This window comes from Mirounga leonina, unplaced genomic scaffold, assembly GCF_011800145.1.
Source record: "Mirounga leonina isolate KUSES-001 unplaced genomic scaffold, KU_Mleo_1.0 Mir_125, whole genome shotgun sequence".
NCBI lineage: Eukaryota > Metazoa > Chordata > Mammalia > Carnivora > Phocidae > Mirounga > Mirounga leonina.
The window spans coordinates 71614428-71686516 of record NW_023270305.1 but is presented as its reverse complement, the minus strand read 5'-3'; the positions used below and the strand labels follow the sequence as shown (position 1 = coordinate 71686516).

General features: G+C 39.5%; 1 protein-coding gene across 1 annotated transcript; it reads left to right on the top strand.

Moving 5' to 3' along the window:
* Positions 1–29930: 29930 nt before the first annotated feature.
* Positions 29931–69180, top strand: LONRF2 (LON peptidase N-terminal domain and ring finger 2). Its single transcript, XM_035001780.1, has 12 exons — positions 29931–30922; positions 41049–41167; positions 49929–50051; positions 52207–52365; positions 52878–53079; positions 53473–53572; positions 53853–53967; positions 57116–57237; positions 58724–58882; positions 61992–62154; positions 64654–64803; positions 66671–69180. Exons 1-12 carry the CDS (start codon positions 30241–30243, stop codon positions 66863–66865), a joined length of 2289 nt encoding a protein of 762 aa, XP_034857671.1. The 5' UTR covers positions 29931–30240; the 3' UTR covers positions 66866–69180.
* The last annotated feature ends 2909 nt before the right edge of the window (positions 69181–72089 follow it).

Sequence of the window (72089 nt, the reverse complement as noted above, 5' to 3'; positions counted from 1 at the left end):
GATCAGCCAGAGAGGTGCCACCACCTGCCCGGGAGCACAGCCTTTGCCTCCGGGTAAGGAAGAGATGGGCCGCCAGAGGGCAGCCCCTGGGAAATGTCTAGGTGAGAACTCAGAAGTAACATTAAGCCTGGATTTAAGAAACCAGACACTCTGCCTCCCAGGGGTGGCCTTAAGATAGGGAGGGCAATCCCTAAATTTAAAAGTTTAATGATCGGAGGTTGACTTAATAGGCTTGTATCTTAAATTGCTTTCTCTTATTGGATTTCTGTCCTCATACATTTTAGTTCTATTGGTCTTAGCCCTGAAAACCATTACAGTGAAGTGTTTAGAGCCAAGATGAAATTTGATTTTCATAGTGGCTAACGATACAGAGATTCGGCAGATCACCACATGCAGGTACTCAGCCTCCAACTCAGGGGTCTGTTGGAGGGGAAGAGCCTCTGGCCAGGGAGGGGTCCCAGAGGTTCTCAGGGGTGTTGATTTCCGAGCCCCCACACTCAACCCTTCACCCTACTACCCCACCCCCCACCCCGCCCTCACCCCGCCCCGCTTCCCTCCTCTAAACCCCAGCATGGCCTGTTCAGCTGGAATCTCCAGAAGCAGGAAACAGCAGAAACCTGGATTAGGAGAGGGGCATAATCAAAATGGCCTCTGTGTGAGAGGAAACAAGCCTCGCCACCCATTGGATGAAATTTAAGTTGTTCAAGGTACACTTTCCAAGCCTTGCCACGAGGGTTGTGGGGTTCCAGACCTGAACCCGGAACAGCAACCTCACAAGAGACGAGAGGCATGGGAAGTGCTGGAACAGGGCTGCACAGGCCCCCCGGTAAGTGGGGAAGGTTTCTGTTGGAAGTGGCAGGCACATGGGGAGGATCAGGGAATGTGTAGGGAGCAGGAATTACAGTTTAGCTTCCTTGCCCCCAAGCCAGTCTCCCTGACAATAGTAGTTACCCTAAAGCCAGCTTAAACAAGGCTTGGATGAGAATATCACATCCCTAATCTTTTCCTCAGGCTGAGTCCCTGTTTACTTGACAAATCTTAATGGGGCTTTGCTTCAGGTCTTTTTCAATCTTAGTTCCTATTGTCTGGAATCTTTAAACACTCAATTTTTGTAACAAAGCAGTCTCTGTTTTCTCTTTGTCATCCTTATCCCAGGTGACAGTTTCACTCAATATTGTACCACAGCATGACCTGAGTCTCAATCCTTCTAGACTACAGTATCTTTTTTGTGTGTATGTGCCACTCAGCACCTAACTAGTAGGTCATGTATGTAAGTAACTAGCCCCAATATCAAGGTATCGATTTCTTTATTAGCTAGGATAACACTAGCTGTTGTAACAAGTAAACACCCAAGATTTCAGTGGCTTAAGACAATAAAATTATTTTCCTGCGCACATAACAACCCAATAGTCTATTCCTTGTAGGCAGGGATTTTTCCATCATATGGTTCCATCATTTCCAGGGTCTTATCCTCTGCTTCTAGGAGAAGGGTAAAGAGCATGGAGGAGCACTGGGGACATTATTATGGACCAGTTGCGCACATGTCTCCTACTTCATTCTTCAGGAACAGAGCAATTTCAAGGGAGCTAGGAAATGTTATTCCTGGCTTAATAGATATTTCCTGGTGACAACACCACAAATTTGTGGGGGATGTTGACAAATTGGTAATAGCCCCTATGTAACTATAGTGCTTTACTTATTTATAAAGCATCTTAATGTAAATAATGAAATAGGCGTAAAATGTTTATTATCTCCATGTCATAAAGGGAGAAATGGATTCAGAGACGTTAACTGGTGCAGGATTATACAACTAGACTTCTGGTTTCAGATCCAGTGTGTAAAGAGCTTGGAAGTTATCACTCCTATCCTTACAACAACAACAACAACAAAAATTGAAAGAAAAAAAAAACCCTGAAAATCGATACCTTTTCTTGTGCTCATCAGAGAATTGAGGTTGCAAGACAAACTGCTGTTGTGAAATCTATAGAGAAGGGTGAATACAGAGATTCACAGGTGAGATCTCCTTACCTAGGGTGGAAGCTACTGGAGCCATAAACTGGTAGGATCACTCAGATGGCAATTTTGACAAATTACTGGGTGCTGAGTGTGGGCTAGCTTGAGAGTGAGAAACTCTTGGAGGCCACAGTTATAGGGGATTTTCCAGAGTTTCAAGGGTTTTACCTCCAGGAACTCCACCAGTTTCTTATGGTAAAGAGTCAAGAGATATCTCCTGCTGGCTCTGGCAGGTGGAGGAGAAAGAACCATTTTGAGATATGCCCTAAACATTCCCCATAAGAAAGGCCTACTTTCTAGGGGAAGAGACTTCAGCAGAGCCTTATCCCACAGCGGAGAAGGGCTTTTACCCAATTCCAGCCCCCTCAAGCCTTCCTATCTCACCCTACGGGTAAAATAATAATAATACCAAGAATCCCTTGTGAAGGTCACAGCCCAGAGACACAGGCCCAATAAAAGACTGAGACTTAATCATTGAAATTATAGAATGCTTCCCCTCCCCTACACCTTGCCACCACATCAACAGGAATCAAATATAATTGAGTTACAATTGAAAGAGCAGAAAGAGCAAGGTGCAGACCCTGAGGAGGAGTTCTTAGGCAAGCCCCAAAACAGCAGAGGACACAGAAGCAGGGACCCTGGAGGAAGCTGAAGCCTCTGGCACCTACAGTTACAACAAATATTAAACACAGCCCAACTCCTAGACATATTAACATAAATCCTCACACTAAAGGCCTTTTACCTCAGTTCCTGTTACATGATACATTATGGCTGGAGTTTAACAAAAAATTGCAAGGCATGATAAAGACAAGGAAAAAAACACAATCTGAAGAGCATCAGCACCAGACTCAGATAAGACACAAATGTTGGAATTATCAAACAAGGAATTTAAAATAACTGATTAATACATTGAGGGCTCTAATGAAAGAAGTAGACATCATGAATGAACAGATGGGTAATGTAAGCTGAGAGATGGAAACTCTAAGAAAAATCCAAAGAAAATGCTAGAAATCCAAAACAATGTAACAAATTAAGAATGCCTTTGAAGGGCTCATCAGTAGACCAGGCACTGCATCTGCAGCTGTATGGTGCTGTTTGAAGGCAGATTTAGGTTATTTATTCATGTATATGCAAACTCAAGGGCAACTGCTAAACAATATAAAAAGGAATGTAATTGATATTCTAAGAGGAGAGGTAAAATGGAGAGAATAACACTAAAGAATTAACCATCAGCATATTGCTGAGAAATTATCTGGAAAGTAGGATAATAAGAAAAATAGCAGTGGTGTATTCTCTAGTCTCCAGTGGGTCAGTAGATATTAGACAATTGTGACCAAAAGCTGTGGACTTCCAGGCCAGGGACCACCCCATGGGAAGGCACGGTCACCGCTGTCTAGGTCAGGAAGTCAGGGGAAACCCCAGGACCTCCAATCCGCTACAGCAGAAAGAAGTGACAACCTGTTTCCTCTTCCCCCAATATATACGCACGAAACCTCATGATTCATTAATTTCCTGATGTTTTACAATTTTGGCATTCCCATCGATGGTATCTCTTACTGATCTTAAAAATAGCCAAATATGGGAACACATAAAATTTTGGATAAATCAAAAGTGGTTCCTTAGAAGGAAAATGTCAAGGGCCTCTGATCTGCATGGTATTATTACACTATCAAGTATAAGAAGATGAACAGGAAGACTGATGTGAGAATACCTATTTTACAGTTGGGGACATTAAGGAACAGGAGGGGCACAAGTTAAGGGGGCTTTAGGGCCACCCCTCATTCACGGGCAGTTTCTCTACCAGCTTTGTTTCACCATCTCCCTCCAGGGGGCGCTGTTACCTATTCTCGCCCCCGCTAAACCTAGGTTCCCTTAATGTAAGCAGGGAAGTTCGCTAAGATATTCTTCCTAGCTACAGTGATGACAGTACAAAACACTACTGTACAGAAATTAGGCCCAGGATGCACATGGACATATTTTTCTCTGCTAAAGAGCAGGTAGAGAATAGGAGATCAAACCAAGTCAACCGAGGGATCGCTGAAAATCTCTAAGCCTTGGAAATAAAAATCTTGTCTATTTCATTAAATGGTAAGCTCTAGAAACAAACAGTGGAAGGCTTCCCTTCTCAGGAGGTAATTCTTCGTAAAAGCTGCTAAAGCTTGCCATTGTTGTTGTCGTGGGGGGCGTGCGGTGGTAGTGGTTCTTTTTAAATCTGGAACCCCTTGCTTTGGTCTTCATATGATTCCCCTGTGATTTTACTCACACTTGCCCCAGTGATAGTTGGAGCAAATCAAGCTAACTGTATGTCTTGTTCTGAAAGGAATGGGGACCGACTGTGGGCCCAGAGTAGCTGCTCCGTTTGTGGAGGGTGGTCTTCACCTGCAGTGGAGAAATCGACAGTCCACCGCAGAGGGCTCAACCTGCGTCTGCCTGAAGAGACACTCCTCAAGGCTTTAGTGTGAGTTTCAAAAGAAGAAATCTTTCCGCATGTCTGTCAACAATTGCACACTCACTGACATCTATAAAACCCAGCTAACTGAAACCGAACAATGGTTAGGCATGTGGCATTTGTGAGCAGTTTTCCTATTCAATAGCTGCTCAAACTTGCAGATAAACTAATTACTCTATAGAAAGGCTTTCCTGCTTAACAAGAGCCCAGCAACCAGTAAAAATAAGATATGCAGTAAAAGCTTTCTGTGTGTGTGTGTTTGTCTGTATGTGCATGTGTCTATCTATACACATATACACATATCCATATAGTTGTAGTTTTGTGTAATTTAGGTTCGTTTCAATAAGCCTGCAGCTTCCAGTCTTGGCAAACAGATGTGAAATGTATGCTTTACTTTCATGTGCTCACTGGGATTTTCCTTCTTTAAAAGCTGTGTGCTCCATACAATGGCTGGTTGTTGCTTCCCCTGTTATCATGTACACACTTTGTTGACAACCTTCAACCTGTATCACCTAAGATAATTGTCTCCTGTGCACGGAAACCACAGCAACTTGTTGATTTTGCCTTCCCAGTATTAATGGAAGGTGGCTTTAAAAATGTAGGTGGGAACCTGCATGTGAATGCAGTCACCTGGAGAGGTCTGGGGGATATACTCCTTTAATGCCATAAGTAAAGAGCAGAGAGGTGTATAGTGAGTGAGTCCAAGAAGTGGGTACATGGCCCTTTCAGAAGGAGCTGTGAATGAAGACAATGCACAATAGGTATGATTGTTTTATGCCTTTAATTTCTTCTTAGCCTACTTGCTTGCTTTTTTACTAGATGATTCTGGAGAATGGAAACCAGACGCTAGGTGGTATATGAAACTGAGTTACATATTTAAGGACTACTTTGTGAAGAAGATTTGCCAGGACATTGTGGAAAGGATTTGTGGAGAGAAATGTCCATTGTAATGCTGTGCATGCTCAGGCTCAGGGAGTTTCCAAAGAAGAAAAAGGCCACAGAGCTTTTGTCCAATCAATAGCCTCATTACCGCTCAGCCAATAACTCCATTAACACTGAGAGCTGGTTTCCGCTTTTGGCAACAAGTTCCAAGCTTGAAGAATGACCGATGGTTACTTTCTACAGAAATCCACACCACCTCCTGCTCACTGTGCATCTGTGTCACAGATGGTTGCAATGTTTCCCATAGTTTATTTTTATACTCTATGAAGCCTGTAATGTCTGTGCCTGATTTAAAAAAAAAAAAACCATCTGCCAAGGGCCAGTATATAAATGCAGTGGTGGGAGATGTTAACCGTGTTGACCAGCTTTCACATCACCATTCTATGGGAACTCCTCATCCATCATTCAGCTTTAATGCATAGAGAGTCCTACTCATTTCGGCATCAGTGTGTTTTCTCAATACAATTGTAATGTAGGTATAATTGTGAAAATAAGGAACAAGTACACTCAGTGCTCATCAAGGGCTGGCATCAGAGTCTATTGGGTAGTATAGGGGTTTCCACATACAAAACATCTTATTTTGCTTCTTTCCCTGCCTTAGCATATGATTAATTACTTCACCGCTGTATGTTCCTTAGTTTTGTTTTGTTTTTCCCAGTAGGAATAATAACACCAGCTACTCTGCTGGGATGTGATACTATAAAACCTAATGACATTTACTCAAGTTTTAGTGTTTAAGAGGTGATATAGGCTAAAAATATATAAGATTGGGAAGCCTTTGGATGCTTTAGTAAATAATAAAGCTATAGAATTTATAATGAAAGTATTCTTCACGTTGAGGTTGATAAATAGACACCAATAGGCTTTCCAAAATACTGTCAGCTCAGTGACCCTGTCAGAAACAGAAGGACGCATTGAATAGAGCATCCCATTATCCTCATCATCATTACCATCAAATAGGAATCATTTTGGAATGCTCAACACAAGACCCACAAAGAACTTGTAATCTAGTGATAGGGCCTATCTCCAGGGAACGTACACTCTAAAATGAACTAATAATGTCCTTTGGGTAAATGAGAAAAATGTAAATTTAAGCAAATATATTTTTGGAGAAGTTGAACCCCTTATAGGAAGTATCTCAGGATGGCTATTTAAATGCCAGCACCATAAGTCTGTAGTGGGATGAAGTTAAGGTAGTTGAAATTAGAATAGACATAAAGATTGGATCAAGAGGGCTGACAGCACACTCACTTACCCCTCCTTCCCACTTCTTTCATTATTTCTTTCCAACTTTCTTGTTGCCCAACTCCCCAGGGAGCAAGTTTTCCTCCTTTCTCTAAAATACTGGAGGCAGGGTACCATAAACAAGAGCAGCAGCTACTGACATGTGAACAGGGAAACTTAATGATGAATGAGCACACAATCAAGAAACATCAGATACTTGGAAGAAAACAGCCCAATCAAGGGGAAACAAAATTCCCTAGCAATAACAGAAAAAATTATATATTTATAGAACAAATCATTAGCAATGCCAGGGAGAGAGCATGAGTGGGGGCAGGGGGAGAGGGAGAGAGAGAATCTTAAGCAGGCTCCATGCCCAGCGTGGAGCCCAATGCAGGGCTCAGTCTCACGACCCTGAGATCATAACCTGAGCCGAAATCAAGAGTCAGATGCTTAACCGACTGAGCCACCCGGGGGCCCCTGGTAGCTAATATTTTTAAACTAATGATTGAAAGCGAGAAAGATAATTATCTTTCTTTGTCTCATCTGAGCATAGAGCAATGCTGCCCATTATTTTCCGTGCTCTGGAACAGTTTGTATAAGATATTTGTTCCCCAGAGATTTCAGAAACTACACCTAAACCACTAAATGTACCTTAAACCTTTGGCAGGGAGAATAGCATTTTGAATTTTATTTCATTTTTTTCCTATGGTTATTGGTCTGTACAAATTTTTCACTTTACTTTTGGCCAAATTTGATAATTTCTATAATCATATATCTATCTCATCTAACTTTTAAACTTAATGAAGTAAAGTAATATCAATTTCTAATTTAAAAATTTTTTCTGTATCTGTAGTTAAGCCTCCTTTAATTCCTTTTATTCTTCATTACTATCTTCTTTCTGTTTATCTTGATTATACTTTTAAATATTTATTGAATATATTGGTCTTCTCAAATAATCTGTTTTTGATTTGTATTCCTCAGCTCTACTCATTTATTTTATTGTCTGTTATACCAATATTTTGCTTTTCCTTTATGATTACTTCAGTTTACTTTCTTTAAACTTATCCTCTTGGGCTTTTCCCTCCATCTTTTAAGTGAAATTTATTAATTTTTCAATCTTAAGGCTCTAATTTTTTTTTCTCTCAGCACAGTTTTTGAGTTGAAGGTCTTTTTATTGTTATTATTATAGATTGAGTTTTTAAATTACCTTTTAACATAACCCTGTACAATTACTAGAATTTCATATTTTGTTTGCTTCTTCAGTACTTTCAACGATTCCCAATGTCATCACACTATGTCTAATGAATCTGGACTGTAGGACAAAAATTTTGAAATTTTTGATGAGATTTCCTCTGTGAATTTCTGTGAATATTTGTTGTATGTTTGAAAAGTATGTGTTTGCTTTTGTGAAAAGAACAATTTTTTATATTCTCTATTTGGCTAAGCATTGTTCTCATACTTTCCTTTAGTTCTTTAGACATGGTTTCCTTTAGTTCTTTGGATATATTTAAAACAGCTAATCTTTGTCTAGTAATCCAACATCTGGGATTCCTCAAGGACATTTTCTATTGGTTGCTTTATTTTCCCCTAGGCACGGGCCTTACTTTCATATTTCTATGCATGTCTTAAAATTTTTTGTTGACAACTGGACATTTCAGAGAACATAATGTGGCAATTCTGGAAATCAGATTCTCTTCCCTCCCCAGGGTTTTTGTTGTTACTGTCATTTGTTTTTTCAATAACTTTTCCGAAATAATTCTATAGAGACTACTTTCTGCCATGTGTGGTCGCTGAAGTCTCTGCTTGGTTAGCTTAATGATGAATTAGACAGAAATTTCATTAAATGCCTAGAACCGGTGAGTCTTCCAATCTTCTCTGAGGTGCTCTTTGTGTGTTAGGGCATACTTTCAGCACTTAGATAGGCACCTGACAACTCTGCCTTGTCTTTCCCTTCCCCTTTTCGCAGAACCTCAAGTTCAGTGAGGGTGAGTTTATGGCCTTCTCAGGTCTTTCCTGGGTGGTATGGTCTGAATGTTTATACACCCCCAACCCAAATTCATGTGTTGAAATTCCAATGTCCAATGCGATAGTATTACTATGTGGGGTCATTAGGAGTCAGGAAGGTGAAACCATCATGGATGGAACTAGTACCTTGTAAAAGAGGTTCCAGAGAGATCCCTTACCCTTCCACTATATAAGGACACAGCTAGAAGATGCCAATTACAAACCAGGGAGAGGGCCCTCACCAGAAGGTAATCATGTTGGCACCTTGATCTTAGATTTTCCAGCCTCTAGAAATGGGACCAATAAATTTCTTTCATTTGTATGCTACCTAGTCAGTGGTATTTTGTTATAGCAGCCTGAACAGAACAAGACACTGAGTATATGCACAGCCCTGGGCATGTGCACAGCCTTATGCCTATGTGTAGCCTTTTCAATTCCCAGGAATATATAGGAGCTTTTAAAAAGGCTTATGGATATCTCATTCACCAGCTTTTACTCTTAGGCTTTATGGTTAGTCTGTTGTTTTCTCCAAATACTACCCACCTCCTCAGGCAGCTGTAAAGTTGAACAATTGCTTCTAAATATTTTCTACAACTGCCCATAGAGGACAGGCTTTTCTTTACTGGGTGAGCTACAAATCATGTCAAATAAAGATAACCTTGCAAGTAGGATCTTCTAGAGAACCATCAGACTTATCAAATAATGACAATTCCCTGTGAATAAGTCTTTAAAGGAATTCCAACCCTTCTGCCTTCTTCAATGGCTGGCAGGTGCTGAGTTTCACCATGACTGTGGGCTCTTGCTTTCCAGGGTTACTCTGGGGCTGGCAAGAGGGGAGGGGAGTAGGGGCACCTGAGTGGCTCAGTCAGTTAGGCGTCTGCCTTTGGCTTGGGTCATGATCCCAGGATCCTGGGATCAAGCCCCATGTCAGGCTCCCTGCTCAGTGGGGAGCCTGCTTCTCCCCCTCCCTCTGCTTGGGCAATCTCTCTCTCTCTCAAATAAATAGATAAAATCTTAAAAAAAAGAGTGGAGGAGGGCGCCTGGGTGGCTCAGTTGGTTAAGCGACTGCCTTCGGCTCAGGTCATGATCCTGGAGTCCCGGGATCGAGTCCCGCATCGGGCTCCCTGCTCGGCGGGGAGTCTGCTTCTCCCTCTGACCCTCCTCCCTCTCATGCTCTCTGTATCTCATTCTCTCTGTCTCAAATAAATAAATAAAATCTTTAAAAAAAAAAAAAAAGTAGAGGAGAGTAGATCAAGTTAAAACACCAAAGAGCTCACTGTTCTTACTGAGATTCCAACATTTATCTTAAACAAATACATCCTGGATTGCTGCAAAACCTTGCCAAAGTTCCAAAAAAAAGTTGATTCTAAAATGTTTTTGCCAGTTTTCTCATTGCTTTTATGGAGAAGATAATATTTGAAGGTCCTTACTATGATATTTCCCCTCATGTCACCCTCTTATGAGCTGTTTAATGGCTGTAGGATCTGTAGTGATGGTCCTTATTTAATTTCTGATGTGTGTCTTCCTTCTTTTTATTGTTGTTGATCTTGCTAGAGCTTTATTAATGTTAATGAGTTTTTTCAAATAAAAATTTTTTGTTTCATTGATTTTTCTCTTGTTTTCCTATTTTTAATTTCATCATCTTCTGCTTTGATCTTTATTTTTGCCTTTCTTATACTTTTTCTGGAGTTATTTTTCTTTTCTTTCTTTTTTTGTCTTTCGTTTTTTTGAGATAAGAACTCAAAAAACTAATTTGAGACCTTTGCTCTTTCCTAGTGTAACCATTTAGTACTATGAAGTTTCCTCTCAGAACTGTTTTCAGGGTGCCTGAGTGGTTCAGTCAGTTAAGCGTCTGCTTTTGGCTCAGGTCATGATCCTGGGGTCCTGGAATCGAGCCCCACATCAGGCTCCTTGCTCAGTGGGGAGCCTGCTTCTCCCTCTCCCTCTGCCTGCCACTCTGCTTACTTGTGCTTTCTCTCCGTCAAATAAATAAATAAAAGCTTAAAAAAAAGAGAACTGTTTGCAAATATCCCACATATTTTGATATGTATTTTAATTTATATTCAGTTCTGTGTATTTATTTTAAATTTTCTTTGAGACTTTCTCTTTGACCTATGGATTATTTAGAAGTGTATTGTTTAATTTCCTCATGTTTATAACTTTTTCTGTTGTCTTTCTGTTTCTAATTTGTAGCTTGATTCTATTATGGTCAGAAAATATACTCTTTATGATGCAATTTATTTTAAGTTTGTTGAAATTTGTTTTATGACCCAGGTTATGGTCTATCTTTATAAATATTCATGGGGTTTTGATGAGGAAAACGTGTATTCTGCTGTTATTGGGTAGAGTATGCAATTATATATATCATTAGATTCATTGGTTGATTGTGCTGTTCAGATTTTCTATATCCCTGTTAATTTTTAGTCTGGTTGTTCTATCAGTTGCTGAAGGAGGATGTTGAAGTTCCCAACTATAACTGTGGATTTGTTGGTTTCTTTTCTCTTCTTTTCTTTTTTTTAGCTCAATAAGTTTTTGTCTCATTTCTTCTAAGGCTCTGTGGTTTGGTTGATACACACTTAGGATAATTATGTCTTTTGGTGAATTGATTCTTTTATCGTTATGCAATGCCTCTCTTTGTATCTAGGAATTTTCTTTGCTCCAAGTCTACTTTATCACATATTAGTGAAGTCCACTGTCTAAAAAGTTAAAATTCTAAATTACAAATAAATAAATTTTAATCATTTTAATTTAATATCAAGAATGAAGTAGGAGATATCACTATACATATTTTTTAATGATCTTATTACATTTCTTATTTTTGAATTGACGTTTCCATGGGATATATTTTTACATCCTTTTACTGTCAGCCTGCCTAATGTCATTGAATTTGAAGTGAGTTTCTTTTAAACGGCATATAGTTAATCTTTTTCTCATACATTCTGCCAGTTTCTGTTCTTGGATAGTAGATCAGCTAGTGACAAATTCCTTTTGTTGTCCTTTGTCTGAGGTCTTTATTTCCCCTTTATTCTTCAGGAATATCTCACTGGTGATATTGAACTTGCAGTTGAATTTTTTTTTTTCTTTCATCACTTAAAAAATATGTGCCACTTTCTTCTGGTCTCCATGGTGGCAAATGAGACACACTGTCATTTTAATTGGTGCTCCACCATTGGAAGTGCTTCATTTATCTCTGCTTTCAAGATTTTTTTCTTTGCTTTTGGTTTTCAGAAGTTTAATTATGTGTGTGGTAGGCAAAATAACAGCCCCAAAGACATCCAGGCTCCAATGCCTATTACCTGTGAATATATTACCCTACATGGCAAAGGGACACTGTAGATGTATTTATTAGGTTAAAGTCTCTGAAATGGGAAGAGTATCCTGGTTTATCTGGGTGAGTACAACCAAATTTTCCCAGCTATAGTCAGAGAGCAATGTGACAGCTGAAGAAGGCATAGAGAAATGTGACACTGCTGGCTTTGAAGATGGAGACAAGAAATATGGGCAGCCTCTAGAATCTGGAAAAGGCAAAGAAACACATTCTCCCCCAGAGCCTCCAGAAAGAAACGTAGCATTGCTGGCAACCTGATTTTAGTCTGATGAACTTTATATTGGATCTCTGACTTACAGAACTATAAGGTAATAAGCTTGTTATGTTTTTAATTTGTGGTAATTTGTTATGACAGCTATAGAACACTAATACACTATGTCTTGATTTCATTTTCTTTGGGTTTAATTTATTTGAGGTTCATTATGTTTCTTGAATCTGCAAGTTTGCATCTTTCACCAAATGTGCACTGATTATTTCTTTGAGTATTCTTTTAGTTCCACTTTCTTTCTTGTCTTTTTGGGATTCCAATGGTAACTCTGCCACATCTTCTATTATTCACAATAATTCTATAGGGCTCTATCCATTCTTCTGAGTCACTTTTCTCTCCGTTGTTTAGGTTGGGAGAGTCCTATCGATCTTTCCTCACATTTATCAGTTCTACCCTCTGTCATCTATACTCTTAGAGTATAAACTATGAGCTCACCCAGGAACTTTGAGAATTTTCTGTTGTATTTCTGTGGAGACTACTCCCATTTTGCCAGTTGTTTTCATACCCACTTGTAGAGGTTTCCACACAAGTTGGGGGTCCATTGTTGTGCTCTTCTTTCCCCTCCACAAGCTGCATATCTCATGTGGGACCTGTGAAGGCCTTCTTGTTGGCAGATGGTCCATCCTACTTATACATACTTTAGGTCTTGTGGGATATCTTGTCACTTAGTCTTACTGAAGATGTGGTCCATGGGTTTTCTTTTGTTCGCTTCATTTTTCTATCCATTTTTAGGAGGAGATTTAAAGGAGAGAGAAAATTATGATGCCATTAGAATTTTGCCTCAATAAGAAATCCTCCTTTTTATTTTTTCCTCAAATTATATTACTCTGAACTTAGTCTTGAGTTGGAATTTTTGACTGTGAGATTCAAACTTTAATTCTAGCTCTTGTCCCTCAGACATGGTGTTTATGTTGGCCTTTCTAGAGCCTAAATGTAGCCTTTTCACGTAGGTAGACTTGATTTGCCCCTCGTTCTGGATACTTCTCTTCATCATAGAACCCAGCTATTACAGTGGCCATCCTGTCCCAATTCAGCTATGCCCCCAGGTTCCCTCTGAGTCTCATGGAAGAATCATTTTGTTTATTCTCCTTCTTTTATAGATGAGGAAATTTAGGCTTAAGTAAATTAGGAAAAATATGCAGATCCCCAGAGTTTCTTCATAGCAATATGAGCTAACTTACTGGTTTATCTAATATGCACCAGTAATCTCTGGCAGAAATCAGTCCTGCACTACTTCCCACTGAGCCTGAACAGAACCACAGAATCCTTGTGAACACAATGTACATGGCAGTCATTTCTAGAAACTCCTAATCCCTGTCCAGTGCTCTTTCTAAAACACACTGTATTCTTGTTTTTAACCGTGGCAACAAATACCATAATGCTGCCTTAATTTTTTGTGTGTGAGCTTCACTGTGATCCCTAGATCCTTTTCTTTTGTTATCTCAAATAGAAGGGAATTCCCAATTTTTTCTTTTTTACAGTTTCTCTTCCCCCCCCCCATTCCTCCCTTCCTCCTCCCTTTTTTTTTCCGAGAATTTCTCCCCCAGCCCTTTTTAAACAACAAAGTGAATGATTTAGAAGAGGAAAACTAACTTAAAGCCCTAAATGTGTACAAAATTGCCCACCAACATCTGTGAGCAGATCAGTATATTTTTCACTAAGGCATTTCATAAAATCTTTTAATGATATCTTCAGCATGATTTACATGGATATGAGTATTTTTTCTACCCACTTGTTTAGCCATACTATTTATTAAATTGCACATCTTTATGCTTCAGTACTTCTTGTCCTGACTATCCAGTGATAAGAGGCTTTTAATGTTTTATTAATGCCTCATTTATTTGTGGCCTGTACCTTCCTTGCTCTCACTGCTGTTGCATTATGTGCTGCACGAATGAATATTCATTTGGCTCAGCCTGTAAGTTTATAAAATCTGCTACCTAAGTCTTATTTTGTAATCAGAACTTCTCTCAGCGATTTTGTTCACCTCTTTTCCAGTTGATTTTTTTTCTTTCCATTTCACTCAAGACTAAAAGTAATACATATAAATTTTCTATCTGCCTGATACACTTGGTTATTTTTTCTCTTCTGATTTTCTGCTGAGATTTGCAATATATCAGGATACCCTGAATCCCTTTTACATGATCAGGTTAGCTGTAAAATAGAATTGAGAGGAGTGTATCTAGGTCCCTTTGGGCTATGAAAAAGCAAGTTCTCCATATTAGGCAAAATTGCAGAAAACATATAAATACCTGGAGAAGAGTGAGGGAGTTTCATGTTTTTCAAAATTGGCTAGGAGAGATGATCCTCACTTTTGTCTTGGATCTTTCTGACCAGTACAAGGGCTGGGATGGGTTCCTATTCTTGGGCACATTAACTAGAACTCCACCCAAAGACCTGAAAATGACTCCTTTCTAAAAGAGAATGTTTGATGTTACAAGAGAGAGGAGTTTGTCCCCATGCCCAGGAGTGCAGCCAACCCAAGGCCCTGCTAAGAGCAACATCATCTCGTATTGAGGAATGAAGGAATGAATAATATAATGTGCACTGACAGAGGTGCCTGGCAAAGTTGGTGTTTTCCAGCCATCCTGGCTGATTCTCACAACACCCCCTTGAGGCTCATATTTTGAGCCTATTTTATCAAAGATTGTCAACAAAGTTAAAGGCTTGAAACTATTAAGTATTAAGGTGGAACCAAAATTCAAAGCCAGGTCTTCTAATTCCTTATCTCAACTTTTTTCCACCATTCCTCTGTGATGGCATCTTCTTGTCTGTTCTCCCTGATACCAAGAGGACAAACACTTAACAATAAAGTATATAAGTGTCATCTATTTTAATGTATTCTTATTAGATTTTGGCGCTTTTTTTTTTTTTGCTTCGTTCTGTACACTTCATTCCGTACACTCTTGTTCATTTTTAACTTAAGTGTGTTAGATGAATGTTGCTGTTTTGGAATTAGAATTATTCAGAAACCAGTGTTTATTCATATTAATATGTCTTAGAACTTACTTGGTTAGGTGGGCTGCCCCACTCAAATTGCCACTGCTATACTGTTGATAAGGGAAACTTTCCCTGCAGGTAGTCAGAATCCTCTGGTTCTGGCCTCAGGAGTGATCCAATGCCTTCCCCTCCTTGTAGGTGATAACTGTCTTCCCCTTCATTCCTCCAATGTGGTCATTATCCATTTGATCTCCTTTTCACACCATGGGAGATACTGTCCTTGTATGCTTGCTGGTGCCTCTGGCAACTCCCCACTGCTCTCTGAGGGGTATGGCTTGGTCTAGAACAGAGCTTCTCAAACTCAAAGCACTTGCAGCTCTGGTTAAAATGCACAATCTGATTCAATATATCTGAGGCAGGACCTGAGATCTTTAATTTCTGAGTAGCTCCAGGTGATGCCAGTGATGCTGGTTGGTAGACCCCCTTCTGAGCAGCAAAGTTTGAGAAGCCCCGCCCTGCCCTACCCTATAGCATAGGCTATTCCCAATTATCCAGATTACCAAGTGGAAGCCAATTTACAGATAGTCAAACATCATGGTGAAAACAAGGCCATTGTCAGCCCTTTATTATCCAGGAAAAAATTAACTGTGACAGCTACAGCAGGAACCTGGATGGGGGGGGGGGGTGATCTCCATAGCAGGTGTCCTTAATTAGGTTGATAATTAGGCAGCAGTTAATTAGAATTTCTGACTGTCACAGTACAGAAGAATGCCAACTGGTTGGGTGGGCAGCCCAGGAATGACACTTCTCAATGGGGGTGGAACAACAGAGAGAGGCCCTGAAGCCCAGCCAGCCCAGGATGTTGTGGGAGGGAGCTGGGATGGGCCATGAGCACTAACTGGGAAGGACAGAGGTTGCAACAATAATGAGTCCACAAAAGGAGACCTTAAAACAGCAAAGAGGTGATAGCATTCAAAAGAATGATATCTGAGGGTTAGCTTCTGAGGGGTCCCATCGTGACAAAATAGGGGCTCCTGCAATCTGGCCTTGGGGTACTAACCCACCACTGTGCTCAGACTTTATTTGTATCTGAGACCCCTTGTCAAGCCTACTGACCCCTGCCATGTTCATGATGTGTAATCTGACTGGCTTCTCCTAATTGGAAGTATCACTATGGATGCCCTAAATTACTCCAAAATGATATAATCTTGATCATTCTAATAATGATAATCCTTCTATCTGACCCTTTATACTTTATAAGCTCTTCTGTGTATACTAGCTTATTCAATCCTGAAAACAATTTGGGATTGGGCAGAGCACTGGTCATTGCCTCATTTATAGATAAGAGAATTAAAGCCACAAAAAGCAGAGTAACAGTTTATAACTGAAACTAGAATCCAAGTTTCTTTATTCCCAGGCTAGTCATCTTTCCATCACGTTGCCTGCGTTGTCATTTCTCTCTCTCTTTTTTTTTAGGGATTCAGTCAGATTTAATTTTAAAAATGGAATGTATCTTACATAAGGATCTTGTTAGAAATATATCTTCTGGGCACTACAGGAGATGCACAGACCTACAACTCATGGGGGTAAAGAGTGTATAGACAATTTTGATAAGGAGTTGAAGAATTCAAAAATAGTTTACGAAGAGAATCAGGAGGCAGAAGATGCTTCAAGAGGCAAGGTCCTCAGAAATTGTTATGGAATGCTGGTTCACTTGTATCAATGTCATGTTCCTGGTTCAATTGCTTGAACTCCACCGCTTAGAAGAAGATGTGCTTCAGAATATGTTTGGCATCTTGTTGGTCCTTTGGTGGTGTATTGGTTACTCCAAGAATGCCACCACATTTTCTGACATAGAATTCAGGTCTTCTTCAGTACACTTATTGGTAATCTGAGCAAGGCGGGCCTTCTCAGAAGAGAACGTCTCATCTAAGTCAAATAGCTCCAGTGGAGGAGGTGGTAATTCCCTGAAACTGGGAGGGAAAACTGCTGGCTGAAGGGCTGGCAGTGGCGTCTCAAACTGAGGCTGGATGAGCTGGAGAGGTTCATGTTTCACATTTAGCTGTTCCTGGGCCCAAATACCGCTTGAAACCACAGGAACTGCTCCCACCAGTCCTGCCTGTCAACCCTCCAACCTGCTGTTAACAGTCTCCTCGTGTTGTCATTTCTCTTAACATCCATGCTATCCTGGAATAGTTTTAAATTAATCTTACTTAGTGAAGATCCTGAACAAAACTTTAAAATATCAGTTTCTTTTTTTCCCTCCTTTTCTTCTAGAATTCCTGGGGAAGAAAAGGTATTTGCTTAAATAGCTTTCTTCCATGGGTTTACTTCACCTATTCACCAGATTAAGCTTAAGCTTAGATAAACTTAGATCCTAAGATAGCAGAGGGGTTGTTTTTGTTTCAGTAGTAAATATTGTATATATGGGACAGCTTATTCTCTATTATTCCATGCTTGCAAAAAGTATATATATATATATTTATCCCCATGATACTCTAACCATCTACTCCAACTTTTTGTTGGATCATGGAGCAGCGAGGGTATCCCAAACAGAGAAGAAAATTCTCATGGAGTTTAGGAGACATAGATAGGAGTACAGGCCACTGGAGGTTGTGGGGCAGAGTACAAGAGAGAAGAGAGTACAGAATGAAAGAGACAAAGGGCCACAGAAATTTGCATGGATGTCTCCTTTAGTCTTTCCTGAATAAGATAACATGTACAGGATGAAACTCCATGAGGTAGAACAAAAGTCAGAGAGTAATGAGCTGAATGGTTCCCAGAATTCAGACAGTTCTAGAAATTATGCAAGTTCACCATTACCCAGAGTGAAGAGTCCTCCATTATCGTTCAAGGCATTCAATAGAAACTTCAAAAAGAGCCACACCTTAGAAGTGGGGCTGCCCTAAAATAAAAAATAAAAATAATAAAAATTAAAAAGTCAAATACACAAATAAGATCTTTAAAAAATAAAAAAAAAAAATTTTAATGCCTTTTTTAAAACAAAGGCAACCCCAGATGAATCATAACAAAGCTTAAAAGAAACGTCAAAAGGAGCTGAAAATAACCTATCAGAAAAATGCCCTACAGACATTTAAGAACAAACAAAAATCCAGATACTTATCAAAATAAAATCTATAATTTCCAGCATCCAATTAAGAATTACCAGACATGCCAGGAAACAGAAAAATGTGACCCATAACTAGGAGAAAAATTAGACAATAGAAACAGATCCAGAAATGATAGAAATGATGAAATTGACAGAAAAGTACATTAAAACAGCTACTGTAATTCTGTTTAAGTTATTTAAAAGAAAATATTAATATAGTAAGGACAGAAGAGAAAAATATATAAAAGAACCAAATGGAATTTCTAGAGATTAAAAACAATCTCTGAGATTACTGGGTGGGGTGGGGGGCAGGGGAGAGGCTGGGAAGATAGTGGAGTAGGAGGACCCTAAACTTACCTTGTTCCATGGATACAACATAACCCCAAAATAACCTCCAAAATGACTGAAGCTGGGCAGAACAAACTCCACAACTAAAGATAGAGAAGAGGCCACATCAAAAAAGGTAGGAAGGCAAAAAAATGGTTCGGGACTGAAATGGACCATGGCTGTCTGCGGTGGGGAGGGAGCAGGTGGCATGGAAAAGGGCAAAACACAGACTATCATACCACAGAGTCTACACTAGGAAAACAAATCCCCATAACATTTGGCTTTGAAAAATGAGAAAGGCCAAATCTTATAACTTCTTATAACCAGCAGGACTTAAAGCCTAGAATTTTAAAAATCAGAGGGTTTGGCTCTGGGAGAGCCTGGAGGGTAAGAAGCTGAGACCCTGCTCTTAAGGAGACAGCATGACAAAAACAGCAGAGATACAGCAGAGAAGAAGCAGTTTGAAAAAATGTCATGGGCAGATGGGAGGGAGAGTGTTTACTCATCTTGGAGTGTGGCCCAGATAGGCAGGAATCACAGGGAGACCCCTCCAGGAACAAAGGAATTGGCAGGTACCATTTCCCTCCTCTGCCCCCCAGCATAAACACAGTACCACTTGCAGGAGCCAGCATAGCTCCAACACTCCCTATCTAACTTGCGAACACCAAGCCCTCCTCCCCCATGCTTCAGCAGATCCCCACTTCCCAGTCATGCTTGCCTCAGTCCTGGTACTGCAGGGTCTTTGCCTGAGAAGAACAACACAAAACTTGCCAGCACCCTGACTTCCCACCTGCAACTTTTGCATGGCTTTGTTTCCAGTGGCAGTGGTGGCAGGCCTTATTTTGCAAGCAGACCAGCACACACTTTGTTAAAATGTACCCCACTTGGCCAGGGATGAAACACTGCTCACAACAGGCAAAGAGAGCTTTTGCAGACAACTGAACTGAAGGGAAAAGAGGCCAGGACTAAAACAGCAGGGTATGGGAAACACACATAAGAGTCATTCCCTGAAGCACCAGTTTCTGGGGAACAGGGCACACTGCACTGCAGGGCACTAAAGGACCTCTTCTTCATAAGGTCATTACTTTCAAGAGCAAGAGATGTAACCAACTTTCCTAATACACAAAAAACAGACACAGAGTTAGACAAAATGAGAGGAATATCTCCCCAATGAAAGAACAGGACCAAACCACAACAAAAGACCAAAGTGAAAAAGATAGAAGTAATATGCCTGATAGAGATTTTAAAGTAATGATCATAAAGATACTCACTGGACTTGAGAAAAGAGTGGAGGACATCAGTGAGACCCTTTACAAAGAGATAAAAAAGAACCAATCAAAGATGAAGAACATAATAAATGAAATTTAAAATACACCTGATGGAATAAATAGCAGGCTAGACGAAGCAGAGGAATAAATTAATGACCTGAAAGACTGAGTACTGGAAAGTAATAAAGCTGAGGAAATTAGAGGGAAAAATTATGCAAATTGAGAATTGTCTTAGGGAATTTGTGATTTCATCAAACATAATAATATTCAGATTATAGGAGTCCCAGAAGAAGAAGAGAGAGAAAAGGGGGTAAAGAATTTATTTGAAGAAATACTAGCTGAAAAATTCCCTAATCTGGGGAAGGAAACAGATATCCAGAGCAGGAGGCACAGAGATTCCCCCTAAAAAAATCAGTCCAAGGAGTTCCAAAAGACACACAGTAATTAAAAGTAGTGATAAAGGAAAAGTTTTAAAGCAGCAAGAGAAAAGAAGACAGTTACATACAAGGGAAACCCCAAAGGCTGTCAGTAGATTTTTTTCAGCAGAAACTTTGCAGGCCAGAAAAAAGTGGCATGATATATTCAGAATGCTGAAAGTGAAAACTCAGCAGCCAAGAATACTCTATCCAGCAAGCCTATCATTCAGAAGAGAAGGAGAGAGAGTTTCCAGACAAAAAAAGCTAAAGGACTTCATTACCACTAAACCAGCCCTACAAGAAATAATAAAGGGGACTTTTAAGTGGAAAGGAAAGACCATAAGTGAGAGTATGAAAAGTAAAGAACACAAAAGCAGTAAAAACAAGTATTTCTGTAAAAATCAGTCAAGGGATTCATAAAATAAAAGGATGTTAACTATGACACCATACACCTAGAACACGGAGTAGGGGAGAGAAGTAAGAAATGGGTTCAAACTTGAGCAACCATCAACTTAATATAGATGGCTATATGCAGAAGATGTTATATACAAACGTAATGATAACCACAAGTCAAAACCCAGTAATAGATATGCAAAGAATGAAGAGAAAGGAATCCACGTATATCACTAAGGAAAGCCAACAAACCATGAAAGAAAGCAAGAGATAAACTATAAAAACAACCACAAAACCAGTAATAAAATGGCAATAAATACATATCTATCAATAATTACTTTGAATGTAAATGGACTAAATGCTCCAATCAAAAGACATAGGATGACAGAGTAGATTTAAAAAAATAATAATAAGACCCATCTATATGCTGCCTACAAGAGACTCATTTCACACCTAAGGCACCTGCAGATTGAATGTGAGGGGATGGAGAAAAATTTATCATGCAAATGATGTCAAAAGAAAACTTGGGTAGCAATACTTATATCAGACAAAATAGACTTTAAGAGAAAGAGAAAAAAAGGATACTATGTAATAAAGGGGACAATCCAACAAGAAGATATAGCAATTATAAATATTTATGTACCCAACATGGGAGCACTAATACATAAAACAGTTAATAACAAACATAAAGGAACTAATCGATATTAATACAATAATAGTAGGGGACTTTAATAATCCACTTACCTGGATGGACAGATCATCCAAACAGAAAATCAATAAGGAAACAGTGGCTTTGAATGCCACGTCAGACCAGATGGATTTAACAGATTATTCAGAACATTCCATCTTCAAACAGCAGAATACACATTCTTTTCAAATGTACATGGAACATTCTCCAGAACAGATCACATATTAGGCCATAAAAAAAGTCTCAACAAATTCAAAAAGATTGAAGTCATACCATGCATCTTTTCTTACCACAACACTATAAAACTAGAAATCAACCACAAGAAAAAATCTGGAGAGAGCACAAATACAAGGAGGTTAAATAGCATGCTACTAAACAATGAATGGGTCAACCAAGAAATCAAAGAAGAAATAAAAAATTACATGAAAATGAAAACAATGGTGCAAAACTTTTGGGATGCAGCAAAAGTGGTTCTAAGAAGGAATTTTATAGCAATTCAGGCCTACCTCAAGAAGCAAGAAAAATCACAAATAAACAACCTAACCTTATACCTAAAGGAGTTAGAAAAAGAACAAACAAAGCCAAAACCAGCAGAAGGAAGGAAATAATAAAGATTAGAACAGAAATAAATGATTAAGAAACTAAAAAAACAATAGAACACATCAATGAAACCAGGAGCTGATTCCTTGAATAGATCAACAAAATTGATAAACATCTAGCCAGACTCATCAAAAAGAAAGAGCGAGAATAAACAATAAACAAAATCAGAAAAGAAAGAGAAATAGCAATAGATACCACAGAAATACAAAGTATTATAAGAGAATCTTATGAAAAGTTATATGCCAATAAATTGGACAACATAGGAGAAATATGCAAATTCCTAGAAACCTATAACTTACCAAAACTGAAGTAGGAAGAAATAGAACATTTGAACAGACTAATTACCAGCAATGAAATTGAATCAGACAGTCTCTTCAACAAATGGTGTTGGGAAAACTGGACAGCTACATACAGAAGAATGAAACTGGACCACTTTCTTACACCATACACAAAAATAAACTCCAAACAGATTAAAGACCTGAAATCATAAAATTCTTAGAAGAGAGCACAGGCAGTAATTTCTCTGATATCAGCCGTAGCAACGTTTTTTTATTTTTTATTTTATTTATTTATTTATTTTTAAGACTTTATTTATTTATTTGACAGAGAGAGAGATAGCGAGAGCAGGAACACAAGCAGGGGGAGTGGGAAAGGGAGAAGCAGGCTTCCCGCTGAGCAGGGAGCCCGATGCGGGGCTCAATCCCAGGACCCCAGGATCATGACCTGAGCTGAAGGCCGACACTTAATGACTGAGCCACCCAGGCGCCCCACAACATTTTTTTAAAGATATATTTCCTGAGGCAAGGGAAATAAAAGCAAAAATAAACTATTGGGACTACATCAAAATAAAGTTTCTGCACAGTGAAGGAAATAACAAAACCAAAAGGCTATCTACTGAATGAAAGAAGATATTTACAAATGACATATCTGATACAGGGTTAGTATCCAAAATATATGAAGAACTTATGCAACTCAATCCAAAAACTAAATAATCCAATTAGAAAATGGGCAGAAGACATGAACAGACATTTCTCCAAAAAAAGACTTCCAGGTGTCCAACAGACACATGAAAAATGCTCAACATCACTCATCATCAGGGAAATGCAAAACAAAAATACAATGAGATACCACCTCACACCTGTCAAAATGGCTAAAATCAACAACACAAGAAAGAACAGGTGTTGGTGAGAATGTGGAGAAAAAGGAACCCTTGTGCACTGCTGGTGGCAATGCAAACTGGTGTAACCACTGTGGAAAACAGTATGGAGATTCCTGAAAAAGTTAAAAATAGAACTACCCTACAATTCCTCCTTCCCTCCTATGTTTATTGCAGCATTATTTACAATAGCCAAACTATGGAAGCATCTACGTGTCCATCAATAGATAAATAGATAAAGGAAAGGTGATATAGGAGCACCTGGGTGGCTCAGTCAGTTGAGCATCTGCCTTAGGCTCAGGTCATAATCCCATGGTCCTGGGATCGAGCCCCATGTTGGGCTCTCTGCTCAGCAGGGAATCTACTTCTCTCTCCTTCTGCCTCTCCCTCTGCTTGTGCTCTTTCTCATTCTTGCTCTCAAATAAATAAATAAAATCTTAAAAAAAAGAAAAGGTAATATATAGATACAACTGAATATTATTCAGCCAAGAAAAAAAGAATGATATCTTGGATGGAGCTAGAGAGTATAATGCTAGGCAAAATAAGTCTGTCAGAGAAAGACAAATACCATATGATTTCACTCATATGTGGAATTTAAGAAACAAAACAAATGAGCGAAGGAAAAGGATAGAGAGAGAGACAAACCAAGAAACAGACTCTTAATTATAGAGAACAAATTGATGGTCACCAGAAGGGAGGTGGGTAGGGAGACGGGTGAATAGGAGATGGGGATTAAAGAGTACACTTATCATGGTGAGCACTGAATAATGTATAGAACTGTTGAATCACTATATTATACACCTGAAACTAATACAACAGTTATATGACAGTTCTCTCAGTGCAGAAAATTATTTCTAATTTTGTGTTTAAACAATGGGTTTGATTTTATACAAGCATTTTGAAGCCTGCTTTCTCTCATTAAGAGTATTGCACAGAACTTTCTGATGTCAATGGACTTCATGCACTTTGTGACATTTAGTGGCTGTCTACTTGTTGATCTATGACTTCCCATAATATGTTAAAGTAATGCCTTCTTGATGACCATTTAGGTTGTCAGAATCACCTTTTCATCCATTAAGCACTGTACAGACAAAAGCACATCTTAAAAGAAGCACGCAGTTCAAAGCTTCCTTTGAAGTTCTGTACTGCTTTTTTAAGAAGGGATTTTCATTCTTATTTTGAGCCCAATAAAATGCTCTCTGTGGAAGTTTTGGAAATAGTAACAGTATAAGGAGACCAAAGAAACAGTTAAAGTACTCATATGATCCTGTCTCCTGGGAGCAACACCCTATTCTTAATATTTGCAATATTTTCTCCTGGTCATTTTTCTTTCTTTCTTTCTTTCTTTTTTTTTTAAAGATTTTATTTATTTGTCAGAGAGATAGAGAGCGCAAGTAGGCAGAGAGGCAGGCAGAGGGAGAAAGAGAAACAGGCTTCCCGCTGAGCAGGGAGCCCGATGCGGGGCTCGATCCCAAGACCCTGGGATCATGACCTGAGCCGAAGGCAGCTGCTTAACCAACTGAGCCACCCAGGTGCCCCTCCTGGTCAGTTTTCTAAGCATTTTAAATTTTGAGGTCATACTGTATAATTTTGGTTTTATTTTTTAATTTATGCTTTTATTTTATTGTGTATTATCTCATAAGCTTTTGTCTATGTCGTAAAAAATCCTTTGTAAGTCTCATTTCTAATAAGTGTGTAACATTCCTTTAAGGGGCAAAAAAAAAAAAAAAAAAACAACCAAAAACTCTGAAAATTAAAGAATTCACTGGATAGGAAAAAATGTACAGATTAGATTCTGCAAAAGAAAAGATTAGTGAATGGGGCGCCTGGGTGGCTCAGTCATTAAGTGTCTGCCTTTGGCTCAGGTCATGATTTCAGGGTCCTGGGATTGAGCCCCTCATGGGGCTCCCTGTTCTGAGGGAAGCCTGCTTCCCCTCCCCCACTCCACCTAATTGTGTTCCCTCACTCGCTGTGTCTCTCTCTGTCAAATAAATTAATAAAATCTTTTTAAAAAAAGAAAAGATTAGTGAACTTGAAGACATAGCAATAGATAGTAATAGTATCCAAAATGTATATATAGTGTCCAAAAAACTATCCAAAATGAAGCACAGAGATACAAAAGATAAATGAACAGGGCCTCAGTGACCCATGGGACAATGTCAAATTGTCTTTTTTAAGTCTTTCTCCAAAAGGAGAAAAGAAGGGACAGAAACATATATTTGAAGCAATAATGGCCCCCAAATTCCCCAATTTGATCTAAACTATATATATTCATTGAATTTAAGAAGCTCAATGAACCCAAGAAGTGAAAACAACCCCCCAAAACACATTAAGACACATCAAATTCGTGAAAACAGTGTTAAACAGAAAACCTTAAGAACGATCAGAAGAAAAAAGACATATTACCTAAAGAGCAACAAAAAATAATCATAGACTTCTTATCAGAAACTATGCAAGCCAGAGCAATGGAAAACATCTTTAAATTGCTGAAAGTAAATTTCAACTTAGAATTCTGTGATCACTAAAAATAATTAAAGGCAAAATGATTTTTTTTTTCAGAATAGCACAAAAGGTAGGGTGGAGAGTGGAAGTATGTTGTAAGTTTCTTATCTTATTATTGAGGTTATATAATAATCTGCTATAGGTTAACATAGCAACCAGTGTGAACATTTTAAGTCAAATCATGTCAGCCCTCTGCTTAAAACCCTCCAATGGCATCCCACTTCACTCAAAGTGAAAGCTAAAGTCTACAACATCCTGTGAGGTTGGGTACAATCTGAAACTACCCCCAATTCCCACTACCACTGTGACCTCAATTAATAATACATTGGCAGAAATTCATGTTTGTGACTCTTCTTTCTTTTATAAAGTTTCATCATAATTCATTATTATCTTTTCTTTGGAAATTATGAAGTATTCTTTTTAAGATTTAAGGCACATGCCAAATAATACCAGTTTCTTTTTCCTTGTCTATAATTCACTCTAACATAAAGAATTTCTTGCAAGTTCCCATCATTCCCACTTTGCCAAATAGTCCCTTCCTCCTAGAATTGAGGTCAGAGCAGAAGTTCCTGCTTGTTGCCTTAGTTTTCAAAATGATTTTTTAAAAATAGAAACCAAATACCTTAAAATCACATTCTACTTGAGCAGACTTCAGCAGCTGCCAATATATTGCACTCCTGTGATAATTCTGAGTTGTCCTAATTTTACAACCTGTATTAGGCAATTATAATCTATCTAGGCATCTTTTCGTGTATCTACTTGCCATCAATATATCTTCTGTAGTTAAATGACTGTTCAAATCTTTGGCCTAATTTTTAAGTCAGTTATGTTTTCCTATTATTGAGTTTCCAGTGTTCTTTATATATACTTGATACAAGTACTTGATCAGATACATGATTTACAAATATTTCTTCAAGTGTGGGGCATATGTTTTTTTATTAAATTCAAGTTAGTTAACATATAGTACAGTATTGGTTTCAGGAAGTATAGGGCATATCTTAGTCTCTTGTGAAGAATAGAAGTTCTCAATTTTCATACATCCAATTTATCAACTCATCAATGCCTCAAACCACCAGGCACACTGTGTTTTGTATTTTTATAATTTATATTTTGGTTTATTATTCGTTGCAGTGAGGGAGAATACTTACCATGGGGAACCATGGGAAGTCTTGGTGAGAGGATGTTAGAAAACTTATTATGGGGTTTGGACTTTGGTTGGGTGATTTGGGCTTTGGTAGGTACAATTTTATAATTGGGTATCTTACTAAATCTTATTTAAAAGGAGAGCAAACCAGAACGAGGATAGCTGCACTTGCTAAAGAAGTAGTAATCATTCATTTTAGATGGGAGAAGGGAATGTTCAATATTTTGTGGGTTGTATAGTGACCTTGTTTTTTTTTTTTAAAGATTTATTTATTTATTTGAGAGAGTGTGTGCAAGTGTGCATGCGTGAATAGGGGGAGGGGCAGAGGGAGAGTGATATAGAATCCTTAAGCAGACTCCCCGCTAAGCACAGAGCTCGACTCAGGGCTTAATCCCCAGACCCTGAGATCATGACCTGAGCCAAAATCAAGAGCTGGCTGCCTAACGGACTGAGCCACCCAGACAACCCAATAGTGACCTTGTTTTTGTCTCACTTTATCATGGTGTCAGGGAGACTTTGTCTGATGTTGGTGTTTTATGAGATTGTTTATGTCTGACAGGAGAGCAACATTAACTAGTTGTGAGCATCAGGCTAACTTTGTAATAATACTGAGGCCTTGCTGTAAGTGTCAGACCAGTTCCCAGATGTAAGAAGCTCCTTTTTTCTTTTTTTCTCTTACGGATCATGATTTTGCTGTTAAATATAATACCCAGGGTCACAAAGGTTCTCTTCTATGCATTTTTTCCCTTGAAGTTCTATAGTTTTACTTTTAGGTCAATAATCTTTGAGTTTGTTTTCATATACAATGCTAGGTAGAGATAAAAGTTTTTTCCTTCTCCTTTTTCTCCCCCTCCTCCTTCTTTTTCTCCTTTTTGCCTATAGATATCCAATTAGTTCAGCTTTATGTATTGAAAAGACTATCCTTTCTTTACTGAATAGGCTTTGTCAAGAATCAGTTGCCAATACACATGTGTGGGTTTGTTTTTGGAATCTCTATCTTATTCCATGAATCTACTTGTTTATTTTTGACACCAAAACCACACTGTCTTGATTACCATAACTTAATAATGAGTCTTGAAGACTCTATGTTGTTCTTTTTTAAAAAAGTCATTTTTGATATTTTAGGTACTGTGCATTTTCATGTGAGTTTCAGAGTTAGCTTGCTAATTTCTACAAAAAGCCATGCTGGGATTTTGATTGAGATAGATTTGAATTCATAGACCAATTTGGGGAGAATTGACATCTTAACAATACTGCTTTTTCAAAATATATGAAGCAAAAACTGATAAAACCGTAAGGTGAAATAAATTAATAATTATAGTTGGAGATTTCAATATCCTTCTCCCAACAATCAGTAAAACATGTATACTGAAAATCAGTAAGGATATAGAAGACTTGACCAGTATTACCAACCAGCTTGACCTGATTAACATTTATAAAACATTCCACCCAGCAACAGAATACACATTCTTTTCAAGTGCACATGGACCATTTACTAATATACTACGTATTTGAACCATAAAACAAGTCTCAATAAATTTTAAGAGATTCAAGAAGTCACACAAGGTAGGTTCTCTCACCTCAGTGGTTTGAAAATAGGGATCAATAAAAAAAGTATCTAGAAAATCCCAAATATTTGGAAACTAAATAACACACCTCTAAGTAACCTATGGAATGAATAATTGGATTTCTACATAGTAGCAACAAGTGGAAATTAAAATTTAATAACAATTCTATTTACACTATTACAAAAATTATGTAAAATTTAAGGATAAGTGTGAAAAAAAAGTGTAAGACCTGTACACTAAAAACTAGAAAACATCGCTGAGAAAAATCAAAGACGACCTAAGCAAATGGAAAGACGTGTTCATCTTTAGTGTCTCGTCTTTGTAGCACTAATTTAACTACTCAGCTTTTTCCTCTGAGTTTTCTGGTTGTTGGTTGTGAATTTGTTGAATAAGCAACCTTTAAGTAAGTGAATTGTTACTATAAAGAAAGATAAAAAAAACCCAAAAGTGATTAAAAAGAGAGTTTGTAATAATTCAGTAGTGAGAAACACATCAAAACCTACTTTGACTATAACTGTTACCAGTCAAAATAGAGAGCCCTTCGCGCCCTGTGACCTGTGGAAATCATTCATGGGAAGGGCTGGCGGAGGGATGGGAGGTGGTGGGATGTGATCTGCATCGATTATAGGACTAGGAGATTGGCCAAAGTTGTCTCTTTTTTCCCTTTGTGAATTAGTTTAATTTTTCTCTCCTTACCTAAGGAGGAGGCATTTCCCCTTTCCCAAAGCCAGATTTGATTAGGGTATTTTATATTGCCTTAGTCATCAGCTTTAATGTTAAGCCTCACAAATTTAGAATAAAGAAATTTCTACTTGACATAATGAACATACGGATTTTGGCATATTGCATTTTATTGCTTTCAAATACATAGAATTAAAAAAATGGTGGAACAATGGGGAAACAATAGGCCATGTCTAGTGAAGAATTCCATAAACTGGTTAATGAGCACAGAAGGAACATTTAGTCTTTGCTCCTACACCAATGTAGCTTTTAACTCCCTCCTTCCAGCAACTTCTGTCTGCAGTACTCCACGTTAGGAGACATTTTTTAAAATTCATTTCTGCTTTTCTAAATCAAGGGCGCAGTATATTGTCCATTACTCAGATCCCTCCTCCTCCCAGCACTAGCATGGGATTTCTTCACGTTATCTGTTAAAACTACTGTTCTAAATCACAATTCGAAAACGTCTCAGTCTAAAATTTAGAGTTCCATTAGGAAGCTTCCTGGAGATCTGTTCAGTGCCCACTTCAGGCTCTCCTGTCACCTAAGACAATGTCCTAAATCAAATTCGCGACGTGCTTGGTAGCCGCCTCGGTTCCCTTTTTAACCACGGCCACAGGTTGTGCGGGCGGCCAGGCCTCCGAGGAAAGGCGGGAGCCGCGGAGGAGGAGACCTGGGCGCCGGGCCCGCCGCGGACACCTGTTCCGGGAGCGTCCGCGGCGGCGGCAAGAGAGCGCGCGGCGAAGGGCGCGTGTAGGCGAACGCGCACGCACACGCGCGCCCGGCCGCCCCGGGACGAGGAGGGAGAGCGTTTGCCGGAGACGCGGACGTGGGGAGGGGGTCGCCACGTTCTCACAGGCCGCCTGGGTTACATAAGCGAGCGGGGGGAGGAGGGGGCTTCGCGGGCGCCGGCGCTCGGGCCGTGCCCGCCCCGTCCCCGCCTCTGCCCGGGTGGGGTTGTGACCCTGCGGGACCGGCCGCCCACGCCGCGCGGGGGACACCGCCCCAGTCTTGCGCCCGCCCTCGCCAGTGGTAACCGCGGCCCACAGCGGCCGCCCGCAGACGCGCGGGGCTCTCGGCGAAGGCGGCGGCCGCGCTTCCACCGCCGGGCCCCAGGCAGCGGAGCATCCTCTCGCCTAGGCTTCTTCCGTCCGGGCCTACGGCGCCGCAGCCCCGTGGCTATGAGCCCCGAACCCGTCCCGCCGCCGCCGCCGCCGCCCCAGTGCCCCGGCTGCGACTGCGGGGAGCCGTTCGCCAAGCGCTTGGAGAAGGGCGACGAGGCCTTCCGCGCCGGCGAGTATGAGATGGCAGCGGAGCTCTTCCGCTCGATGCTGGCCGGGCTGGCGCAGCCCGACCGCGGCCTGTGCCTGCGGCTGGGGGACGCGCTGGCCCGCGCGGGCCGGCTCCCCGAGGCCCTGGGCGCGTTTCGCGGCGCCGCGCGGCTCGGAGCGCTGCGGCCAGAGGAGCTGGGGGAGCTGGCGGGCGGCCTCGCGTGCGCCCTGGGCCGGCGCGAGTGGCGGCTGCCGGCTGGGAGGCCGGGCCGCGCCCCCGAGGAGCCGCGTGGGGAGCAGCCGGCCTCCGCGCGCGTCGCGCCCCGTGACCTGCTGGGCTGTCCGCGCTGCCAGCGGCTGCTCCACAAGCCGGTGACCCTGCCGTGCGGGCTGACGGTGTGCAAGCGCTGCGTGGAGTCGGGGCCGGCCCGGCTGCCGGCTCGGCGAGTCAACGTGGTGCTGAGCGGCCTGCTGGAGAAGTGCTTCCCGGCCGAGTGCCGTGTGCGCAAGCTGGCGGGCCAGGCACGGGGTCTGCAGCGCCAGCAGCAGCCCGAGGCCGCGCTGCTCAGGTGCGACCAGGCTCTGGATCTGGGTAAGTCGGCTTTGGGAGCTGGCCCGCCAGCCTTGCCCACCCGTGGAGCAGCAGGGGTGGACGTGGAGAGCTTTGCTCAGGCTTAGGGGTTATTTTCTTCCGAAGGTGGTAAGGTCAACCAGCAACCGGGGTGGCTGGTGTCAGGGGCCAGCTGCGCCCCACTGGTCCCGTTTTTCGCAGAATCTCCGCATCCTTCCTGAGTAGCTCCGTGAGGCCAAGACTGTCTTTCGCTCCCATCTCCGCTGTCTAGAAGTGGGAGGATGACCAAGTGTTTTTATTTGCCCTGCAGGAAAATGCAAATAACTAACACCCTAGAGGCGCACAAACGGAGTGCCTTGTGATGTGGGGAGATTTGCTCTGGGGGTTTCAGCTAAACAATCCAGGAAGGATCCCCTTCCGTTCTGCTTTTATTACTCGTACATTCTCTCTCAAAGGGCATTAGATGTTGTTATGGTGTGGTTAGCTTATTAGATGATTATATTAACTAGTGTGTGTGTTTAATTTTTAAAAAATAACTAAAATCTGTGACCAGCACCAGGCTCTTTTACCCCTCCCCCTACCTGTTAAGAATATGTAATTTAAAAGACCCAACTTCCTTTTGCTACAGGTTATGTATGATTTAAATCACTAGCCAAGAAGACTTGGTTTAATTTTTTGTTACTAAAAGAATCTTGTGTGGTGTAGTCATTATGCATTTTATTTTAAATTTAGAGTTAAGGTTTTCCCTTTTAGAGGGCGCACCTATATTTAAATTGGGGGATTCATTGTTGGAGTAGAGCAGTGAAACTGTGTTTTATATAACAAGTATTCTGTACCATTTTTGCAGCCAATATATCCATACTTTAGCAGGATGTATATTTTTGAATTTTCATCTGTCTTGTTTATGTATCTGTAGCATGGAGCAGCACTGTCCAGTGGAAATATTGCGTAAGCCACAGATGTAATTTTAAATTTCTGGTAGCCACATGTAAAAGGTGAAAAGCAGGTGAAATTAATCTTAACAATATTTTTTAAACCTATACATCCAAAATATTATTTCAACATACCTTCAATGTAAAAAATGGAGATTTTACTTTAAAAAAAAATCAAATGCATTGTGTATTTTACATGTACTGCCTACCCCAATTTGGATACAAAATTTTCATCAGAAATACTTCCTTTATATTTCAATTTCATAAAACTTAGAGTTGAAAAAGTAGATTGGCATATTGAAGTTGTTCCAAATTAAGTTTTCCACTAACCAATAGAGTATCAGCTTTTAAATTTAAATTTCAATTAGTTAAAATTAAAAAGTCAGTATCTCGGTTCCTCTGTTGCTCCAGCCCCATTTCAGTTGCCCAGTAGCCACACGTAGGTAGTGGCTACTGTCTTAGACAATAGAAGTATAGAACTTTTAAAACCAGTTGTTGGGGAGCCTGGGTGACCCAGTCAGTTAAGCGTCTGACTCTTGATTTTGGCTCAGGTCATGATCCTAGGGTCCTGAAATCAAGCCCAGCAGCAGGCTCCCTGCTCAGTGGGGAGTCTGCTTCTTTCTCTCTCTATCTCCGTCCCTCCTTGCCCCTCCCCCCCCGCCCCTGCCCCTGCCCCTGCCCCTGCCCATGCTCTCTAAAATAAATAAATCTTAAAAATAAATAAAAACAGCTGCTGGAAATGAAGAAGATCACAATACCAGCTGTTGGGAGAAGATGGAGAAAATGAGAACTATCATATGCTGCAGATGAGTCTGCAAATTATACACCTGGAAAATTGTTTAGTAGTACCTGAAATGTTAAATACAACCTTTGGCTGAGCAGTTTCAATAAGGTTCACATATATGGGCACTGAAAGAATGTACACGAATATGCAAGAGTTTATATCCTTATGTAGAGATAGCCCTGAAGTGGAAGCAACCCACACGTCCAATAAGAATGCAATGAGTGACTATATTGTGATGCTTTTGGAATACTATACAGAAAGAAAGTAAACCAGCTACAGTTACAGACTACAATGTGGACAAATCACAAACATAATGTTGGGTGAAAGAAACCAGACTCAAAAGCATTTTTTTTTTTTTAATATTTTATTTATTTATTTGAGAGAGAATGAGAGACAGCATGAGAGGGAGGAGGGTCAGAGGGAGAAGCAGACTCCCTGCTGAGCAGGGAGCCCGATGCGGGACTCGATCCCGGGACTCCAGGATCATGACCTGAGCCGAAGGCAGTCGCTTAACCAACTGAGCCACCCAGGCGCCCCTCAAAAGCATTTTTACCATGTGATTCTATTTATCTGTAAATCCCAACAGGCAAAATATATTGCATATTGTAAGTGAGGGCAGTGGTTACCTTTGGGAAAAAAAAATATTAGCAGATTGAGTCCAGTGATACACTTAAAACACATCACAGTCAAGTAAAATGTTCATTTAATCCTTGTATATTAACCAGTGTAATTCACTACATCTACAGAATAGAGAAAAATCATATGACCACAATGAGATACCATCTCACACTTGTGAGAATGGCTAAAATTAACAACTCAGGAACCAGCAGATGTTGGTGAGGATGAGGAGAAAGGGGAACCCTCCTACACTGTTGGTGGGAATGCAAGCTGGTGCAGCCACTCTGGAAAACAGTATGGAGGTTCCTCAAAAAGTTAAAAATAGAACTACCCTATGACCCAGCAATTGCAGTATTAGGTATTTATCCAAAGGATACAAAAATAGTAATTCAAACGCATACGTGCACCCCAATGTTTATAGCAGCGATGTCCACAATAGCCAAACTGTGGAAAGAGCCCAGATGTCCATCAACAGATGAATGGATAAAGATAATGGTATATATATGCGATGGAATATTATTCAGCCATCAAAAAGAATGAAATCTTGCCATCTGTAATGACATGGATGGAAATAGAGGGTATTATGCTAAGCGAAATAGAGAAAAATACCGTATGATTTCACTCATGTGGAATTTAAGAAACAAAACAGATGAATATAGGGGAAGGGAAGGAAAAGTAAAATAAGATAAAAACAGGGAGGCAAACCATAAGAGACTCTTAACTGTAGGAAACAAACAGGGTTGCTGGAGGGGAGGTGGGTGGGGAGAAGGGATAATTGGGTGATAGGCATTAAGGAAGACCCTTGATGTAATGAGCACTGGGTGTTATATGCAACTGATGAATGACTAAATTCTGTCCTGAAACTAAAAATATACTATATGTTAACTAAATTGAATTTAAATTTACAAAATCTGTAGCAATCATCGTGATGATAAAATATTGAATGTTTTCCCACTGAAGGAAAAGCTGACAAGGCTGTTCACTTCCATCACTGCCATTTTGCACTGTATTAAGATTCTAGCTGGTGCAACAGGGAGAAAAAAGGTATTGAGATTGGAAAAATAAAACATTATTTGTAGATGACATGTTGGAGTACATAGGAACTTCAGAGGAATATTTGAACTATTAGAAATTATAAGTGAGTTATCAAGGTTGTTGACTATAAGGTTAATACAGAAAGATCAGTGGTAATTATATATACTTAGTAAAAAACAAAATAGAAAACCCATTTATGTAACCAAAAAATTCTTTGGAGTAAATCTTGAAATACCTAAAAGTTGTTCAAGAGCTCTACGCTGAAAATACAAAACATTTCTGACAGAAATTAAATAAGTGGAAAGATGTATGATTTTCATGGATTGCAAAACTCAGTATTGATGTGAGTTCTGTGCATATTGAACTATAGATTCAGTGCATTCTCAGTCAAAATCTCAGCTAATGGTTTTGGTGGAGGTTGATGAATGGCCAATGCAATAATGAAAAATAACAAAGCTGGAGAACTGATACTGTAAGATACCGAGGCTTAGTATAATAGAGCTGCAGTAATTAACACAGAGTTGTATTGGCCCAAGTATAGACACATAGAAAAGGACTGTTATGTACAGTCACTTGGTTTGTTACAAAGATGCCAGTAGAGTTATATGGGGGAAAAAGTCTTTTAAATAGTCTAAGTCTGTTGCTCATCCATTTGGGAAAAAAATGAACCTAGATGCCCATTGCACATCATACATGGAAATTATCAGAGATCTAAAAAAATCATAGAATATTTTCATGAACTTAGGGTAGGTGATACTTTTTAAGACACAAAAAGCATAACCATACAGGAAAAGATAGATACATTTGATTTATTTATTTTTCTTAAAAGATTATTTATTTATTTGACAGAGAGACACAGCGAGAGAGGGAACACAAGCAGGGGGAGTGGGAGAGGGAGAAGCAGGCTTCCTGCTGAGCAGGGAGCCCGATGCGGGGCTCGATCCCAGGACCCTGGGATCATGACCTGAGCCGAAGGCAGACGCTTAATGACTGAACCACCCAGGCGCCCTGATAAATTTGATTTAATTAAAATTAATAACTTCTGTTCCTCAGAGACCCCCCAAAAGAGTGAAAAGGTGATGGGTATTTGTAATATGTATCTAAATGAGAATGCCGATTCAGAATATTGAAAAGAATGCCTATAGTTCAAGAACAAAAAAGGAAGTCTGTCTAAATAGGCAGAGTTGAATAGATGCTTTGTAAAACTAGATATCAAAATGGGCAGTAAATATATGAAAGAGAGCCAAATGTAATTACTGATCAAATGCAAATTTAAACTAAAGACATTAAAGCATACCTGAAAATGAAAAAGAGTAACCATGTCTAGCTTTGGCAAGTATTGGAAGCAATCGGAACTCTTTACATTGCTGGTGGAAGTGCAAATTGGTGCAAGTTAAGTATGTTTGGAAATACCTACTAAAGTAAATGTAAACATAACTTCTAGCACAGTATTTCCACTTTTGAGTATATGCCAAATAGAAATTAATGCTTATGCCCAACAAAAGACATACAAGAATCTTCATCGCAGCTCTCTCTCTCTCTCTCTCTCTCTCTATATATATATGCCAAAACATTTGGATAACAACCTGTCAGTAGAATAAGTATTTAAATCAAGTCACACAGTGTATTATGCAGCAGGGTTTTTTGAATTTTCATTTTATTATGTTATATTAGTCACCATACATTACATCATTAGTTTTTGATGTAGTGTTCCATGATTCATTGTTTGTGTATAACACCCACTGCTCCATGCAATACATGCCCTCCTTAATACCCATCACTGGGCTAACCCATCCCCCCACCCCCCTCCCCTCTAAAGCCCTCAGTTTATTTCTCAGAGTCCATAGTCTCTCATGGTTTGTCTCCCCCTCTGATTTCCCCCCCTTCATTTTTCCCTTCCTACTATCTTGTTTCAGAGATACAGGTCTGTGACTCATCAGTCTTACACAATTCACAGCGCTCACCATAGCACATACCCTCCCCAATATCCATCACCCAGCCACCCCATCCCTCCCACCCCCCACCACTCCAGCAACCCTCAGTTTGTTTCCTGAGATTAAGAATTCCTCATATCGGGCGCCTGGGTGGCTCAGTTGATTAAGCGACTGCCTTCGGCTCAGGTCATGATCCTTGAGTCCCAGGATCGAGTCCCGCATTGGGCTCCCAGCTCGGCAGGGAGTCTGCCTCTCTCTCTGACCCTCCCCCCTCTCATGCTCTCTATCTCATTCTCTCTTTCAAATAAATAAATAAAATCTTTTAAAAAAAAAATTCCTCATATCAGTGAGATCATATGATACTTGTCTTTCTCTGATTGACTTATTTCGCTTAGCATAATACCCTCTAGTTCCATCCATGTCATTGCAAATGGCAAGATTTTGGGGGTGTTTTTTTGATGGCTGCATAATATTCCATTGTGTATATATACCACATCTTCTTTATCCATTCCTCTGTTGATGGACATCTTGGCTTTTTCCATAGGCAGCAGGGTTTTTTTTTTTTAAAGAAACAGAGACATACAGCAATATGGAGAAATCTCACAGAATGATAGTGACAGATACAAAAGAGTACATTCTATTCATATAGCCCCATGTATAAGTTCAGAAACAGGTGAAAGTAATTCATGTTGATAGAAGTCAGAATGGTGGTTACCTTTAGGAAAGGTGTACTACCTGGGAAAGTGCAAAGGAGCTTTCTTAGGTCCTGATCTGGGTAGTGATCACTCAGGTGTATATGTATATAAAAGTTCAAGATACACATTTATGATTTGTAGCCTTGACTTTGTAAGTCCTACATCATTTTGAACAAATAAACCATGAGGAGTACTGCCATTTATTCTTTCTCTTCACCAGGACCACTACTTAGTTGACATTGTTTTGTGTATCAATTCATTCAACTCTTCATAAATAACACTTGTACAGTTCTCTACTTCTCACCACTGCCCACTCATTTGACGGATCTTACAGTCGTAACTCTAGCTCCCAGCATAAAAATGACCCTGGGTTGCAGTTGGAGGAGAACAGTCTCTGATTAACCCTAAACACAAATGTAGAGAGTAGACTATTTCTTCTTTTCCTCACAAAGCCTGGTTGACTCCTTTCCCCATACAAGGGTTAATTGATCAACTGTTTGGATATTTTTGTCAGTTTCTTGGAAGGTGCACACATGTGTTTTTCTTCCATAAGCTGTCTCCACACAAAGAATTTTAAGGTGCTTTTCCTCTTCCATTTATTTTTTGTGACTCCTCCATAAATTCTCTCAGTTTTATTAAGCTTAAGGCTTAATGCTTAGGAAATGTGTAGTGATTTATCTGAAATGTTTTAAAAGATTAAATTATGAAGTTCTGGCTTCATAAATGGATTGCCAAATGGTGGAAGTCAACAAAGAAAATAATTTGATTCATTCAGTGTCTGGATGGGAAGTGACTGTTTTGGACTTCAGTAAAAGTAGCCTTTAGAATGGGAGGAGTAGAGGCTTAAATGCATTCATTAGAGAAGAATGATTAAAAATAAATGTAAATGAAGAGTGTTTTTAACTCCAAAAATTTTGTCAAGATCAATTAAGCTAACACAAGTGTAAGCAAAGAGATAATGAAGAAAACATTAGTGAAACAGAAAAAACTTAGGTTGGTTAAGAAGTCAGAAGCTGGTTCATTACAAAGACCAATAAAAGAAACAAATGTTTGGCAAATGTGATGAAGAAAAAGCAAAACACAATTAGGATCAGGAATGAAGAAGAAGCACAGTTGCAGATATAAAAGAACATAACAGATTTTAAAGCCTATATAAAAAGGACAATTTTAAGGAAACTATAAATTATCAAAATTGACCTAAGAAGAAGTAAAAGCCTGACATTGACCAATAACCATAAACAAAATAGAAGTGCTACTCAGGGCTTTTTCTTTTGAAAAAGACATTAAGGTCAAACAAATTTTAACAAGCTTTCAAGGAAGATTAACTTTCATCTTATTTCAGATCATTGAGAGATATGGGAAATTTTTCATTTAGTTTTATAAGATTAGTGTAGTTTTGATACTACAATCAATTAAGCTTAGACAGGAAAAAAATCATAGGCTAGTCTTACCTATCTACATAGTTGCCAAAATCTTAGTTAAATTTCTTAGTATCTGAATCCAACAATACAGTAAGACTTAAGATCAAGATGAGCTTATCCCAAGAATATGAGGATGTTTCAGTATTAGACAAATTGTTCAATGTAATTCCCTATAAGGACAGATTTAAGGAGATAAACTCCCAAGTAATCTCTCTCCTGCTGAAAGAGCATACTATAAAATTCAGCACCTACTTGTTATAATGCCTTCTTAGAAAACTAGGAATAGAAAGAAACTTAACTAATTTGATAAATAGTCTCTGTCAGGAGCTTACAGTAAACATATTTCATGTTAAAACATTCCACATGTCCTTTTTTAAATTCAAAAATAAGAGACAAATGTCTGCTATCACCACTGTTACTTCAATGTGGAAATGAAAAGAAACACAAGGAATAAAACCTAGCATGTCAGAGTCAAAGCTGATTGTTTTCACATGATATGGTTGTTTAGAAGATTCAAGAAAATCAACTCTGGCAAAGTAGGAACAAGGTGGGAGATCTTCATTCTCACCCACATTTGCAGCAGGTGTATTTCTCAAGCTCAAACTATAGTTCTAGCAGCATTTTTTTTTTGAGATTTCCAAAAATCTCTAAAAGTTATTTCCGTATTTGAAAATGTATTTAATTGTGCGTTTGAGGAACTTTTACTTAGTCTTCAGTTGCAAATGATTAATCTGTAATTACGTTTACTATATAACATACTACAGAGACAAATATGAGAAGAATCTAATAGAATTCTGTAAAGAACTTATAAGCAATAAAATGCTCAATTTCAAATCATATGCTTGTGGATTGACATCTGTATTTCATATTCCAAGATGAAAAACATAAAATCTCATTACAGATCATAATCAGCACATGAACATTTTCCAATTTATTTTGATGATAGGGGAAACTAACTTTGAACTTTAAGGAAAATGTCCCTTCCCCCAAAGAATTCCATTCTTCTAATTAGTAGACCTGTGTTACAAAAAAGTACTAAATTATTACTGTTATTTTTTAATTTTGCCAATAAAAATTTTGTGAAAATTTGTTTTCTTTCTTGTTATATAAGTACCTGTACAATATCCTCAAGTTTTTTCCTGGCCTACAAAACCTAAAATACTTACTGTTTGGTTTTTTGCAGAAAAAAGTTGTTGATCCTTACTCTAACCAGTCCATGTCATTTTAAAAGATTCAACTTTTGGGCGCCTGGGTGGCTCAGTCATTAAGTGTCTGCCTTCGGCTCAGGTCATGATCCCAGGGTCCTGGGATCGAGGCCCACACGGGCTCCTTGCTCCGCAGGAAGCCTGCTTCTCCCTCTCCTGCTCCCCCTGCTTGTGTTCCCTCTCTGGCTGTGTCTCTCTCTGTCAAATAAATAAAATCTTAAAAAAAATAAAAATAAAAAAAATAAAAGATTCAACTTTTATTGTTAGATTCTCCATTTCTGCCATATCTTTGCTCTTTTCCCACCTTTTTTCCTTGTCATACCTTTTCTCTATTACACATATGTAGCAATAACAGAGTCATAAGTAGCCCCCCCATGTCTTGATGTAATATCCTTTTGCATGAGTTCTATTATGCACACTTGCCCACTTACCTACATAAACTAGATGTGGTGGCATTTGGAAAGTACCAAGTGGCTAGTTTGAGAAAGAGTCAAGGTCTAGGTTCTGGAGCAAACGGAAATGGGTATTAGGTAGAGAAATGAGAACACATTAGGTACTTAGAATATTTATCAATTAAAATGCATGCTGTAGCTCTATTGCAAAGATCCTGCAATGAACATAGGTAGAGTGAACCAGGCCCCAGCAGGATGAAAATGGCTGTAATGGTTCTGCTTTCATAAGCACTGGCTTTGTCACCTTTCCATGGTACCTTGCCAAGTCAAGGACTTCACATACTACATATCAGCTCATAGAGTCACTCTTGGCTTCTGTGTAGTGAAGCTTATCTCCATAGTCTCATATGAGCAGTTCTCAAGCTCTCTTCTGTTTGAGGAAGTTTTTTTCCCTTTCCTTTCTCACTTAAGAGAACGTACTGTAGGTACATTTATGATGATAAGTCCACATCCATGCAGTTGTATAAGAAAAAAATTACGGATTCTTTTGTTTCTTGAGTATGAATTTCCTTGTATACTTTCAAGAAAGTTATTTTATTTATTTTTTAAAGATTTTATTTATTTACTTGACAGAGAGAGAGCACAAGCAGGGGGATTGGCAGGCAGAGGGAGAGGGAGAAGCAGGCTCCCCACTGAGCAAGGAGCCCGATGTGGGACTCGATTCCAGGACCCTGAGATCATCACATGAGCCGAAGGCAGATGCTTAACGCACTGAGCCACCCAGGCACCCCTCAAGAAAGTTATTTTAAATCTTTTCATTTTTAATACCTAGTTATAGCATTAAGATGATTCAGCATTTACTCATTATTATTGCAGATAATGTTGTGCCTAGTGTGTATTTGGCAGTCTGTTTTTCTTGGTGCGTTTTGAAGTCATGTTAATACTCTTTCTGTTTTCCTGAGAGAAGCTATGTAAAATAAACTTCTCAAGCTATTAAACCACATATGATTTGAGGGAGTAAGTATTTATTTTGCCTTTATGTTTATTTTCCAATTTAATATTTTTAGTGACTTAAAGATTTATTTTTAAATATAGTCATTTTAATTTTTTTCTATTGCCCATGTCTTTCAGCTCCTAGAGATAATTCGTTATTGCTGCTGCGAGCAGAGTTACATTTAACCATGAAGAACTACGAGCAGGCTCTACAGGATGCCAATGCCGTTTGTCAGAATGAACCTCTCTTGACTAAGGTATTTGACTAAGGTATTAGTTGGCTTTGGAGAAAATAAATGTAAGTTTATGGAATTTTCTTAAGAATAAACGAAAATGATTGTGATTAGGTACCTATACACAGTGTACATTTCCCTCATGATAGTAGTCTAAATGTAGCAATCCACTTCATAATAAGCCAACTCAGTTTAAAAGACCAAAAAGTCTCCCAACGGGATTTAGTTAAGAAACACTAATTTAGATTACTTTTAGGAGATATTTAGCTGAATAATATGCCTTTTTAATAAACAAATAAATATATAAACACAATGATAAAATTGTATAATTTGTGAGTAAAGGGAAATGTTTAAAATTACATGTTAGTAAGACCGTATAATAATGATTAACAATTGGGCCCTAATATGCATGGAACATACAAATGTTGTTAGTGAAAGGATAAATGTTTTGTATGTATTTTGGAATAATTTTAGTCTGTGTTGGAAAGGTCTAATATTTCTTTCTGTGATGACGCAAAATAAGCTTTGTTAAAATAATAATGATAGCTTAAGTTGTCACTGAAGATTAAGAAGCCAAACAATAAAAGTTGTAGCTTTTTTCATGAATCTCTGGATTTTAAAACCCAAAAGAGATTTTAAAGTTTTAAGGAACTTGTAATGAAACAATGAATCATGGAACACTTCATCTAGAACTAATGATGTAATGTATGGGGATTAACATAAGAATAAAAAAATATATATATAAAATCAGGTTAAAAAAAAAGGAACTTGTAATGAAATTAACATGGATCACATGCTCTATTAGCTAGTAAGTAAAAATATTTTGTCCCTCTATATTACTGTTTATCTTTTTTTTTTTTTTTTAAGATTTTATTTATTTATTTGACAGAGAGAGACACAGCGAGAGAGGGAACACAAGCAGGGGGAATGGGAGAGGGAGAAGCAGGCTTCCTGCTGAGCAGGGAGCCCGATGCGGGGCTCGATCCCAGGACCCTGGGATCATGACCTGAGCCAAAGGCAGATGCTTAATGACTGAGCCACCCAGGTGCCCCCCTGTTTATCATTTTTTGTTTTAGAAACACTGAAGAGGCATTAACCCATGTTAATAGAAAAGATGGACTTCTTTCCTTCCTTCTACCCAACCTTCCATTCTTTTAAAAAAAAATGTTTTCAGCTTAGATTAATGTGTTAAATTGGAATTGGGGATGAGCCTAAGGATGGGAAACAAATGTTTGTTGGACCAAGCCCAGAAATCTGTTTTTGCTTGCTTGCTTCACTAAAAATATTTTCTCCTCCTTTTTCTGATGACTTTTCTCTTATCCCTTGATCTATTACTCTTCTAAAGTAATTTCTGTCAGTAATGATTGAGCCTTAATTGTTATGAATTAGAAGTTTATTATTTCTGACTGACAGAAATTGTATTGCCCTATGAGGCTGTATTGCCCTATGAGGCTAGTTTCTGTATTGCCCTATGAGGCTAGTTTCTTCTCCACAGTATTGATTTTTTGAGGTAAAAACTTGGCAGTGTGTCTTTGATGAAAGACAGACTTAGTTACTACAAAGTTACGTTGAGAATTTTAACTATAAGAGAGCCAGCAAATGAATTATTAGCTTTTGGGATTTAGGTTATGTCTTTAGGGTTTATTGCAAATCTATGGACCTCAATTCTTGATAAATGCCTAGTGAAGAACAGCTTTAGTGGAAGTATACCCTGATAAATCAACTTAAGGTAATGAAGGATGGAAATTTGTTTCCAGGTTAATGTTATAACTGAAGGATTATAGCAGAAGCGACATTGGAAAGTAAGTTGAAAGGACTGAGGGAAGGATGAAGTTGTCCAACTGTGGCTGAGATGATACGGAAGCACTTGTAGAACCAACTTCGAGTTTTCAGTTGCGGACTACTATACCAGTGTGTTTTATCCAGGCAAACTATCCTTTCAAGCCATCCGTCATGGCTGATACTGATTCACAACTTTTGGTGCAAATGGAGACAAGTCAGTGCTAACAAAATATTTGCCCATATGCAGAAATATAAATAGGCATGTGATAAGTTTGATCTTATTCAAATGGGTAAGCATACCTGTGCTTTTTAATGCTCATAGAATCCTATGCTGGTAAAATAAGTCTCAATAGATTTCAAATTATTGAAATCTTGAAGAGTATGCTCTCTGACAATAGAATGAAAAGAGTAATTGATGATAATAAAACATCCAGGAAATCCTTAAACTTGTTATTTAATTAGATTACCTCTAAAAATCCATGGAACCAAGGAGAAATCACAAAGGAAACTAGGAACTATTTTGAAATCACTGATAATAAAAGCCCATTACATCTAATTCATCATATACAGCTAAAACCATTCTTTGAGGGAAATTTATAACATTAGTAAATTATTAAAGAAGGTCTCAAAAGAGTGATCTGCTTCCTCCTTAAAAAACTAAGAAAAGAAGAGCAAATTAAAAGTAAGTAGAAAGAAAGAAATAAGAGATAGGAGTCAATACATAGAAAACAGAAAAACAATAAAGAAAAGTCAATGAAATAAAACCTGTTTTGAAAAGATCAGTGAAATTTATATACCTCACAAGACTAATCAGGAAAAAAGAGAAAAGATACAGATTACTAATATCAGGAATGAAAGAGGAGATATCACTATAGATCCTACAGACATTAAAAGGATAAAAAAGGAACAATTTTATGAACAAATTTATACCAATACATTCAACAACCTAGAAGTTAACAAACTCCTTGAAAGATACAAACTACCAATGTTCATTCAAGAAGAAATAGAGAACCTCAATAGCCTTATCTTTCTTTAGGGAAATTGAAGTTGTAGTTAACCACCCTCCCCTCCAAAATATCAGGACCAGATGGAATTACTGATGAATTCTATCACACATTTAAGGAAGAAATAATGCAAATCCTTCAAACATTCTTCTGGAAAACAGAAAAGGGGGAACACTTATTTTATGAGAACAGCATTATTGTGATAACAAAACCAGGCAAAAACATTAAAAAAACAAACAAACTTCACACTGATACCTGTCATCATCTCATTTGAAAATCAATTTGTATTGACAGACTGAAAAAATGCAATAAATGAAGGTAAAGCACTTGATAAAATTGAATGCCCTTCATGTTAAAAACTTTGTATGAACTAGAAATAGCAGGGGATTTCCTCAATCTGATAACCACTATCTGTGAAAACCCTTATAGCAAACATCATATTTATTTATTTATTTATTTATCTATTTATTTATTTATTTGAGAGAGAGAATGAGATAGAGAGCATGAGAGGGGGGAGGATCAGAGAGAGAGGCAGACTCCCTGCTGAGCAGGGAGCCCGACGTGGGACTCGATCCCAGCACTCCAGGATCATGACCTGAGCCGAAGGCAGTCACTTAACCAACTGAGCCACCCAGGCACCCGCAAACATCATTCTTAATGGTAGGAAATGGAGTGCCTTTCTGCTAAGACCAAGAAAAATAAAAGGTGTTTGCTTTTACCACAATAAGATACTGGAGGTACTAGCCAAAATGGTAAAACAAAACCAAAAACAAAAAAGAAAAGAAATAAAAGGCATACATAATGAATGGAAAGGAAAATGCAATACTGTCTATTCACAGTTGACATAATTGTGAGGAAATCTCAAGAAATTTACAAAAAGCTTGCAGGATACAAGGTGGTATGCAAAAATGAAACCAATCATATTCTACTAAGCAACAAGAAACAATTATAAAAATGAAAATTTAAAAATAATACTATTACAATAGTTTAAAAAAACATGACATACTTAGGGATAAAGTTAACAAAGTACCTACAAAATCTATATACTGAAAACTACAAAACATTGCTGAGAGAAATGAAGTATCACTTAAATAAGTATAAATGCGTACCAGGTTCAGAATACTCAATGTTAGTAAGATGACAGATTCCCCAAAAAACAACAGTTCCAATTAAAATTCTGGTATTCTTCTTTGCAGAATTTGGGAAATTGGCTTTAAAATATACATATATGTATGTGTATATATGTATACACACACACACATTTATGGAAATACAAGGGACAGAAGAGCCAAAACAATTTTAAAAAATAAGAATGGAGTTGCAGGGAATACACTACCTGATACCAAGACTTACTATAAAGCTACGGTATTGAGAACTGTGTAGATTACTAAAACAGAAGACAGTAAAGAAATAGACCTACACATAAGTGGTGAATTAGTTTTTTACAATAGTGCAAAGATAACTCTATAGGAAAAGAATAACTTTCTCATTTTTTAGTAGGAGAAAATTGGGTATCTATTTGCAAAAAAAAAAAAATGAACCTCAACCCTTTCCTTACATCATATATTAAAATTAATTCAAAATGGAGCATCGACTTAAACATATAGTCTATAACTAAAGCATATCTGAAACAAAATATAAAAATCTCTGACACTTTTTGTAAAGCAAAGATTTCTTATCCAGGACACAGGACAAATTGTAAAAGAAAAAGTAAATTGGTCTTCATCAAAACTGAAAACTCTGTTCTTCAAAAGATAATGCTACAAAAACAAAACAGCAAACAGAATGGGAGAAAATATTTGCAAGACATATATCTGGTACGCCATACATCTGTATACAGCATATATAAAGAACACTTACCAACTCAATCATAATGTAAATAACCCAGTTAAGTAATGGGCAAGGACAGATACTTCACTAAAGAAGACATAGGAGGGCGCCTGGGTGGCTCAGATGGTTAAGCATCTGCCTTTGGCTCAGGTCATGATCTCAGGGTCCTGGGATCGAGTCCCGCATCGGGTTCCCTGCTCAGTGCAAAGCCTGCTTCTCCCTCTCCCTCTGCCACTCCCTCTGCTTGTGCTCTTCTGTCTATCTCTCTGTCAAATAAATAAATAAAAACAATCTTTAAAAAAAAAAAGAAGACATAGGAATATCAACTGAACACATCAAAAGAGGCTCCACATCATTAGTCATTAGGAAAATGCAAATTAAAATCTCAAGGAGATACCACTATATACCCACTAAAATGGCTTAAACTTAAAAGAATGACCATACTAAGCGTGGACGAGGATGTCCAACAACTGAAACCCTTACACAATGCGGTGGGAATGCAAAACAGTACAGAGCCACAATGGAAGACAGTTCAGAAGTTTCTTTAAAGTTAAACATACACTTCCTATGTGACCTAACAATCGTGCTCTTAGTTATTTTCCCGAGAGAAGTAAAAAGATGTTAATATAATATTTATAACAGCTTAATTCATAATAGTCAAAGACTGAAAATAACCCATAGGTCCATCAATATGTAAACAGAAGTTATCAGCAAGATGGCAGCCTAGGGGGTCCCAACACTCATTTCCCCCACAAAATCAACAAAAGCAATAAATAAACAACTATAAACCAATGAAAACACCTCTGGGAAAGCTCTGGACTGCAGTAAAGCAGGAGTAGAAACCCTGTAGAGCCCCAAAACTAAGGGTGGCCACAAAGAAAAGTGTAGGAAGTATTTTACCTGTATCACTCCATTCCCCAGTCCAGAGCAGCTCAACACTGAGAAGTGTCCCCTCAGAAGGATTTCACCCCATGAGGTAAAGAGAACCGGAGGACTCTTGGAGTCCTTGTCATTGCCATGAGCTTCTGCAGCCTTTGCTACTGAGGACCCCAATACTCTTAACCAATGCTGAACCCTGCTGATAGAAGTGCCCAGAATCCTGCCTCAGGGTCTCCTTCCCAGGGCTGATGCTGTTGCTGTGGTGACATCTGACCACTGGGGCCCAAGTTACTGCTGTGCCCTGTTCTCCAGGACTGGAATGCCACAGGGCCTCACCATCTACAGGAAGCAGAGCTGCCTCTGTGTTGTCGCCCCCTCCCTCAGTCTGAAGCCCTGACGCTGACCCATCGTTTCAAACCTGAGCGTCTGCTGCTCTGTGCCCTTCATCCTGGGTCCCAAGTGACAGCTTTGACCTGCTACCACTGGGTCATGCTGCCATTGCTGTGTATCCCACCCCCTTGGTCCTGAATTGGGGTACCTCTGTGCCTTGTTATCCCTGGGCTATCTGTTGATGCATCTCTCCCCCTCCCCATTATCCCCCTAAACTCATGTCACAGCAAGGAGCTCCAGAGACCCCGATCCCGGTTCCATGGGTGATCTGCACACACTCTTACCTCTCAGATACTATTGTCACAGCAAGTGAGTCTGTGTCCCAGACCATGGGCTGAGGTAGTTCTACCTGTCACTGAGCCTGTGACCCCAGCTTCTCTGCTGCTGTGAATGCCAGCACACCAGGACTGTCGCCAACACCCATGGACAAAGTACAACAGGAGGATCCCAGCAGGCTTTCCCCCCAACAGCCCTAGCCGTCACTGCTGTCACAGGCACCAGCAGGAGGCCCACAGTCTCGGCTGCTAAGGATTCCCACAGCCTTTGCCAGTGTTGGACGCAGTTGCCAGATCTGCATGGACACTATGCTACTGCACCCTAGCCAGCTGGTGCCCTTGCAGCCAACTTGAGATGAAAATCTTTCCCCCTCGAATCCACATTGTCCAGACAGAAAACCAGCAAGGAAATAATGGACTTGGACTATATTTCAGGCCAAATGGATCTGATAGATACATACAGAATATTCCACCCAAGAGCAGCAAAATATATATTGTTTCAAGAGCAAACAGAACATTCTCCAGGATGGATCATATGTTAGGTCACCAAACAAGTCTTAACGAATTTAAGAAGATTGAAATCTTATCAAGTATCTTTTCCAGACACAATGGCACGAAAACTAGAAATAGTAACAGAAAGAAAGCTGGAAAAATCACAAATATGTGGAAATGAAACAACAGACTTCCAAACAACCAATGAGTCAAAGAAGAAATCAAAGGAGAAATAAAAAAATCTTGAGACAAAGGGAAATGGAAACACACATACCAAAACTTATCAGATGCAGCAGAAATAGTTCTAATAGGGAGGTTTACACCTACATTAATAAAATAAAGATCTCAAACAACTTAATCTTATTCCTCAAGTAACTAGGAAAAAAAAAGTCCAAATTTAGCAAAAGGAATAAAAATTAGAGCAGAAACAAAATAGAGACTAGAGAGACAACAGAAATGATCAATGAAATACATGTGTGATTTCATTTATATGAAATTCCCAAAAAGGCAAAACTCTAGTGACAGATCAGTGGTTCCTGGACTTGGAGAGAGGTTAGGATTGACTTTGAAGGGCATGTGAGAACTTTCTGGGGTGATGGAAATGTGCTACGTCATGATTGTGGTTGTACTTACACACTGTATATATTTGTCAAAAGTCCTATATTGTACCTTTAAAGTTGGTGGCATTTTATTATATATAAATTATACCTCCATAAGTCCATCACGGAAGAGAATAGGGAATATTTATGAGATGAGAAAGCTCAGCAAATTTTTGGAATGCAGGTGAATGGATGAAAAAGCAGAGAACATTATAGTTCAAATGGGAGCTGAGCTCATGTCCTAATGCAAACTCCAGAGAAGATTCAATTTAAGCTCTTGGGAAAGGAATAAGAAAGGATGTTTGCTTGACATGCCAGTTCACTCCGCCATGCAGAACAGTAGTGGGGCAAAAAAAAAAAAAAAAAAAAAAAAATCATAATGCCCCGCCTCCACCTCCTGCAAAGAATTTGGACAAACTGCTTGGGGCAAGTGTGGCTGCCAATGCATGCAGCAGGTTCCCCCCTCCACCCCACCCTAAGTAAGCCCCTCTAAATCCTGATGCATGGGGCTCCCTGCCTAAGGCCTGGCTTCCCTACCACACACCTGAAAATAAAACCTCTCAAATAGATCTCCCTCATGTAGATGAAGGATCCAAAAAGTCTTCCATTCAGCAATGAAGTCTATGGAGTCAAGGTCTGGCTCAACATGAGACAAAACCAGTTGGAAACAGTACATCTTTTAAAAATATGAATGAAGGGGTGCCTGCGTGGCCCAGATGCTTAAGCATCTGCCTTTGGCTCAGGTCATGATCCCAGGGTCCTGGGATCGAGCCCCGCATCGGGCTCCCTGCTCAGCGAGAAGCCTGCTTCTCCCTCTCCCACTCCCCCTGCTTGTGTTCCCTCTCTCGCTGTGTCTCTCTCTGTCAAATAAATAAATAAAATCTTAAAAAATATATATATGAATGAAGAAACAGGGATTAACAAGAAAAAATTCAATAAAATAAAGAAGAAAAAGACTAAAATGCATGATCAGGACTGACCCAAATGGAAATGTAATACATGAATTGATAAAACAAATTATAATGTTTACAATGATTTGAGAAAATACTGCATTCACCCAAAAAAAAAAAAAAATTCTGGTGGATAATACTGATCCCATATTGCACTTTGTTTATTTCTGTTTTAGTAATTTGTATGTTATGCTTTGTGTTATAGGTATTTCTTGTCATGTCGGTCTTCTCTCACAAGACTATGTTCTTTGAAGACAGGAACATGGTTGTGATCTGTGATGACTGAGTGTATTTAAAATTGGTAGATAGTCACTTCTCTTACTTAGCATGGCCCTTAAAACTGCCTTGGGCTTAAATTCCTAGTCTGGTGACTCCTGTGTTCTGCTTATAGATTGTGTTTATGAGATATTCGGATTTCCTCAGGTTCCAAGGTAGTAGAGCTAGAGCCATCCTTGGGGGGTTTTTGTTTATTCTAGCTGATATGAAAATTCAGTAGTCCTAATGAGTTTTTTTCGGGGCCCTTTGTATGCAAGTATATAATCACACTTTTTAAAAATGTGTGTCTTGTCTTTTGATGAATCCAGGGGCATCATATGAAGGCTCAGGCTCTTTCTGGATTGGGAAGAAGTAAAGAAGTGTTAAAGGAGTTTCTCTACTGCCTTGCTTTAAATCCTGAATGTAACTCAGTGAAGAAAGAAGCACAGAAGGTGTGATTTTCTTTAAACGAATTCTTTCTTAAGTCTCATTTATATAGCCTTTATGTCCATGCTGAGTAATTCCTGCATGTCAAATAAACAAATAATATAGTTCTGAATATTCATGACAATGTGATTAAAAGCACACAGGAATGATCATGAGTTTCACACGTTTGATATCTTTCATCCAGGGATAAAGCACAATGTTTCATGAGACAGCTTTGCACAGCTCCGTTCTGCTGGGATAATGACATGGGCTAAGGAGGCAGGGTCAATGTGTGAGATTAGTGGAGGCAAAGTGAGTTTCCTTAGAGTTGTAATTTCAAGCATTATAGTTTGTATAGGAGACCTATAAAAGACATTGTGATAATATACAAAATATAGCAGTTCAGCTGGAAAGGTTGACTTGAAATTGCCAGCAAAGCTTCACCAGCATGATGCAGGTCTTTAACCCAGTCTTATTAGAGGTCATTGAGTCACATTTACTGTGGGAACCCATCCCATATATAAGAGCCTGTACAATAGTTAGTCTTAGCACTTCCAGTGACCACGAGTTCTTGTTTTTATGTCAGTGTTTCCCTATTTTAGCACTATTCATTGCTGACTTCTTCTATACATTTACCTTGCAATTTCCACTTTACAGGCTAGTTTTATTTTCTGGAGCAAGAGGGAATGAATCTGTTCTTCCTCCTCCATTTTAAACCACCTTAGATATTTGAGATTGGCTGTTATCTTTGCCCTAAGTCTTTCTTTGGACTGAACATCCTTTTCTCATGGAACAAGGTTGTAAGGTTTCCTCCTCTGGATGCATTCTAGTGTACCTCAGCATCCACATCTGACAGCCACACGAGGGGAACTTTTACCTTCCCTTGTGTTCATATCATGAAGCGTGTTTGTTTATTTTTAGCCTAATACCGTCACACTGTTGGCTCCTATTAGAACCTGGGTTAGCCCAAACACCTAGATCTTTTTTTGTTTTCAGTGAGAACTTTCTAGCAATACTTTTGATCCTTGTATTGTGCAGTGGATTGGTCTTTGTTAATGCTGTCAAATTATCACTTCTGGGTTTTGGCCGTTGTTTCAACTTGTCAGAATAATACTCAATCTTAACATCGGCTCTTCTATCCCTGCCTGCTTTGTCCCACCTGCAAATTTGACAAGAACCTTAAAACGTATCTCAACTGCTCTTTACAACAGCTTAAGAAATTCAGCCTGAGCTCAAACTTAAGCGGATTTACAAAGGTCCCAGGGCCAGAATCTAGGCCTGGTGATGTTTGGGGTGCTTCTTGTCTGTCTGGTGCTATTTCAGATATGATGTTTTTCCCTGTAGCATTCTGTGAGGGGTAGATGTCTTCTATCTCAGTGCCCCAACACTGCCAGCCTGTTGATGCTCGTGAAATGTAATCTCCCAGGCAGCCTTCTGCTGCTTTACTGGAGCCCCCCAGAGCCAGTGCTGAGGACACTGATGTCCCTGCTGAGTGCTGTTCCTTCTTGATACAGGGCTCATGGGTACTGGTGCACTGATCTGTCACATGAAGAACAGTGGCAGGTTCTTTATTGGGTTTCGGTCACTCCTTTATACCTCTCTTAAGCCTTTGGATTCAGCTGAGTCCATGAGGTTTGGCAGGACCATCGAGTGACTGGCAGTCACTTCCCACCACCACCAGAGGCTAGTCCATGGCTCTTGAACTAGAATTATGGCTCTTCACCCGAGCTTCCTTTGAAGTTCTTTACTAGGCGGCTCTTCTGGTTCTCTTGTAAGTTGAGCAGTTCCTCTAGAAATATCTCAGTTGTGGGTGATCACAACTTGGATTTAATTTAGGATCCCCACAACCTCTACACCCCACTTTTCTCTCTTAACCATGAGACTTTTAAGGATGACTTTCTGTAGCAGATATGTAAGGACCAGACAGAAAGAACTGGTAATACTCATATTTTATAATTGGTAAGACTAAGCTGGAAAGGGACTGGTAGCTAAACTGCCTAAAGCATTGATTATGGTTCTAGAAACTTGAGTTTTGAAATAGTGACAGTTGGAATATGGTAAATATTCTTTTCAATGTGTTAGGCCTATTTGGCCTTAGAGTTTCCTTTGGATCTTTAAGACATATTATGTATTCTTCAAAAGTGTTTTAAAATTGTTTTTTTCTTCTTGGAAATTTTATAGGTAATGTGCGAGGTGTTTTTTCCAGCTTCAGAAAATGTGCCTCAGAATTTGACATCTTCCATCCAAAGCAGAATATTGAACAGCAGGCTAAAGGCTCAGTGTGCCAGCCATGTAAATACCCAGCCTCTGGAAGAAGGTGGTAGTGCAGGGTGTTCTAAGGTATGAAGTGCATGTGTTTGTCAGGATTATCTTGATTAAGCTTTATGTAATGCCTTAATTTTGAACACTTATAAGTTATTCAGACTGTGGCGTTATGTTAGTTGGAAGTACTTCTCAAGACCGGTTCTAGCTCCTCAACCTGAAAGTTTTTAAGTTTTTAAGTTTTAAAGGAAGCTGGTGGAAGTAATGAAAATGATTGAAAGAAACATGTAGATACGTTCAGGACATCACACATTGAGAACCCCAGGCATCAGGAGACTCGAATTTATTTTGGCTTGGACAAAAGAAAACAGAGGCTTGGTTTGCATATATGAAGACTGATGTTCAGTTGATCTGTCTCAAAAAGAATTATTCTGTATTTTACCATGGGAAGTGTAAAGCTCGTCTTGGAAGTTAATAGATGAAACCAATCATGAAGGAAGAGCATAAGCCCTCTTTTTTCCAGAGATTTCTAAGAAAAGCTACTACATGAATATTGTTTTCTCTTATGCTATGATTTCTTTAATATCCAGAATCCATCTGAGAAATCTGATGTGTTTAGAAATACCAATTCTTCAGTTTTGTATTTTACACTGGGTCTGCACTTTGAAGAGGATAAAGAAGTGTTGGAGAGTATCCTTCCAGTAGCACCCAGCACCAGTTTAAAGAGACAATTTCCAAATGATTTGGAGGATGTGCATGACCTGAATGGCCCTGGGAAAATTCCCAAGAAAGGTCAGTAAGTTATTTTGTCATGGAGTTGTATGACTCCAGAGTGATAGAATGTTAGCTAATATTCAATATATTTAAAAAAAAATTTTATACGGGTAGTTTAAAATTAATAATGAAAGGAATATATCAGCTTTATGATTATAGAACAGTTTAAAATTGTTAATCCTACAAAAACTTCATAGTCAGGAATAGGGAAAATTTAGTTATAACTTTAACTTTTATTCATGCTCACTGTCCAGATAGATTATTGTTATATATGCTTAATCTGATAGGAACTATTCCTGCCCAGCATGATTTGTTATATTGGTGTAACACATTTTAGCCAGAGGAAATGCAGATGCTGCATGCTCTTGTCCAGATGAGCAATGTTAATTATAGCATTTTAAACTTTTTCAGAGGCAGATTCCTCACCTCAAAGGAACATGACCTCTAACATAGGAGAAAGTCCAGAGCTCTCCATAGATGTAACTGACTTTGAGTGTGCCCTTTGCATGAGGTAGGATGACAGAGAACCTGTGCAACTGTTTGAAAACCTCATCCTTTCTGAATTGGATATCCTAAACATAATGGGCTTTTTATTTTCAGAGAAATTACGTATACCTTAGTAATAAGTGATTTATTTTCAAAAAATTTGATAAGGAAAATCTCAATGGAAATGGATATCTGTAATTTCTACAGCTGTAAGGGAATTATCTTAAGGAATTCTTAGAAAATAAATAGATTATTGAAAATCTCTTCTGGACATTTTTGGCTAAAAACTCAGATATATTTTCCAGGTTGCTCTTTGAGCCTGTCACTACACCATGTGGACATACGTTTTGCCTGAAATGCCTTGAACGCTGCCTCGACCATGCCCCACATTGTCCACTGTGTAAAGAAAAACTCTCAGAAGTAAGTATTTCTTCTGAAACAACAGGACCGTTCAGCCACTCCTCTCATCCCTCAGTAGATGCTCATTTCTGGGGTTGGCTTTGCTTCCACTACCCATTTACTAAAGAAAGTTGGATTTCTCCAGTCAAAGATAGGTCTTTTTCCTATCTGATTTCTCAAAAAGTACACAAAGGAAGTTTAGATGCAGAAACAATTAAATGTCAGGGAAATTTTCAGGCATGAATTATAGTTGAGATATACTGAAAACAGGTAACATAATTGGAGCTCTTACAATGTGTTAGTTATAAATAGTTGAGATAATATTACTGAGTCCTCGCCATATGTTAATCCTAAAGGGTTGAGATAACATTATGGCGCACTTAATAACGTGCCAAGGATTCTTTCCTTTACCTCATCTCAAGGTGAAGTCATATTGCAGTACTCAGTTTTGCATGGGATCGAAGACTTGATCAGTTCTGACTACCAGGAAATCCCTTTGGTGTGCTGTCAGTTGTGTCTTTTGTCTGTAATCAAAGCCAGTAGTACTTAAGATTCCATGGAGGGAAGCTATTTAGTTATGTCTAACTCAAAAATAAACTGTTAAATCCATCCTTAGGTATGGTAAATACAATGAACAACACTTAAAAGCTTTTAAAGCTCTTCTGATCAACTTTTCAAATTGTGAATATGTATCAACTCTATTGGGCCCTGGTGCCACTAACCTTCCACGAAGCAAGTTATTTAAACTCTTGTGGGGGGGAGGGGGTTTTTAATCCATAAAATGATACTAATTATATTTGCCTTAATTACTACTAGAGATTAAACTCACTTAATGCATTTTAAGTGGGACAAAGTGGTTTTTTAAAGATTTATTTGTCTATTTTTAGAGAGAAAGAGAGTGTGTGCGTGTGCGGGTGTAAGCTGGGGAAGGAGGGCATAAGGAGAGAGGGAGAGAGAGAATCTCAAGCAGACTCCCCGCTGAGCGCGGAGTCTGATGCGGAGCTTGATCTCAAGACCCTGAGATCATGACCCGAGCCGAAATCAGAGTCAGACGCTTAAGGGACTGAGCCACCTAGGTGCCCTAGGCTAAAGCGGTTTTTTAAAAACAAATGTCCAGTAAAATTTATTTTTGAATTTGATATGGTAAAGGAGATATTATACTTATGTGAATTTTTGAATAATTGTAACATAGTTCACTGCCAAAGTTTGTTAAAATAAGTTATAATTGAGACCTTTCTAAATCATTCTATGTATATACTTGCTTTTTTAAATTGCATACATGCTGGAACTCTCTAAGTTAATCAGGGCTCTCATCATGAATATGATTCATTGTACTATGTGCCATGTGTCATAGATGACAGTGCTTTCTGAGTAGCAGTTTCCTCTGGCAGTTCCTCGGCAGGTCCATTGCACTGTGTTTGCTCTCTCTTCTTGCTAACGGCGGCAGAGCATCTGGCCTGTTACCTTGTCGTACCCATGCTTGTCTGGGCTGGTGGGCCTGGAGGTGGCTTGTTGATTCTCAGACAGTAAAATGCATGTCTTTATGACTACTGTGTGTAACACAGACCCTTTGTTCACTTCCATGTTCAGTGCTCTCTGGTGGGGGCTGTGTGATTAGTGCGTTGAGGTTGGCGCTGTAATATAAGCTCCTTAGGGACAGAGAGGACTTCTGTCTTGTTTTCACTCTGTCTCCAGGGGCCAGAACACACAGTAGAGGTTCAGGAAATCCATTCTGAATGAATGATTGAATGAACGAGTGAATGGTTAAGTGCAAGTTCTGCATAGATTGCCAGTGCTGCAGAATTTGGAATATAACGAAACCAACTAAAATTAAAAATCATTCCTCTCTCTTTCTTTGATGCAGAAACCCCTTCATGAGCTTAGACTTTCTCACATACATTATTATAAACACGAATCATCAACTATCTAGGTATGCACAGAAGTCTTGGGTAACGTAATGCCAAGTAAAGCAAATTATATTACTCTTCAGTAAATGGTGCCATAAACTAACAGTATAAAATATGGATGTCATTAATAATACTTACTGTGAATTAAGTTAAACTTGTTTCTGCTGGTTATTCTGTTACCGAGGGCCTCAAACACAGTTGTGTCCCCGAGGCTGAACTCCTAGTTTTTAGTGACAGCAATACACGTAGCTTGTTTCACACAAGCTAAAGGGAGACATGGCAGTATGTCTAGGACTTGCCCAGATGTAACTGTTAGAAATCTGTAGCACAAACCCAGAAATGCAGCATGTTAACAAAGCAACACCCTCACATTGAGACCTACCAGTCCCACGGTCCTGGTGCCACTGTGGCCCTCTGAGACCCCTCTTCTTTATTAGTACATTGTAGACGATACTTCTGGGATAGGGCTATTTCAAGGCCTAACTTCATTTATATGAAACACCTGTAATTGGTACCTGATATATATTAGGACGTTAGGGAAAAGAGCTATTATTTGCAAATTCATATGCCTAAGATAAAAGTGGTGCGCACACACACACACAGAGTAATATAGATCTTCAGCTACATTTGACCCTTCCAGCCACCGGGATCCTGGCACATTTTAATTCAGTTTCCACCTATTTCCCTTTACATCCAGCTCTGATTCCTTGGTCCCTCAGTCCCTTTCCCAATCCAAATAAAGTCAACTCTGCCTTTCGCACATGTCCATTTAAGTAACAAAGCAAAGCTAGAGAAAAAGCCACAAAATTGGGAAGATTGGTTTCAGTTTAAATTCACAGTCTTAAATCTTAGACTCAAAACGTTAGTAGTCATTCTTACTATGCTTCTCTAGTAGCTTCAATTTTCCACTTTCTCGGGTGATTATTTCCCATTTCTCTTCTTTTGCAACATATCCTACTCACTTCCTCTCCCTTCCCTAACATTGTGATACATGATTGAGAATGCAGAAGCCAGCAAGGCTGGGATTCACTCATCCTTCCTCCAGGTGATGAACACCTTCTCCTCCTACCTTTTTCTCAGATAGGAGGAACTGCCCTGCCCCTGTCCCTACCCCAGGCTGGCTGACCTCCCGGCTCTCCTTTTGTCTTCCCGGAGACTCTATCCCTCTCCCCCCTTGTTGACCTTTACTACTGGGGACAGAGTGCTCTATACTCTAGAATTAATTACCATGTGGTATTATTTAACATTTCCTTTTGTTACAGTTGTTGGCAAGCAGAAATTTTAATATAACTATTTTGGCCGAAGAATTAATATTTCGATATTTATCTGATGAACTCTCTGATAGGAAGAGAATTTATGATGAAGAAATGACAGAACTGTCAAAGTAAGTCCTCATGTTGTATGTACTTGGTTTTGAGTTCAGATTAAAGAAGGAAACCTTTGCATTCATAGCTTTATCTCAGGTTTTTATCCCCCCCTTGGCAGAGAAATTAGACCTAAAAATAGAAAAAAAAATTAATTGCAAAGAGTTTATGGAAATTTGATTGAAAGGGGTCATAAGAAATATTTCAAAAGTGTGTCCTCATGGGGCCCCTGGGTGGCTCAGTCAGTTACGTGTCTGACTCTTGATCTCAGCTCAGGTCTCGATCTCGGGGTCATGAGTTCGAGCCCCATGTTGGACCCCATCCTGGATATGGAGCCCACTTTAAAAAAAAATTGTGTCTTCACAAAATTATGTAGTTGCTTTTTGTATCTAAGTAAGTGGTACTGAATTTTTCAGAATTGAAAAGGCACAGTATACAGAAACAGGAGGGAAAACAGGTTTACCCCTTGAAATAGTCTTGACAGGTGTATTTATCTTTTAAAGTGATTAGAGTTGTTATGCACAAACAATGAATCATGGAACACTTCATCTAAAACTAATGATGTAATGTATGGGGATTAACATAAGAATAAAAATAAATAAATAAATAGAGTGATTAGAGTTGTGTGTTGTAGCAAACTTTAACTATTGAGGTCTTATAATTCTTCCACTCTTTTTTATTCAGAACTCATTACCTTTGACTACTGTGTAGTTTTTGCTTTTATCAGAACTTTTTTCTCTTCTTCTTATTTATTTTTATTGAGGTAAAATTGATGCATAGCACTGTATGAATTTCAGGTACATAACATAATGCTTTGATATTTATATATATTGCAAAATGACCACCACAATAAGTCTTAACGTCCATCACTATACATAGTTAGCAAATTTTTTTTCTTGTGGTGAGAACTTTTAAGACCCATTCTGTTATCAACTTTCAAATATGCAATGCAGTATGATTAGCTGTAGTCACCATGCTGTGCATTACATCCCCAGGACTTACATATTTTGCAGCTGGAAGCTTGTACCTTTGACCCCCTTCACCCATCCCCCACCCCACCTCAGCCTCTGGCAAACACCAATCTTTTGTCTGTATCTATGAACTTGGTTTTGTTCTTTTTTTAAGATTCCACTTGTAAGTGAGGTCATGCAGTATTCATTTTTCTGACTGATTTCACTTAGCATAGTGACCTCAAGGTCATTAGAACTTTTTTTTATCATAGTCGTAAGCTATAACTTTTTCCAAGTAAGTTAATACAATTCAGCATGTTCTGTCTCATCAAATTAAATAAGACCGGCTTGGCAGGAAACCTGGTAAGCTGAGAACTTTCTCATGAGGTGGTCCTTGGCTTCCTTTCCCCACTAAAGACTGAGACAGGCCTGAGGGTTTTATGTTGTAAATGAGAAAATTGAGGTTGGCTAGCTTTTTCTATTTTACAGTGACTAATATTCCCTTTTGTTTCTAACTGCTCCTACTTCTAAGTTTACATTTTCCCTCACCCAACAGTCTGACCAGAGATGTCCCCATCTTTGTGTGTGCCATGGCCTTCCCCACGGTCCCGTGTCCACTTCATGTCTTTGAGCCCCGCTATCGGCTTATGATAAGAAGATGCATGGAAACTGGCACCAAACGGTTTGGCATGTGTCTGTCTGCTGAGCACGCAGGGTAAGGACTGTCAGCATTCAGAGGGTCTTAAATAAATACATAACTTGTTATTTTTCTCGAAGAACAATTTAAGATGATGTTGAAAACTTCCGGTAGCTCCCATTACACAACAAGGTCTAAGTCTGAGGCTATCTATGATGTGGTCCCAGCCTTTTTTCTAGCCTCATCTCCTACTCCTTTCTTTCAGATATTATACTTGCTAGTCCACTACCATATTATTTGCCTTTCTCTAAATACAGTTCATATTCATGCTTCTCTCTGCCTGTAATTCTCTTCTAGTTCATCATCATGCAAACAAATCCAGTCTAACTTTTAAGGTCTAAAAAATTTGCTAAAAAATTGAAGCCTCCACCTACACAGCCAGACAAATTTCAGTCTTATAACAACCCAGCTCTTAAGTTTTTACCTCTCCTCGTTGTACATCAAATTGGCAGGCAGCTCCCCTCCATGGCTGCTCTGGAGACTCTGGGTCCTTCCCATCTGTTGGCTTCCTTATCCCCTAGGGCTTTGTCATTACTGCATGGTTATGATAAGGTCACTACATGCAAGTTGTAGCTGGTAGAAGAGGCACATATGCTCTGGAAGGATTCTGAAGAAAAGGGATACATATCACTGTTGCTCACACCTACTGCAGTGGAGGCTGGGAAATGTAGCCCACCCATGTGCCCAGGAAGAAAGGGAGAATGGATATGTAGGACTATCCACTAGTTTCCACCATATATACCTAGGAACAGATCTTTTTTTATTTTTTAAAGATTTTATTTATTTATTTGATGGAGAGAGCACAAGTGGGCAGAGAGGCGGGCAGACTGAGAGGGAGAAGCAGGCTCTCCCCTGAGCAGGGAGCCCGATGTGGGGCTCGATCCCAGGACCCTGGGATCATGACCCAAGCCGAAGGCAGACGCTCAACTGACTGAGCCACCCAGGCCCCCCAGAACAGATCTTTTTAAAGATATGTATAGGACCTTTATGGAAAAAAAATCTACAGCTTTATTGAAAAATATTCAGGAAGATCTAAATAAATGGAGAGAAATACCATATCCATGGATGGATGCATAGACTTTGATGTCATAGAAATGTCAGTTTTACCCAAATTAGTCTATAAATCTAAAGGAGTTTCAGTCAACATTCCAAGAGGGGTTTTTCATGGAATTGTTCAAGCTGATTTTTAGAATTATTATGGAAAAGTAAAAGATCAAAACCGTGATAGTTTTGAAGAAGTCAGTTGAGTAAGAAGAGAGAACACTCTGATAATAAACTTAGAGTCCTGGTAAGTAGATCACTGGAACAGAATATGGAGATAAGGAACAGATCCGCTCATTTATGGACCCCATATTTACATATAATTTTGTGAGAAAAGGCAAGCTGCTCACTTAAAAAGTGCTTAGAAAATTAGTGGGCAGTCCAGATGGAGAAAAACAATCTTTTCTCTGCCTTGCACCATATACACAAATTAACACATGTTATTTACATTCTCAGTATGAAAAACAACATATAAAAATTTTAAGAGAAAACATTGGAGACTATAATTAGGAAAAGGAAAAGATTTTTTTTTTGTACAAGATGCTGAGAGCACATAGCATGGAAGAAGAGATTAATACATTTGAATATATTAAAATGTGATCCATCAAAATCAGCAAAAGCAGAGTGAAAAAACAAGTTCCAGAAGTTCTGCTTCCATGAAGGATACAGAACACTAAGAAGAGCATTACTCCAGACAAACTCTAGGATATAAATTTCTTGAACCTGTTGGTGAGCAGAGGTTGCTCATAGTAAGTGAGGAAAGGCAAGTCCCTCCAGGGAGAGCAGTAGACAAAAGCCTGGCTTACCTGTGGCAGAGCCCAGGAGGAGACCTGCAAGTGGGTAGGAAGAATTCAGCTAGTTTTCTGGGGGCCATGTTCTAATGACCTCATGTGGACAAGCATGAGAGTCCAGATGCTCTGGGAGTTACAGATGCAAGGAGGATTTGCCTTCATTCACAAGTTCTTGTCCACAGACAGGGCAGGATGCTCATTGGAAAGAGAGTTTCTGTAGCTGAGACAGGCTTTGGAAGAGCTGACATTTGAAGGCATTTGTCTGCTGATGGCTGGGGCAGGAAGTCCTCCCTTGAAGGGAATCTTCAGGGCACCTCCGTCAGTGCCACCGGCTATGGATAAGATAGCCTTGTTAGATAAGCAGGAAGAGAGAGTTTTAGGAGAGATCCAGGCAGAGGTGTCCAGCCTTACAGGCATGTGACTTGGGAACCGTCAGTCATCGTTCACTTGAAGGTATGTAATGAAGTTGTTCTTTCACTTTAGAATTAGGTAGCCTTGGGTTCAGATCTCAGGTCTAAATCTTGCCATGGCCTTACATAAGTTGTTTGATTTTTTTAAACTTTCCTGTTTTTGTGAGGCTTGAATGAGTACATATTATAAACCGCTCCATGTAATGCTTGACATGTAATGGGCTCAGTCTCCTCAGGAAGCGGATGAGAGTTACAAGAGTGAGAGTGGTTAAGATCACAGGGGACAGCTTTGGAGCAAGGACGACACCCTGGGCGGGCCCTGTGTGTGAGGGACATGTGGAGGAGGGAGGCAGCTGAAAAGGGCTGCACTGGTCAGGGAGCGCCACAGAGAGCAGCAGAGGGTGTTGGGTCAGTGACAGATCAGCAGGCTCATGCCAGAGTCATGTGTGACTTCCAGTGGGGTCATTTCAGTGGAATGGTGGGGTATGGAGATCTGCTGGGGAGCAGGAGATGAAGGCAGTGACTGTAGATGACTTTCCATAGCGGTTTGTTGGGAAGGACAGAGCTGGCCGGCATCAGTGGAAATGGGGAAGGAGGGAGCAGAATCTGTGAGTGGCATGGCGGCCTCTGGACATACCGTGTGCTCTCTGTACCCCCTGCCGGTGCCCTGACCAAGGGGACCTCTCAGGTCCTTCCAAAGCACTAGCTTATTTGAACCACTGCAGCCCTAGCAAACCCGTATGTTTTGCATTTAACAGAAGGAATCATCTGCAGGTGTCTCTTAGAGAAAATAAGCTTGCTATTCCCATGTGGAGACACCATTAGTTTTGTTTGGATCTTCTGCATTTTTAAAATCGTGGTCATTTCTCCCGACTGTCCTGTCAGAATTTCAGAGTACGGCTGCATGCTGGAGATTAAGGACGTCAGAACGTTTCCTGATGGGAGTTCGGTTGTGGATGCCATTGGGATTAGTCGGTTCAGAGTTCTGAGTCACCGTCACAGAGATGGCTATAACACAGCCGACATTGAATATCTCGAAGATGAAAAGGTGAGGTTTATTTTACTGCTGCGTGTTTAGAGGTCAGTCACCTTGTTTCCCTCTGTGCTGTGGAAAAACTTGGTTGGATTTTTACTGACAAGATTACTTATATCCTCCCCGATTTATTACCTCAGTGGATTTTTCACCTGAGTTGGGCTGGTGGACACATCTCCTCCTCAAAAAAATTACCTTACTGTTGCACATTGCGAAATGCCTTTGTGATTTGTTGTCTCAGTGTTCCAGCTCAGGAGTTGGCAAACCTTTCCTGCAGAGGGCCATACGGTCAGTACTATAGACTTTCCAGGTCATGCAGTCTCTGTTGCAACGACTCAGCTCTGCTATTCTAGCACAGAAGCAGCTGTAGACTGTAAATGAGGTGGCATGACCCGTTTCCAATAAAATGCTATTTACATAAACATATGCAATGAACAGGATTTGACTTGTGAGTGGTAGTCCATCCCTGTTCTGGATGCTGGTATTAGTTCAGAATGAGATATAATATAAAAAACAGTGCTTAAAAATACCTTCTAAAGCTCAGTGTAAAAGGTTTGGATTTCTTACCCCTTCAGAAATACTGATATGTCTAATAGAAATATCAGAACCCATATCTTGACAGATTAACAAAATGTTTTGAAGGGATTCTCAGAAAGATGGGTACAAAGATGTCCCTAGCAGTCTTATTCATTAATTGCCAAAACCAAGAAATAGTGCAGATGCTCATCAGCAGAGGAATGGATAAACAAACTGTAGTATATTTATATAGTGGAATACTACTTGGCAATAAAAATGAAGGAACTGCTGACACACAGAACAACGTGGAAGAATCTCCTAGGTCTCTCAACAAATATATCTCTCAACGTGATGCTAAGCCAGGGAAGCCAGACACATAACCACACATGCTGTGTGGCTCCATTTATAAATTCCAAGACCAGGCATCACTTGTCTCTGGTGTTGGAGGGCAGAGACTGGCTGGGGGTAGAGGGAGGGCCATTGTGGGTGATGGAAATGCCCCCTGTCCTATTGAGGATCATGATCCCACTGGTGTGTATGGCTGACAATACTCTGAGCCAATCATTAAGACTGATGCATTTTCTGTATGTAAATTATCCTGCAGAAAAACATTACAACCATCTAGAAAGAGGAAATCCTTGGAATTACTGTATCCCTCTTTTGAATTCTTTGGTTCACATTTAGAAACATGGAAAGTGAGAGTCCTTAGCTGTCTGACATCACACTGGAAGTCACTTTGGGGACCGTGATGTACATTCATGATGCCCACGAGAAGAGCCACACCCACAGCACCAGCACCATCCCTTTTCCAGCTGCTGGTTCTGGTCATCCTGAGCACAGGGGCTCGCAGTGCAGGGGAGCCAAGCACAGCGAGTCAACCCTAACGCCACAGGACCGGAGAGTGGGGTTTAAAGGATGTGACCGAGTGTGATTGTTTTCGGGGTCCCTCTGCTGCCCTAGTAACAAATCTGAGGAGAGGGTTACTGACGTGGATGGTGATTTTTAGTGGTCTATGTATGTAAAATGAGAGCTTACATAGCTACAACATGAAATAATTTTGGTGGTTTTTTTTTTTTAAAAGAAAATCCTCTACTACGTAGAATGTTTAATTTGTATAAGTCAAGTTGAGAATGGTTGTATGCATGATAATCTAATTCCTCAGTTTACCCTAGTTTTTAGAGATACTGGAATTTTATAACCAGAAAGGACCTGAATGGGTTATTCCCACTTTGTAGATGAAAAACCCCTACCCTCAGGAGGCTGTGTGACTGGCTCATGAGAATCAGCAGTGAAGCCAGAACACACCGGGGTCACTTTGTCCCCTGCCCAGTGCTTTTCCCACTTAGGTGTTCCTGAGTAGGACTGGGACATACTTAAAATGAATGACTTGGCAGTGAGATAGGCAGCCAGAAGCAAAGCATGGTAAATCTAAAGCATCAGGCTGTGTAAGGCTGTGTAAGGCTAATGCAGAGAAGTGTGGTAGCTGTAACATGTCTTTTGGAATATAGTTTGGTGATATGGAATACAATATTTTAAATGTCTCACTCTTTGACTTGGCAATTCTACTTCTAGGAAACTATCCTGAGGGAATGACGGCCCCTTCTCTCACCACCGACAACAAAAATAAAACAACCCCCCCTACTTTTGTATAAATATTTATATTGCTGTGTTATTTTTAAATATATCTTATCTGAATGGTGGAGTGAATTCTCAAATAGAGGATTGTATGTAGCCATTGAAAATTACTCATAGTAACATGGGATATGTTTATATTGTTAAGAGAAAAATCAGGATGTTATAGAAAGACAGGGTAGATAGATCTTCACTGTATAAGAAAAGTACAGATCTGTATGTTGAGCACATAATAGGTTTTTAAAACACGAATCAATTATCTAAGAAATAAATGCCACGAATCCACTTAGCAAATGCGGCAGATGTCGCTGCATTTCATGTGTAATAATGAGTTGTTGAAATGGTGGTCCCTTTTTCCTTGATCAGGTGGAAGGTCCAGCATATGAGGAACTTACCAGTCTTCATGATTCAGTTTATCAACAGTCGGTTTCCTGGTTTACTTCACTTCAGGATCACATGAAGGAACAAATTTTAAGCCATTTTGGGTTAATGCCAGACAGAGAATCTGAGCCTCAGGTATAGTCTCCTTATTTCTTTTATAATGCTATTTTCTGCTGCTGTATAATGTGCTAAGACATATTATCCTGAAGGAAAATTAGGCAGTATTATGCAATATACTCCATCATGATCACTTACGAACCAATTCATTTATCAACAGCACAAAGAAGCACCTAATATAGTAACATGTGCCTTTTGGAGCAAAACAGTCAATGCTTTCTGATTAGTACTGCATAAAGGTAATTTCTTTTCTATCAAAAAAGAATTTATTCTGATTGCCTGTCAGCTTTGGTACTTTTATTTCTTCTCCCAACTATTTAAATCATTTGTTTAAATCTTACAATTTAGAGAGTAATAATCCTGTATATTGGCATGAACACTCCGTGTTTTGCACATAATATTGCCTTGTACCTAATAAACAGGTGTTGAATAAATGAAGAGAAAATCAAACTCTCGTTAAATTAGAAGCCTTCCTGCCTTCTATCCAGCCCAGCTTTCTCTGGTGCTCTGCAAGCATGCTTTCCGTGAAGCTGGCTTTTCAAGCAATGCCTGGCTTCAGGCTGTGAAGCAGTTCTAAGTGCAAATGAATCCTCTCCTCCTTCTCTGGGTGACAGGGAAGGCAGGGATGGTTTAGGCTTGTGGCTGAGAGTATGTAGTTCCTTTTACTGTACATGCTCATCTTTCTTGTGGAGAGAGTGGGGCTGGGGGACCAGCTCTCAGAAGGTTTGGGGGAAGATGAAATGTCCTTTGTACTTTTCCCATTCATTTTTTTTTTCCTTCAAAGATTTTATTTATTTGACAGAGAGAGATACAGCGAGAGAGGGAACACAAGCAGGGGGAGTGGGAGAGGGAGAAGCAGGCTTCCCGCGGAGCAGGGAGCCCGATATGGGGCTTGATCCCAGGACCCTGGGATCATGACCTGAGCTGAAGGCAGATGCTTAACAACTGAGCCACCCAGGCGCCCCTCCCATTCATTTTTATGTTCTTTTCCTATCTCTTGAGGATTTCTGACTTCCACGCCTCCCCCCGCCATGTCTTCTCCAAACTCAAGACCTCCTGTAAGCCAAAAATTGTCTCAAATGTAATCCTCCCGATCTTTCAGTATAATCTTCCTCATCCTAAACTAAGTTGACACCAGAGTCTACCCTCTCTAGTTCCCAGGTGGGATTCTGTATACCTTTGGGGTGGGATTGGAGGAGAATCCAGGACAGGAAGCTGGGAAGCCTGGTTGTCTTGGTTCTTAATGCCAGGAATACCAAGAACAACTTTATGACCAGCTTTGCTTAGAGCTCAATCCAGAAGTGTGTGTTTGGGTATGTGAAATAAAGGCTATCAGTTAGCATAATAATTCTTATACAGTTAATTCATGGTGATTCCCATATGTATAATTAAAAATAATTCATATATAGATATTTCATCTATGTGTGCACATCCATCACATAGCTATTAAAAGCTTTATTATAATACTCAAACTTGTACACATAATTTTAGCCTTCCTAATATTGAGTTTTTATGGTATATTTAAAACTAAAAAACAATAACACAGAACACTGGAAATAGAGGTAAAAATTATGGTCCTTTCATCCGATAGCTATATACTCCCAACTAAAGCTTTGAGAGAACAGAAACAAGTAATTCATGAAATTTCCCTGTGGAAGATGCTCCTCTTTGCAAGCTCTTTGTTTTGTGAGTTCTTCCACATTTAAATGTGTAGTAGGAAAGCAAACTTTGTATGTCAAGGGCTGAATGGATGGGAAGTAGACCTAAAATAGAAGGTAACATTTAATTCTCGCTTCTGCCTTGTTGGTGCAACAGAAGGACAGTATCAGGGGAAGAGACTTGTATTTTAGGTGATAATTTTGATTTGCTTTCATTTCTTTTGCAGAGTAACCCTAGTGGCCCCGCGTGGTCCTGGTGGATCCTGGCGGTGTTGCCATTGGAACGCAAGGCTCAGCTGGCTATTCTTGGCATGATCTCCCTTAAAGAGCGTCTGCTTGCCATTCGGCGAATATTAGTCATCATCACGCGTAAGATGAATAGTCGGCAGGAGCTGGTTAATAGCAGGGAGAGAAATAATTAATTTTCTCTCTCTGTCAAGGTTTCTGGAAGCCCTTGTACTTTTGTGAGGAGTGCTAGGCGTGGAGAGTATCCTCCCATTCATCATGCTTTGTAAAACGCTCGTTGATAGGTTACAAAATGGAACACTTAGCAAACACTGACTCCTATTCAAATGTTAGAAGTCTGTGCCTCGCGGAACCTGACTCTGTGCAAGATTAGCCTGAAGTTTGAATGGAGCCCCTGGTTGGAAAAGAACCTAAGAGAATCTCTCTGAAGCAGAGGCTCTAGGGTGTAGTTCAGTGACAGCAGGGAACACCACAGATAGTTGACGAGTGGTTTAGGTTTTGCAAGAAAGAAGGACCCTCTCCCCAGTGAAGTGTCTTCCTGCACCAGATGGAAACAGCATGCTTTGGTGGCTAGACAGAAAGGGGGAAACCACATTTTTATCTGGAAGCAGATTCCTCAGAGCGCAGGCTAACTGAAGATGTGCTTAGGCTTTGTGTGTCACTGTAAAGTTGTCTGTGAAGTTGAGGAATCAAATTGTGGTCCAGCGCAGGTCACCCAAGAAGCTGTAGCTGCCGGATAGCACTGTGTTTTGTGTCCTGCGGTAGTTCAGATATTGTACATTGCACGTTGTAATCAAATGAACGTCAGAATACACAAAGTGTACCCTGGATAGAGAAAAATCTGAGGCCAGTATAGGTGACTTGAGGACATATATTCCTACACACTCCAGAAAGAGTGAGCAACAGTTAGCTAAAACCCTACATGCATTGGGATGTCAACATACAACCAAACTAGTGCAAAAAACTCCTTGAAAACGTAACCCTGTCTCATTATTTGGTGGGTATCAAGCATTTAGGAAATTGTCCTCTTGCTACTAGGATTTGCATTGGAAATTAGGCCCATCCGTAATTTGAGTTCACCATCCATCCACTCATATATGAAGACATGCTATGGAATGGGCATCTATCTATTCCAGGAAAACATACCAGGACAATATGCAAGAAGGAGGAGGTGGGGATGGGATGTAAGTAGTCGGCAAGTTTTTCCTCCATGTTCAACCTAAAACTTTTCTTTGTGTCTTTTGAAAAGAGGTTTTAGAAGTGATCAGACCTGGTGTTATCTATTAAAGAACAATACATGACAACTTCAGCCTCGGATGCATGTTGGTAGTATTAATTGGAATAACCATTTGAACCTGAGATACTGAATTGTTCTCACTGGTCTAACCAGCTGGTGCATTGAGTTGGCTTCTTGGTCTATGCTGTAGATAGAATGGAAAGATGATGAGAACAAGGCCAGGGAATAAATCACAGCTGTAAGTTTTGCTTTATTCATTCAAGGTGTACGACATTTGAGTTTTAACAAATATATTTCATAATGTCAAAAGTTGGTTGTTTATCAATCCATCAAGCATTTTATTAGAAAGACTTTATAATTGTGTTTCATTTTAATTGTAGAAGTTTTCAATAGCTAAAGCTCAGTTTCATTATGGGAGTGAGAAAATACTATTCTTATGTAACTTAGTCATAAAGTGAAAATGTGAAAGTATTTCCAATCAGATGTTTCTAGTGCCTCACTTCCTGCAAATCTCAAATCTCATCTTGAACATGGTTTAAAGGCAGTTTTGCCAAATGATTTCTAAAATATTTTATTGATTCATGTGTTAATGATAGTATCTAACCTTCTTAGGCATTGTATCTTAATCTGATCATCTAAAAGAAAACAAAACTCTGTCTAGTATGCCAGAGGACCTTTCTCGGGAATGGTTCATGGAAATGGGTATGCACTGACCATTCTCTTTCTTTCTCTTTTGGAGAATTTTTCCTACCTTAAAACCATATCATTGCTGTTTCCGTCTGAGAGTATGTAAAATAACCACAGTGTGATCACAATTTCCCCAGGAGCCTTCCTGAAGTTAAGTGCCTGTGCTCAGAGTACCAGGGCTTGTCCTGTACATCAGATGTTGTTGCTTTCTCAGCCTTACTCCTGAAATGTCATTACTGGAACGGATCTCTGACCAGAACCACTAACTTATCTTTTCCTGATTCTGTCTGCCTTCTTCTGAGTTTTCAGCTCGTTCCAAGTGTTCTTGTGTAAAAGCCTGTTTGGCAGTAGTGATGTAGATAGAACAGCAAAAGTTTCTGTTGTCTTTATCTTTTGACACCCAAGGGAATGGACTGTGACCACTTCAGGCTCTGTCCAGCATCTCACCTCTGCCTAGAGCAGAGCAGGATCAGATGGGCACTTCCTGAGCACTTAGATGATATTCTTTTTTTTTTTTTCTTTTAAGATTTTATTTGTTTATTAGAGAAAAAGAGAGCACACGCTCGAGAGAGCACAAGCAGGGTGTGGGGCAGGGAGGGAGAGGGAGAAGCAGACTCCCCACTTAGCAGAGAGCCCGACATGGGACGATCCCAGGACCCCAGGATCATCACCTGAACTGAAGGCAGATGCTTCACTGACTGAGCCACCCAGGAGCCCCTTAGATGTCATTCTTTATCAGGAAGTTGGACCAGGGAAATAATATCTCAAGTCATATTATGAAGGAAGCTTACTTTTACAAACTTAAGGAAACCTAAACTCCAGTTTGCTACAAATTTAGCTAATGCAGTGGAACAGCTCCACCCCCACATACTTCTTTTCTATCATGGAGATGTCATTTCTAATATTTCTCAGAAAATAAGGTCTCATTCAGAATCAGAACAATCAAGTTTAATTTTACTGAAAATGTTCCAACACTAATGGTCTAGTTACATCAGAATAAAAACAGAATCTACTTAGGGTAATAATAACAGTGTGGGGGGTAGTAATTTTTCTTCTTTAAGTATAGTACTTGAAGTACATTCTGTACACTCTGTTAGGCGTTTTTCCATTTCACTCTCCTAAGTGGCTTGACTCATAATTCCATCCCTGCCTACATCTCTGAAATACAACTGATATCCTGATGGGCAGTGTTCTGAAAGCTCATGAGATTTTTAGGATATCACATTCCCTATGTGTCCTCATCTTCAAAATTGAAAGTTAGAATACTTTTTAAAGTTCCAATTTTTTTTTTTTTAAGATTTTATTTATTTATTTGACAGAGAAAGACACAGCGAGAGAGGGAACACAAACGGGGAGTGGGAGAGGGAGAAACAGACTCCCTGCCGAGCAGGGAGCCCGATGCGGGACTCGATCCTGGGACTCCAGGATCATGACCTGAGCCGAAGGCAGTCGCTTAACCAACTGAGCCACCCAGGCGCCCTAAAGTTCCAAATTTTAAAAAAATGTAAGATTTTAAGATTTTTCCATGCAACCACATAAGTGGTTCATAACCAATTCATGTGCCAACTTTTGGAGTGTTATCCCATTTTTATAACCACAAAGATGTCCTTTCTTCTCTTAAGCATCACCCCCCACCATCTCCCAAACCAAAAAGCACCAAAACTGTTTAGTAAGTTGTATCTCAACTATTAACATATATCAAGTCTTACTACAGGACTTTTGAATCATCAAAGAACAAAATTATAGATGGTAGAATTACCATGAACTATGATAGTATCATTTTGTCGTAAAATTATTTGAAAATTGGTAGTTGTTATAATCACAAAAATACTCCATTGCCTGGACTAGCTGTATTACATAGAAGTCATTATGATTTTTAAATTGCTTTTAAAAAGTACTCATCTGTTTCTTCTTCCTTTCCCCTTTTATGTTAAATTATTTTGATAGGTACCACTCTTTAAAATTTAGATGCTATCTATCAAATAATGTGACAGATACGAAAAAGAAAGATGGAGCATTAGGAGGGAAAATAAATGTGGGTGAGTTTTGTTTGTTTAAGGCATAAGGTTTTATTTTTCCTAAATACCCCCATGGAATAGGGTAGAAAGGTCCCCATCTCCCATTCTCAACATGGATAGCAGTGGCAGCTTGCAGAAAGAAGCTCTTTCTCTGTAGCTCTGCCCCTATGAGAAGACCCTGTTCTGATTCTGTGACTCATGGAAACTAAAAAGCCAGGGAGGCTAGATCTGAATGAGTAGGGTGAGCTGTGCCAGCCATATGGAAAAAATTGAACACTGATTGTTGCCCAGTATCACCTCGTCCCAAATGGGGCTAATGCTTCATTCTGAGCCATTGCTTTCTGAATCATAGGAGGTATTTCCACCTTTGCAACTCCTCCCCTTAACTTCACCTTAACTTTGGCCTCTGAACGGCTAAAAAAAAATTACCTAGTCTGCTGAATCCTGTCAGGTAGCTTTTAGTAGTGGATCTGCTTTTAGGTGAATATTAGCATATTGAGTATTAGAATATTGCAGTAGCATAAACTATTGAAGAAATTCATTTGCCACCACTGCAGATAGACTAGTTGGGGACATAGCTCTGATTTGTGCCCAAGACTTAATTTCTAAGTGGCTGGGTGACAATGCAGAGAGGTCCATGCCACTGAAAGAAAAATTTATTGTTACTCATATTTCCACTAGAAATGAGAGGCATGCAGTCAGGGCCGCATGGGGAAGCACCAGAGCCAGAAGGCAGAAGCAGGAGTGTGGGGGAGAGCCTTTATTGTGTTTCTGTGGGAAACACCAGGCAGGGCAGGGGAAACAGCTTGGGATTGTCTAGTTTGGGTGGTGGTAGGTTTTGGGCTATACGGGTGGGATCTTCTTGTCTGGTATTGAGCCCTGGGTGAGTAAGGCCGAGGACTCTTTTTCTTGTGGACTGTTAAGAGCCAGACAAAGGAGGTGGCTCAGAGTGTGGGCTCTGGATTGGTTGGTTCTCATATGAAAGTTATGCTTCCTCATGGGCCCTTTGCAGCCTCTGACTGACCAGCCTAGGGCGGGCAGTCTCACCAACCAGTGAGACCCCCAAGATGTCAAAATATCATAAAGTCTTTTTTAACACATGATTAATATGATTGTCCTCTGATGTTTTGACATCACATTAAGGAAACTTTGGAGTGATAATAATGGAGACATTAAAGAGTAAGGCATACGTTACCTTGAACAGCACCAAAAGTTTTTTTTTTACTATGTTATGTTAGTCACCATACAGCACTTCATTAATTTTTGATGTAGTGTTCCATGATTCATTGTTTGCGTATAACACCCAGTGCTTGTTGCAACAGGTGCCCTCCTTAATACCCATCACTGGTCTAACCCATCCCCCCACCCCCTCTGAAACCCTCAGATTGTTTCTTGGAGTCCATAGTCTCTCATGGTTCGTCTCCCCCTCCGATTTCCCCGCCTTCAGTTTTCCCTTCC

Excerpts from the sequence above, each read along its gene's own strand:
- LONRF2 (XM_035001780.1), top strand. The coding sequence starts at position 30,241 with ATGAGCCCCGAACCCGTCCCGCCGCCGCCGCCGCCGCCCCAGTGCCCC. Across the intron at positions 50,052-52,206 it reads TGAAGAAAGAAGCACAGAAG|GTAATGTGCGAGGTGTTTTT; the intron begins GTGTGATTTTCT and ends GAAATTTTATAG. Across the intron at positions 52,366-52,877 it reads GTAGTGCAGGGTGTTCTAAG|AATCCATCTGAGAAATCTGA; the intron begins GTATGAAGTGCA and ends TTTAATATCCAG.